The sequence below is a fragment of the Chelon labrosus genome (assembly GCF_963514085.1).
Source record: "Chelon labrosus genome assembly, contig: SCAFFOLD_113, whole genome shotgun sequence".
In the NCBI taxonomy this organism is placed as follows: domain Eukaryota; kingdom Metazoa; phylum Chordata; class Actinopteri; order Mugiliformes; family Mugilidae; genus Chelon; species Chelon labrosus.
The window spans coordinates 24,913-97,001 of record NW_028181586.1 but is presented as its reverse complement, the minus strand read 5'-3'; the positions used below and the strand labels follow the sequence as shown (position 1 = coordinate 97,001).

General features: G+C 42.6%; 1 protein-coding gene across 1 annotated transcript; it reads right to left on the bottom strand.

Annotated features, from left to right (window-relative positions):
• Positions 1-34,913: 34,913 nt before the first annotated feature.
• On the bottom strand, positions 34,914-69,182 carry LOC311509874 (protein NLRC3-like; the record flags this gene model as incomplete). The annotated part of the gene is made up of 8 exons (XM_084575312.1): positions 34,914-35,159; positions 36,655-36,828; positions 52,974-53,147; positions 54,802-56,587; positions 56,757-56,985; positions 57,131-57,209; positions 68,122-68,212; positions 68,993-69,182. 8 exons carry the CDS (start codon positions 69,180-69,182, stop codon positions 34,982-34,984), a joined length of 2,901 nt encoding a protein of 966 aa, XP_084431438.1. The 3' UTR covers positions 34,914-34,981.
• Positions 69,183-72,089: the final 2,907 nt, after the last annotated feature.

Below are 72,089 nucleotides of genomic sequence, written 5' to 3'. Positions count from 1 at the left end.
GTTTTTCCAGAACCAGAAGCAGAAACTTCACAAACTCCAGCGTCATTTAAACTCCAACTCTTCTCTCCTCCTCTCAACTTCTCCCCCATTGTCAGCTATTCTCCAGTTTCCAACTCCCATCTGCTTCAGACTGCAGAAAGTTGGTGACCTCTGACCTCTGCTCACTGTGACCCTCAGCATCCTCTGACCTCTGACCTCTGCTCACTATGACCCTCAGCATCCTCTGACCTCTGACCTCTGCTCACTATGACCCTCAGCATCCTCTGACCTCTGACCCTGCTCTGTCATGTTACGTGTCCTGACACTTTGTGGCTGAGTTGCTGTCGTTCCCAATCTCTTCCACTTTGTTCTAATCCCACTGACAGTTGACTGTGGAACATTTAGCAACGACTGGACTTGTTGCTCAGGTGTCGTCCTATCACAGCACCACGCTGGAATCCACTGAGCTCCTGAGAGCGACCCATTCTTTCACTAATGTTTGTAGAAGCAGTCTGAATGCCTAGCTGCTGGATTTATACACCTGTCAAACACCTGAACTCAATTATCTGGATGGGTGAGTGTGTACTTCTGGCGATATAGTGTACATCTACAGTACAAGTACTTTACCATGACAACATTGGTTAATACACAGGATTAGATGTTACAATCCCTTTAGCCAAGATCCCAGGCCAAACATATTTAGAGGTCCTGTCCAACTGAGAAACTCTAACAAACCTCCAGTCATGAGATCTGACCATGAACCTACAATCTACATGAACTAAGTCAATGAGTGCTGGCTTGTATGGCCTGCTCAGCAGCTAACCAAACAAAGACATATAGCTACCAATAGGCCTGTCACAATCATCAATCAATCAGTTCATCACCCGGCCTCCATATGTTGCCATGTGCATACGTGTTTGTTTTCCTCGTCTCTCTCTACCAAACAGGCTGGATGACAAGAGGGTTCACTCTGTGCATCGGTCTCTGCACCTGGACGCGTTGGTTCCACAGATAATGAACGGAGTGAACCCTCCTGTCAGTCATCCAGTCTTTGTCTCAGTGGGGGGAGGCGGGGCCACTAGCATCCACAGAGAGAGAGCAGCAGGTGAGCCTGGTGAGGAGTAGAGAGTAAGGTAACACCAGTAGAAATATGGAGGAATAAAAGAGATGATTTAAAAGAAGAACGCTGGCACAGCCCCAGTGTGGGAACATCTGGGATTTAAACCCAATCAACAAGGTGAGTCCATCAACACGGACGAGCCAGTACGTCGTGTTTGTTTGAAAGTAGCGGCAACGGAAAAAAGCTGATAGGAGCAACTTGTACGCACCTGAAACACAAGCATCCAGTCCAGTTTTCCAGCTGAGAATAAAAAGCTGCAGCTCTAGATTCAGAGGAGCCTTCACCCCGACAGTCAACACTCACTGAGACGTTTGGTCGACAACGTGGACAGAAACCAAACACAGTAAAATGGTGTGTGCTCACAGAGAGTGGAGTTCACTACATTACGTTGGTTTGATTCATTTAGGAGATTTAAAAGTTCTTGACATTCCAGGTACAATGTTAAATACTCCTGAGAAATAAAAGTTTAGTACTTCTGAAAGGGTGTACTTGCATTATTATGATATTATCATTACATTAGTGAAACAATGGTCTCAGAATAATGTTGACAATAATATGGTTTATCAGCAATAAACTGTGGGACAATATATCGTCCAGCAAAATGTGTAGTGGTGACAGGCCTAGCTAGCAAGCAGCATGAAGACATCAGATACCTGGCCTAGTCAACAGCAGTATGCAGCATTTCATTGGGCTTTTCAAGTGGGCACCTCCCTTCACCCATGTTTGGTTCAGTTAGGCCCAGGACACCTCAAGAAGGCTGAACAGGGACGTCCAGCGTCCTGGAGTCCCCCCCCCCCCCCTCCACGCTGCCACTGCACAACCCCGTTTATCTCACCATTCAGTGACTATCAACAACTAATCTGTCAATAATTAGCCTCGTCCTTTTATGGAGCAATCAAACGGACCTGATACGTTGATGCGGACTGAATCACCAAACAATGATTCATCACCAACTTAGATTTGAACATAAATGCACTTATTTATCTTCATAAAGTACTATTTATATTTTAAACAGCTCTATTAATCACCATTTATCTTTAGAACTGTAGCATAAACCTCTTTTTAACTCTTTTAACCAGAAATGAACAGTATTAAACTCCTCTTTTTAACCAACATGAATATTTAAACAGCTTCAGTTCAATAAAACACATTCCGTTATTAATGATCACAACCTGGCATCATGTCAACACAAATATGGATCATATACCGTCTCTATCTCTCTCATCAGTTACAGTAACGACACGTTAGCTTAGCCAGCTACACCGTTAGCACTCACGTTACATGCTACAAGTCATACCTGAGCTAGCGTAGCGTTAGCCCCATGCTAACTCAGCTAGCGATCTTTTTAAAGTCAGTTTCTACGGTTCACAATGATACAAACAGAACCACGGTGGGTTCAAACATTAGGAAACATTCCTATCGCTCCAACTGGTTTAAGAAAAGTATCTCAATGAAAGGCATTTTCACACAACAAGCTAACAACGAGGCCTAGCCTCTTAGCATGTAGCAACCACGCTTAGCGGAGTTTTCACGGAGGCTTCACGCGGTGAAACAGCTCCTCTCATCCAATATAATGCACAAGACTCGTTCCTAATCAGAGAAGGACTTATTAGACAGTGCTATGCAGTGATAAATCATCAATATTCCACCTTCACGTCGTCTTTCTTACCAACGTTCATCAGCTCACTCATTAATGTATGGCGTTATTTATGAGCCTCATTCTTGAGCGAACAGAGTGCCGTTCTGAGCGCAGACAAATATGTTTTGCAAGCACAAAAGTTAATGTTTGAGCAGATAATATTTTCACTCAGAGATAAATTTAATCTGAGCAAACAATAAACTATTTTGGGCACACAAAATGCATTTCTGTGTGTGTTCAGATCTGTGCAGAGACACGACAGCTAAAACTGCCTCTCAGGTTCACTTCAAGGCGCACTCGCTCGGAGCAGCGTCTGTGCTCAATCCTGTCAACACGCTCGCTCAACACGGTGCAGTGAAATATTTGTGCCACTATTTTTTTTTTATTTTTTTTATTTTTTATTTTTATTGCAAAAGGGTGCAAGTACAAATGCAAATATATAGAATAATCTATACCCAATCAAATAACAGTATTCATTTCATCAACATATAACATATAATAAATAAAAAATACACACATACATAAAAATAAAGTAAAATAAATAATAATAAAATAAAAATAATAATAATAACGAAGATATAAAAGGGTCACATAGTTATACAATTTTAACTGAAGGAGGGTCATACAGACATTAGATTGTCATAGTATTCAAGAAGCAGTGCATTCTTTCTATCTTTCACCATTTTTAGAGACCTCAGGAGAGATTGAAATTCTATTAAGAATATTTTCAGGTTTGGTTTGGTTTTAAGTAGTCTGTGTTTGTGGATAAAAAACTTGCATAAAAGAATAAAGAAATTGGTCAGAAAGTCAATCGCTTTGTCGTCATGGATGAAATAACAGAAAACATCTCTTTTGGAAAACATATATGACCTACTCAACAAATGAGACAGATGATTTCTCAGATCAACCCAGAAATCAAAAACAACATTACATTCATAAAAAACATGAGAAAGAGATTCTTCCATATCACAAAAGGTACATGTATTATCCATATCCATAAATGTAGATAGTAATGCATTACAAGGGTACGTTTTGTGTAAAATGTTGAAGTGTAATTCTTTAACTTTGTTGGTAAGGCAAAATTTATAAGGTAATAACCATGCCTTCTTCCAGTCAATATCATTAATTGATTTATTCCAGAAAAATTTCCCTCTAGGAGAACATTTCTTTTTAGCATGGAAAGCGTTACGAATAAAGTTATTATTACATTTTTTATCAAGGAGAGGGCAACTATCAATGGCTAGAGTAGGGTTTACACTGACATTTGAGCTGTATGACAAGTGATATTTCATTAACTGAATGATACCAGTAGGGATTGCATTTCACACTAGATTAAATTCTTTAGATCTTATAGGAAACCGGTAGGTAACAAGAAATTTCTCATAAGAAAGGGGGTTTCCATTCTTGTCAAATAAGTCTATAATGAAAGAAATACCTTTTGCGAACCAAGAAGGAAGAAAAATAGATTTGTTCTTTACTGTAATGTCTTGGTTGTTCCATAGAAGAGCTTTATGAGGAGAAAAGTTATGAACGTAGAGTAGTTTCCAGGCTAAGAGGGCTTGTTTGTGGAAATTAGATAGTTTAAGAGGAAGTTTGGGAGGAGAATAGTTACACATTAATAGATATTGTAGGCCACCACACTTTTTAAAAATATTACACGGAATAAAGAACCACAAGGAATCTTCGCCTTCAAGCAAACATCTTCTTAACCAGTTAATCTTAAAAGTATTATTGATGTCAAAGAAGTCAATAACTTCCAGGCCACCTTCTGATCTGTTGTTGGATAAAACTGACTTTTTCAGCTTATGCTGTTTGTTTCGCCATATAAAATTAATAAAGGTGTTGTCAATACTTTTACAAGTTGTGTCTGAAGCGTATAAAGATAAAGTTGGATACACCAAACGAGAGAGGCCCTCTGCCTTTGAAAGAAGAACTCTACCGATGATAGAAAGGTCTCTTTGAAGCCAGTTGTTAAAAATGTTTTTAGTAATTTTCAGTCTAGGGAGGAAATTGAGATCTTGCCGTGTGATTGAGTTTTTACAGATGTGCACTCCTAAGTATTTTAACACTATCGTTTACAGGGATACCATTAACTACTTTGTCGTTAGAGTTGTGAAGACATAGAATTTCGCATTTATTTAAATTTAGAAAAAGACCTGAAGCTTGAGAAAATGACTGAATGGAATTAAGGGCAACAGGGATTTGACCCTTGTCTTTTAAAAAAAGCGTAGTGTCGTCAGCAAGTTGTGATATCTTAATTTCTCTATTGAAGATAGATATGCCTTGCATAAGTGGGTTATTAAGGACATCAATAGATAAGAGTTCTACTGCCAGAATGAATAGAAAAGGAGAGATGGGGCAGCCCTGTCGAACGCCTCTGTGAATACTAAATCTTTTTGAAGTGTTACGATTTATGATAATTGAACTATTAATGTCCTTGTATAACATTTTGATAGCAGAAATAAAGTTACAACCAAAGCCAAATCTCTCCAGAGAACTAAATAGAAATTTGTGTTCTATAGTGTCGAAGGCCTTGCAAAAGTCTAGGAACAGAATAATAGCATCTGAATCAATTGAATCAGCATAGTCAACCAGGTCTAAAACTAGTCTGATATTGCAGCTTATATGGCGACCTTTCATGAAACCAGTTTGAGTTTCGTTGATGAGGTCACTTAAACCTTTTTTGAGTCTGTTGGCATAAATTAAAGCCATTAGTTTGTATTCTACAGTAAGTAAAGTTATAGGGCGCCAGTTATCTAAAAGCAGAGGGTCCTTTCCAGGTTTTGGTATTAGGGAAATAACCCCTTGCTTCATGGTAGTCACCATTTCTTCATTACTGAGACATTCTTTAAATAGAATCAAAATAGGTTTTTCTAAAAGGTCCCAAAAGTGCAAATAGAATTCAACAGAAAGACCATCTATGCCTGGTGCTTTACCTTTTTTCATAGATTTCAGAGCATCATTTAATTCAGAAACTGAGATCTCTGCATCACACAAGGACTTGAAACTATCTGTAACAACGGGTATATGGTTGTGCACTTGCTGTAGGAAAGCATTGCACCGATCATCATGAAAATCAGATTTATAGAGGTTTTCATAAAAGGTGGATACAAACTCGGAAATTTGTTTTGGGTCTTTACCCACGGTGTTATTTATATTTAAGGCAGATAAAGATTTACGATTATAATTTCTTTTTTCAAGAGCAAAGAAGTAGCTAGTATTTTTTTCACCTTCCTCAATCCACTTTGCTCTGGATCTAATGAAGGAGCCTCTGGCCAAATCAGTGTATAACTCATCTAGTTCTAACTGTGTGGATTTTAATGCTATGACTTCTTCATCGGTGTGGTTATCCTTTTTTAAAAGTGTTTCAAGCTTTTGCATAAGTTCAGATTCCTTTAATTGTTTGAGTTTCTTCAACTCTTTACTACGTTTGATAGCAAGACCTCTAACTTTAAATTTGAAAAGTTCCCATTTACTTCCACAAGATGTGGTTACATCCGAATCAAAGCACTCACTCAGACATTCTTTTACAGAGAAGTCGAAGACAGTATCACCTAGAAGTGATGTATTTAGTTTCCAGTAACCGCGACAGCCACTAGACATATTAGAAGTCAATAATTTAAGAGATATTAATTTATGATCAGTTAAGGGTGCATGAAGATGACAAATGTCTTTTACGTGTTGTAAGAGAGGGGGAGAGATAAGAAACAGGTCTATTCTAGATCTAAGAGTTCCAGACCCATTGAACCATGTAAAGTCTTGGGTGTTGTCGTGGAAAAAGCGCCAGGCATCGGTAACAGATAATCTAGTACATAAAGATGAGATTATGTCATTTGTTATAGAGGTACGGGTTAAACGTGGGGGGAATCGATCCATAAAATTGTCGGGGGTCTCATTAAAGTCTCCTGCTAGAATCACCTGAGAGTTTGCATACTTGTTTTGTAATTCTGAAATAATATTGGCAAGATCAGAAAAGAAAACCATATTAGTGCTATTAGAATTATATCCATAAACATTACACAAAATAAAACAAGTATTATCGAGCTTTACAATCAATATCAACCATCTCCCATCTTTGGAAGTAATTGAATCAGTAACATCTCCTCTAAACTTGTGAGGCAAGATCATGACACCAGCAGAGTGGTTTGAGCCATGGTCGAAATATAAAGAGCCTCCCCATTGTGACTTCCAAAATTTACAATCAAGGTCACAAGAGTGAGTCTCCTGAAGGAAAATGAAATCTGCTTCTGTACGTTTACAAAATAGAAAAATAGCTTTTCTTTTAGTGATATTTCTTAGACCCCTTACATTTAAGGACACAATGTTAAGAGAGCTGAATTCAAAATGCTGCATACCCACACAAAACTAAAAAGGAAAATACAAAACTGAACAAAAAGACAATAAAGGACAAAAGACACTGGAAACTAGCTAAACTAGCTTGGTAACGGTAAGGAACCTGAACTTGGAGAACTGAACTGCCCCATAAACTGGCAGCAGTAAATATTAAACTCGTTGAACTGATTTGAAAGGTGTTTTGTAGGTTAGGCTAAGTTTTGGATCAACGTAGGTCTAACGTTATGAATATGTTGTGTAGTCTAGCCGATTTAAAGTTGAATCAAAAATGATCTTCATAAATGTCAAGTAACTAGTTAATAAAGATTCAAAATAGCCAGACCTAATGAAGGAGACATTTTAGCAGACAAATCTTATAAACCTTAATCCCTTCTTTACTTCACCTCCTGGCTTTCGATCTTCAAACCTTCGATGTAAGCGAAAGGGCCCCTGAAAGAGGCTTTCTTCCCCTCATCTCTTGCTTTTTTCACCAAAGGCCACAGTTTTTCTCTAGCAGCAGCATCTTCTGGTGTAAGTGCCTCCTTGATGCGAAGACCATTGTCACGTAGGAATTGTGAGTTTTTCGCCTCCTGCCAGATTCAATTCAATTCAATTCAATTTTATTTATATAGCGTCAATAACAATACAAATCGTCTCAAGACGCTTTACAAAAACCCGGCCTGAAACCCCCAGAGCAAGCCTGAAGGCAACGGTGGCAAGGAAAAACTCCCTTTTAACAGGAAGAAACCTCGAGCAGAACCCAGCTCATATGGAGGGACCCATCTGCCTAAGGCCAGCCGGGTACAGACAGAAGAAAGAGAGAAGAGAACAGCAAGATAAACATACATCTGTCATAGATACACATATCTGACTAAAGTGTACATGTGGAATCTTATGATACAAACTGATGATGTTACATGACAGTTTGAAAATGTAAGAGGAATCATAGGCAGGTTGGAGAATTGTTCATTCAGGTAGGAGTGGATAACTGCAGGATTCCATGAAGACTGGGCAGGCTGATGAGACCACGACAACAGATGTAGTATAGAGCTCCACGGGAAACACACCACTCCAGGCCAGAGATACTCACAAGAAGAGGGGGGAAGTGGGGGGGAAGGGGGGTGGAACACACACAGCAGTAAACATTCTACATAGTAATAGCACAGAATTGTATGACTAGTAGTAGATAGGAAATTAGAGGGCAAGAGCTCTGTGCCAGAGAAAAGAAAGTGGAGGATGCGAGAGAGGAGAGAGAAGAAAGAAGGAGGACATGTGTTTGGTGCATCGTCCCCCAGCAGCCTAGGCCTATAGCAGCATAACTAAGGGATGGTTTAGTCCAGCCCTAACTATAAGCCTGATCAAAAAGGAAAGTCTTAAGCCTGACCTTAAAAATAGAGAGAGTGTCTGCCTCCCGAACCCAAACTGGGAGCTGGTTCCACAGGAGAGGAGCCTGATAGCTAAAAGCTCTACCTCCCATTCTACTTTTTGAAATTCTAGGAACCACAAGTAGGCCTGCACTTTCAGACCGAAGTGATCTGTTGGGATGATATGGTACAATGAGGTCTTTAAGATACGATGGAGCTAGGCCTTTAAGGGCCTTGTATGTAAGGAGGAGGATTTTAAATTCTATTCTAGACTTTAAAGGGAGCCAGTGAAGAGAAGCTAAAACTGGAGTAATATGATCTCTCTTGCTAATTCCTGTCAATGCTCTTGCTGCGGCATTTTGAATCAACTGGAGGCTTTTTAAAGAGCTATTTGGACAGCCAGACAGTAATGAATTACAGTAATCCAGTCTGGACGACACAAATGCATGAAGTAGTTTTTCAGCATCACTCTGAGACAGGATGTTCCTAATTTTGACGATATTACGCAGGTGAAAGAAGGCAGTCCTGGTCACTTGCTTTATGTGACATTTAAAGGACATATCCTCATCAAATATAACACCAAGGTTTTTTACAGTAGTACTGGAGGCCAAGGTAATGCCATCCAAAGACACCACGTGATTAGATAATGAATCTCTGAGATGCTTAGGACCGAATACAATAACTTCTGTTTTGTCTGAGTTTAAGAGCAGGAAATTACAGGTCATCCAAGCCTTTATGTCTTTAAGGCATGCTTGGAGTTTAACCAGCTGATTAGTTTCATCTGGTTTCATAGATAAATATAGCTGGGTGTCGTCTGCATAGCAATGAAAGTTTATGCCATGTTTTCTAATAATCTTGCCTAATGGCAACATGTATAACGTGAAGAGTATTGGTCCTAGCACAGAACCCTGAGGAACTCCATATCTTACTTTTGTATAAGTAGAGGAATCATTATTGACATGAACAAACTGGAATCTGTCAGATAGATAGGATTCAAACCAGTCTAATGCAGTTCCTTTAATCTTGACCTCACTTTCAAGTCTCTGTAGTAAAATATTATGATCAATAGTGTCAAATGCAGCACTAAGATCTAGCAGAACAAGTATAGAGACAAGTCCACTGTCTGAAGCCATGAGGAGATCATTGGTAACTTTAACCAAAGCTGTTTCTGTTCTGTGATGAACTCTAAAACCTGACTGAAACTCTTCAAACAGACCATTCTTGTTTAAGTGGTCACACAACTGATTAGCAACAACTTTTTCTAGAATTTTGGAAATAAAAGGAAGGTTGGAGATTGGTCTATAGTTGGCTAAAACATCTGGATCTAGAGTGGCTTTCTTGAGTAAGGGCTTAATTACAGCAATCTTAAAAGACTGAGGCACATATCCTGTTAATAAAGATAAATTTATCTGGTTCAATATGGAGGTGTTAATTAATGGAAAAACTTCTTTGAGCAATTTAGTTGGGATTGGATCTAGAAGACAGGTTGATGGTTTAGATGCTGTAATTGTTGAAGAGAGCTCAAGAAGATCTACTGGGGAGAAGGATTCCAGATATTGATAAGGTCTTACAAAAGTTTCTAATGTCGCTGTACTTGCATCTTTAACAGATGACATCTCGGTAGAATCTCATGGTGAACCTCGCAATGGTGGTGCGGGGAGAGCCATCCTTTCTCTTGGCGCCCAAACGGTGCACGACATCCACAGCATTCGACAGCTTGTCACTTATCCCCGGAGCTACTCTTGAAAAAACATTGATAGCAATATCCCTTATGTTCTCGCCGTTTTCCTCTTTCACCCCATGTAGTTTCAAATTCCACAGTCTACTATGGCGCTGCATCTCACTTATTTTCGTTTTAAGCAGCAGGTTTTCCTTTTGCAGCTTTTCAGCTTCTATATCTATCTTTTGAAACTTTTCACTGTGAATGGTTACCTGGTTTAGCAGGGTTTGTACGGTAGCTGTGAGCGAGTCCATAGCTTTGGCTGTGGCTTGAGATAATTTTTCAATGGCTGAAAGCTTCTCGAGGATGATACGAGTGGAATCTTTTGAGATGTCGTTGTCGATAGCCCTCAATTTAGACGGAGGACTTTTACTGGGCGTTGGAGGAAGAGGTTTGCAGGGAGAGCCGTTATCCTCTGCATCCATTCCGTTGTCTGAGGCGATTAGCTCAGCCATGCCACTTCTTTTCTTCTTTCCCATCTAACTGCGTGAAGCACCAACGAGTCACCAAAAGTCACCTTTTTAAAAAAAAAAATTAGGTAACTAAAACGAGTTTACATATTAGTTATTGTATTAAGTCCATGAGGTAGTTACAAACCACCAGTTTTCCGGGACAACGTTCAAAAGCCCCCGTTCACAACGACGCCATCTTGGCCCCTATTTGTGCCACTATTCCAACCAATCACAAGCCTCGGATAGCGTCATCCTGATTGGCTGCTTCGCAGCGTCCTGACAACACTGTAAAAGGTGGTTTACAGCAGTGCCGCTGGTGGGATCTGAAGGCGAGAGGAGTTCATCGGCTTAATCGTCACTACATTACGTTTTCGGTTAGTTTTATATTTTCATAGTATTACATAAATTATACATTTATCACCGTCATATGAAGGAATTCCAGGTGATTTGACATCATGTTGGCTAACATACAGGGAAACTGGTCATCTGTCCTTGCTAAGCTAGCTGTCCAGGAGATGTGTGAACCAGAAGGGCGACAAGAAAACTTCACATCACGGCCACATGTAAGTAGTAGTTCATATTGCTTGGTCTAGTTTCTTACAACTCTTTGTTATGTTCAACAAATATGGTTCAACGTAGTTATTTTCTTCTGTCTGAGAGCTCGCTGGCTAACCAGCGATTTTTTTTTATTTTTTTATTTTTTTTTTTTTTACTGCCGCTAAATCAACGAAGTAACCAACGTAGCTTACGATGCTAAGATAACATGTTTGGTAGCCACAACAGCTGAGACCAATGCTTTATTCTTGAATCACATCTGCCAAAAGGGACAATTTGTGAAAACTTGATCTTTACAAATATTGAGACAATATGCTTGAATAGTAAAGGTAATGTTATTTGATTAAAGGCTTAACATCAGTCTCTTGTCTTTGTTTTGAAGCTAATCTTTAGAATTATTGTGGTTGTCTACAAGGCTGTCTTATATTGTCTTTGTTACACTTTCCCTAGGGGATACTACGGTATCAAATGATGGAGAGACTTCTCAACAAACTGGAATCTGCTTTAAATCAGCAGCCACTTAATCTGGACTACTTGGAATTTCTGACACGCCATGAACTTATTTTGTTCGAGTCATTTTCAGAGCAGATAGGCAATGTGTCAGAGATTACAGAAGCACTCCGTAGTCTCCATCTTTTAGTCCAGGCTGAAATAAATGCCAGCAGCTTGCACATTGTGGAACATGAAACAGAAGTCTGTCCAGGTCCTGGCCCCCCAAAAATCATGATTGAGAAAGAAAAATTAAAAAGTTTGTTGGACACACATTTGCCAGTTTCCTGCATTGCAAAATGTCTTGGTGTTTCAAGAAGGACTGTTTACAGGAGGATGCAAGAATTTGACTTATCAGTGAGGGGATCCTACAGCACAATGACTGACCAAGAGCTTGACAATGTGATATTGGCCATCAAAAGTCAAATGCCAAATGCTGGTTACCGAATGGTTCGAGGACATTTGGTTTCCATGGGTCTCCGTGTTCAGTGGTGGAGAATAATGGCATCAATGCATCGAACTGATGCCATTGGCATATTCTCACGGATAACACAACTTGGATGTGTGGTACGCAGAAGTTACTCTGTGCGAGGTCCTCTCTTTCTTGTTCATATAGATACGAACCACAAACTAATAAGGTAAGTTAGTCTGCTTGATTAGATGAAGGTCATACATATATCAACTTTGTTTGCTCTTTCAGTCACTCATTTTTCATCAATACACTGAAAACAACGATTTGAGCAATCATTTCTTTGTTTTTGACAGGTCCATGAAATAGTGTGACTGTTTTTGGCCATGCAGTTTATAAATGTTGACTTGAAAAGACCTCTTGCCTCTTCTCAGGGGACAAAAGTCATTTTCTCCTTAAATTACATTTTTACTTTTGCTCATACAAGTATATGTATGGTATTAAGCTAACGGCATGTCATGCAAAGATCATCTTTGTAAATTTTTCTCGTAATGTTATTGTTTTGAACATGTACAATATCGTTGTCTTTGGTGGAGTAGACGGCTACTCAAGAAAGGTAACTTTTTTCTGTCAAATTTACAAGTTTAATAACTCCATGTGTTTGGATATCACAAATGACATCTTCATAATAATCTAATTAATATGCTAAATTCAGCATGTGGACTTAGGTGATGTAAACACAAATCTAATGAACAGCTTCAACTGAAGGATGAAAAAATACACTGATCAAAGAAGACTGAAAATTTTCCATGTGGTTTTACTACAGATCTTGTACTTGGATGCTGCAAATAACAACAGGGCAACAACAGCACTTACATATTTCCAGAGATCGGTCCAGCTTCATGGCTTACCGTCGAGGTATTTTGCCCTGACTCAAAGTTAGATAACAAGAAGTTGTGATTCACTTGTTGAAAAGCCAAAAGTTATACCCCTTTTCACCTGCCAGCAACGAGCTTTGCCGGGAGGCTGTAACGCACGAGGGGTTAATGCCATCTCCCTCCTAGCGTCACGTGAGTAAGCGTATTGCGTCATTTCCTGCTTCTGCACTGTGTGGTATTGCTGTTTACAGAGTGTTAGCGTCGCTCAAATTCCAAAAAACGTTCTGTTTATTGCGGGGAATTCTTACGCATCTTCAACCACCTGTCCTCTATAGCTACTTTTTGAACCACACACACTCTCTCTTCTAATCAACTTTGTCTGCTAACGTTAGCGAATTAACCATGGCTTCTCCCTCTGCTTCCTCTTCTCTCTCCTGCATCTCGTGCCACATGTTTAGTTACTCCTCTGCCTCCTTTAGTGGTAATGGTATGTGTAACAAATGTAGTTTATTCGTAGCACTGGAGGCGAGGCTTTCCGAATTGGAAGCACGGTTCCGCACCATTGAAAAACAACCAGCAGCTAGCCAGGGCCCTGTAGCCGGTGCGGACCGACCAAGAGTAGCTCCTGTTAGCATAGCTCCAGTTAGCTGTCCCCCGACAGCTCCCGAGCAGCCGGGAAACCAGGGCGGCTGGGTGACGGTTCGAAGGAAGCATAGTCCCACAAGGCCCGTGGAGCACCACCAAACCCTTCACGTCTCCAACCGATTTTCCCCACTCAGCGACACACCCGCTGAGAAACCAACTCTGGTGATTGGCGACTCTATTTTGCGGAACGTGAAGATAGAGAAACCAGCGACCATAGTTAGATGCATTCCAGGGGCCAGAGCGGGCGACACTAAATCTTACCTCAAACTGCTGGCTAAGGCTAAGGTTAAATACAGTAAAATTGTTATTCACGTCGGCAGTAACGACACCCGGTTACGTCAATCGGAGGTCACAAAACTTAATGTGGAATCGGTGTGTAAGTTTGCTAAAACTATGTCGGACTCCGTAGTTTTCTCTGGTCCCCTGCCCAACCTGACCAATGATGACATGTTTAGTCGCACGTCGTCATTCCATCGCTGGTTATTTAGGTGGTGTCCAGAAAACAACGTGGCCTTCATTGACAATTGGCACACTTTCTGGGGAAAGCCTGGTCTGATTAGGCGAGATGGCATCCACCCAACTTTAGCGGGTGCTGCTCTCATCTCTAGGAATATGGCCGATTTTATTAACCCCCCGAAACCATGACAACCCAGAGTTCAGACCAGGAGGCGGAGTTGTAGTCTTACACACTTCTCTGCCGCTTCTCAAGGACTGTCTCACACCCTAAACTCTATCAACTCTATAGATGTTCTGTCTGCTCCCAGATTATTTAAACCAAAAAATAACAACAGAGGAGTTTCTCATAGGAACCTGATACAAATCAGTACAAGTTCATTGGTAGAACAGAAGAATAGGAAAATTAAATGTGGTCTTTTAAATGTCAGATCTCTCTCATCTAAATCTCTTTTAGTGAATGATCTGATAACTGATCATCAGATTGATCTGTTTAGTTTGACTGAAACATGGCTACAGGATGATGAATATGTTAGTTTAAATGAGTCTACGCCACCCAGTCATAGTAATTATCATATTCCTAGAAGCACAGGTAGAGGAGGAGGAGTGGCAGCAATCTTCCACTCTGATTTATCTATTAATCCTAGACCTAAGGAGAGCTTTAATTCATTTCAAAGTCTTACTCTTAGTCTTCCCCATCCAGACCAGAAAATACAAAAACCAATTCTTTTTGTTGTGGTGTATCGCCCACCTGCTCCTTATTCTGAGTTTTTAGCTGAATTCTCTGAGTTTTTATGTGATTTAGTTCTTAGCACAGATCAAGTCATTATAGTAGGTGACTTTAACATCCATGTTGATGTTGTCAGTGACAGCCTTAGCTCCTCATTTACATCATTATTAGATTCAATTGGCTTTTCTCAGAATGTAAACAGATCAACTCACTGTTTTAATCACACCTTAGATCTTGTCCTAACATATGGCATAGAAACTGAAGGTTTAACAGTATTTACTCATAACCCTCTTTTGTCTGATCATTTCCTCATAACCTTTGAATTTGCAATAATGGATTACACAGGAACTGAAAAGACATTTCATTACAGTAGATGTTTGTCTGACAATGCTGTAACTAGATATAAAGAATTAATTCCTTCTTTATTTACCTCAGTGCCATGTACCAGTGTTGTGGACGACAGCAACCACAATTTAACCCCTGCACTAATAGATTATTTTGTCGATGGCACTGCAGCATCGCTTAGTTCAACTTTAAACTTAGTTACTCCTCTGAAAAAGAAGGTCATAAATAGGAGGAGGCTAGCTCCCTGGTATAATTCACAGTTGCGCTGTTTAAAACAGGCAGTCCGAAAGCTAGAAAGAATTTGGCATTCCACTAATTCTGAAAAAGCTCGCATAGCCTGGAAAGATAGTTTAACAACTTATAAAAAAGCTCTCAGTAGTATTAGAACAGCATATTATTCATCATTAATAGAAGAAAACAAGAACAAGCCCAGATTTCTTTTCAGCACTGTAGCCAGGCTGACAAAGAGCCACAGCTCTGTTGAGCCATCTATTCCTTTAGCCCTCAGTAGTAATGACTTCATGAGCTTCTTTACTAATAAAATTGTCGGCATTAGAGAAAATATTCAAGGCATCCTTCCAACAGCTGTTAAAGATGCAAGTACAGCGACATTAGAAACTTTTGTAAGACCTTATCAATATCTGGAATCCTTCTCCCCAGTAGATCTTCTTGAGCTCTCTTCAACAATTACAGCATCTAAACCATCAACCTGTCTTCTAGATCCAATCCCAACTAAATTGCTCAAAGAAGTTTTTCCATTAATTAACACCTCCATATTGAACCAGATAAATTTATCTTTATTAACAGGATATGTGCCTCAGTCTTTTAAGGTTGCTGTAATTAAGCCCTTACTCAAGAAAGCCACTCTAGATCCAGATGTTTTAGCCAACTATAGACCAATCTCCAACCTTCCTTTTATTTCCAAAATTCTAGAAAAAGTTGTTGCTAATCAGTTGTGTGACCATCTAAACAGGAATGGTCTGTTTGAAGAGTTTCAGTCAGGTTTTAGAGTTCATCATAGTACAGAAACAGCTCTGGTTAAAGTTACCAATGATCTCCTCATGGCTTCAGACAGTGGACTTGTCTCTATACTTGTTCTGCTAGATCTTAGTGCTGCATTTGACACTATTGATCATAATATTTTACTACAGAGACTTGAAAGTGAGGTCAAGATTAAAGGAACTGCATTAGACTGGTTTGAATCCTATCTATCTGACAGATTCCAGTTTGTTCATGTCAATAATGATTCCTCTACTTATACAAAAGTAAGTTATGGAGTTCCTCAGGGTTCTGTGCTAGGACCAATACTCTTCACGTTATACATGTTGCCATTAGGCAAGATTATTAGAAAACATGGCATAAACTTTCATTGCTATGCAGACGACACCCAGCTATATTTATCTATGAAACCAGATGAAACTAATCAGTTGGTTAAACTCCTAGCATGCCTTAAAGACATAAAGGCTTGGATGACCTGTAATTTCCTACTCTTAAACTCAGACAAAACAGAAGTTATTGTATTTGGTCCTAAGCATCTCAGAGATTCATTATCTAATCACATGGTGTCTTTGGATGGCATTACCTTGGCCTCCAGTACTACTGTAAAAAACCTTGGTGTTATATTTGATGAGGATATGTCCTTTAAATGTCACATAAAGCAAGTGACCAGGACTGCCTTCTTTCACCTGCGTAATATCGTCAAAATTAGGAACATCCTGTCTCAGAGTGATGCTGAAAAACTAGTTCATGCATTTGTGTCGTCCAGACTGGATTATTGTAATTCATTACTGTCTGGCTCCAAATAGCTCTTTAAAAAGCCTCCAGTTGATTCAAAATGCCGCAGCAAGAGCATTGACAGGAATTAGCAAGAGAGATCATATTACTCCAGTTTTAGCTTCTCTTCACTGGCTCCCTTTAAAGTCTAGAATAGAATTTAAAATCCTCCTCCTTACATACAAGGCCCTTAAAGGCCTAGCTCCATCGTATCTTAAAGACCTTATTGTACCATATCATCCCAGCAGATCACTTCGGTCTGAAAGTGCAGGCCTACTTGTGGTTCCTAGAATTTCAAAAAGTAGAATGGGAGGTAGAGCTTTCAGCTATCAGGCTCCTCTCCTGTGGAACCAGCTCCCAGTTTGGGTTCGGGAGGCAGACACTCTCTCTATTTTTAAGGTCAGGCTTAAGACTTTCCTTTTTGATCAGGCTTATAGTTAGGGCTGGACTAAACCATCCCTTAGTTATGCTGCTATAGGCCTAGGCTGCTGGGGGACGATGCACCAAACACATGTCCTCCTTCTTTCTTCTCTCTCCTCTCTCGCATCCTCCACTTTCTTTTCTCTGGCACAGAGCTCTTGCCTTCTAATTTCCTATATACTACTAGTCATACAATTCTGTGCTATTACTATGTAGAATGTTTACTGCTGTGTGTGTCCCCCCCCCTCCCCCCCTCTTCCCCCCTCTTCCCCCCTCTTCTTGTGAGTATCTCTGGCCTGGAGTGGTGTGTTTCCCGTGGAGCTCTATACTACATCTGTTGTCGTGGTCTCATCAGCCTGCCCAGTCTTCATGGAATCCTGCAGTTCTCCACTCCTACCTGAATGAACAATTCTCCAACCTGCCTATGATTCCTCTTACATTTTCAAACTGTCATGTAACATCATCAGTTTGTATCATCAGATTCCACATGTACACTTTAGTCAGATATGTGTATCTATGACAGATGTATGTTCATCTTGCTGTTCTCTTCTCTCTTTGCTGTTCTCTTCTCTCTTTCTTCTGTCTCTACCCGGCTGGCCTTAGGCAGATGGGTCCCTCCATATGAGCTGGGTTCTGCTCAAGGTTTCTTCCTGTTAAAAGGGAGTTTTTCCTTGCCACCGTTGCCTTCAGGCTGCTCTGGGGGTTTCAGGCCGGGTTTTTGTAAAGCGTCTTGAGACGATTTGTATTGTTATTGACGCTATATAAATAAAATTGAATTGAATTGAATTATACCAGTGTATTTTCATCTTAGGGTAAGGGCAGACCAAGGTGTTGAAAATGTTGACATTGCACATTTCATGTTTGCAACAGGAGGAACAGGGAGAGCGAGCTTCATCTCAGGAAAGAGCGTACATAATCAGAGGTTTGTCTCTTTGGAAAATTTAACTGCATTTATTAAAGGTAAGCCAGCAGTCTGGTTGTTTCTGCCAGTAAAAATTGTTTTAATGCATAAATTCATTGTTGTTAATTATGTTTCATTTCAGAATAGAGCGACTTTGGCGTGATGTTTGGGTTGCAGTCACAAGCAAGTACCATGACATTCTTCACTCACTGGAGGAGGATGGTCTGCTTGATATTTCTGATACCATTCATCTCTTTGGCGTCCACTACATCTTTATTCCTCGGCTCCAGGCAGATCTTAAAATCTTTACTGGAGGGTGGAATAATCATCCTCTACGGACAGAAGGAGGTCTCACTCCTGAGCAGCTGTGGTGTATGGGACATCTACAAGATCTAGATGAGGGGGAGAGACTTGAGGTATGAAGTCATTTACAGAGGCCAAAACCAGTGACAATCAGTCGCAGGCCATAATATTAGCAAGGTAGCATAATTAACCATTAATAGACATAATTCACATGCACTTTAAAAAATCTGAGTTTATCAGCAAGTTGATGAATAAATCAATCTTTTCATTCAACATTGCTTTTCCCTTTCTATTGTTCACAATGCTTTTGAGGCATATGTGCTAAATGTTCCTTAACAAAAAAAAATCAACTCTACTACCACCATCAGGCATGTGTGCAGTTACCAGTTATTCAAAATGATATATTTACACAGTGAGACATATGTAATATTTGCATTTATTGTCAAATGTAAACACACAGCTGTTGAGAATCAGATCTTAATGAAGTTTATTATTCTTTTGAAGGATGTCCAAGATCCTGGCATTGACTGGGAAAGTGCTGTACTGCATGAAGACTCCCATGGTGCAGTTGTGATCCCTGAGCTTGAGTGCCCACTGCATGCGGAAGCTCTGGAGGAACTTCAAAGAAACCTCAATCCTCTTGAGCGTTCTCAGTCACATGGCCGTGACTTATACATACAATTCTTACATCTGGTGTCAAACTAACAATGACATTTACACATGAACAAATCATTTGTTGACAAATCTAAAATGGGCTTTTAGAAAACTCAAGATTACCTAAAACCACAGAAACCTGGAACTGTTGACTGTCATATTTCAATAGGATGAACTATAAGATAGCTAAGTAAATAATACAGATTGGAAGATTTTCTCCTAGGTCTAAGTGAAACATTTCAAGTGAATGACTTACTTTGATAATCTTCCCAGGAACAAACAGGCCATGGCAAGCTTCACGGTTTGTAGACATCAGGTTTAGAAGACCATACAGTTCCATACCATTCCTCAGTTGTTGCAGCATTGGAATAAGTCTTGTTGTGGAGTGCAAGACAATAGCACTATGAAGAAAAGCACAAAAATCAAACAAGCTCCACAAACTAAAATGGTTAAAATCCTTCTTTGTCCCCTCCTTACCGAATAATGCTTTATTTTTTATCCTGTGTCATCTTGCTGGTGTACCCACAGCTTATGATTTCGTCAGCCCACTGAAGTAGACTCTGTGTATCTGCTGCATTTTCAACCTGTAAATGTTTAGTAATGGGGAGAAAAACAGATATAGATAAACATACAGACAGGCAGACAGATAGATAGATATATAGAGGAAGACTGCTCACCTTACTAATGAGTATGGAAGATTCTTGATCTGCCACATCTTCTGTGGAGAGAGAGCTGAAATCCATTTCTCCAGTGCAGAGGAAATTGTAACCCCACTCTTTAAAAAAAGCTGGAGCTGGTCCACCTTGGGCAAGGCTGACAGAAATGATTTCACCGATGGTTCTGCATATATGTAAATTTATTCATTTATTTATTTTTTTTAAAAAAGTATTCTTCTTTAAACACTTTAATCAGTGCAATCTTGTATACTCACTGCTAACCAACCTGAAACTTTCATTGTCGAGGTCTGACAGAGAGTATTTGGGGTTTTTACCTTGGCTCTCAGGTCCTTCAAAGAATCTGCGTTCAATACCTGAAATCATATCTGAGGCACAAAATCAGTACCCAGTTTTAAGTGATCTGCAATTGAATTTTCAATAGATGAAAACTGGCAATGATCAACTTACCAGTCAAAAACTCCTTTTTAAGTGCTCCCGTATCAATGCCTGCCTCACCAATAAACACCACTTTTAAAGCACTGGCAGGAGATGCATTTTTTTTTCTCTGCCACTGGAGAATACCTCTGTCAGGAAGGCTTTCCCTGTCCACACAAAGTTTAAATTCTGTTGTGGTGTCAACTTGTTGCTCAAGGAAGCATAACACATCCCCCATGCTTAAAGAAAGGAGGAAAAAAAGAGAGCTTAGTTATAGAACCTGAAACAAAGTCAAACTTAGAGAAAAACAAACATTTAAAACCCTCTGAAAATAATTTGAGATTACGTTGTAATATACACTATATTACCAAAAGTATTCGCTCACCTGCCTTTACTCATTCTATGAACTGAAGTGCCATCCCATTCCTAACTCATAGAATTCAATATGATGTCGGTCCACCTTTTGCAGCTATTACAGCTTCAACTCTTCTGGGAAGACTGTCCACAAGGTTGAGGAGAGTGTTTATAGGAATTTTTGACCATTCTTCCAAAAGCGCATTGGTGAGGTCACACACTGATGTTGGTCGAGAAGGCCTGGCTCTCAGTCTCCGCTCTAATTCATCCCAAAGGTGTTCTATCGGGTTCAGGTCAGGACTCTGTGCAGGCCAGTCAAGTTCATCCACACCAGACTCTGTCATCCACGTCTTTATGGACCTTGCTTTGTGCACTGGTGCACAGTCATGTTGGAAGAGGAAGGGGCCCGCTCCAAACTGTTCCCACAAGGTTGGGAGCATGGAATTGTCCAAAATGTTTTGGTATCCTGAAGCATTCAATGTTCCTTTCACTGGAACTAAGGGGCCAAGCCCAGCTCCTGAAAAACAACCCCATACCATAATTCCTCCTCCACCAAATTTCACAGTTGGCACAATGCAATCTGAAATGTACCGTTCTCCTGGCAACCTCCAAACCCAGACTCGTCCATCAGATTGCCAGATGGAAAAGCGTGATTCATCACTCCAGAGAACGCGTCTCCACTGCTCTAGAGGCCAGTGGCGGCGTGCTTTACACCATTGCATCCGACGCCTTGCATTGCACTTGGTGATGTGTGGCTTGGCTGCAGCTGCTCGGCCATGGAAACCCATTCCATGAAGCTCTCTGCGTACTGTACTTGGGCTAATCTGAAGGTCACATGAAGTTTGTAGCTCTGTAGCAATTGACTGTGCAGAAAGTCGGCGACCTCTTTGCACTATGCGCTTCAGCATCCGCTGACCCCTCTCCGTCACTTTACGTGGCCTACCACTTCGTGGCTGAGTTGCTGTTTTTCCCAAACGCTTCCATTTTGTTATAATAGAGCTGACAGTTGACTGTGGAATATTTAGGAGCGAGAAAATTTCACGACTGGATTTGTTGCACAAGTGGCATCCTATGACAGTTCCACGCTGGAATTCACTGAGCTCCTGAGAGCGGCCCATTCTTTCACAAATGTCTTGTTTCACAGTCTGCATGCCTGAGTGCTTGAATTTATACACCTGGGGCCAGGCCAAATGATTAGAACACCTGATTCTGATCATTTGAATGGGTGAGCGAATACTTTTGGTAATATAGTGTATATACATTTCATTTGCAGAGGAACTTTACAATTTTATATTTGAAATTGCACAATTAGTTGAAAGCATACCTTTTGATTGGGGATGCTAGAGTTTCATCAAATTGGCACGGACTGTTCTCATTTACTGCAGGCCCAGCATTTGCAAAACTGTAAATAAAAACTATTTTCAATAACTTAAGACTTGATGTACATTACTCCATTTAAAAAAGTTATCAAAGAGAAAGTAGATTCAATTAGATTACCTCTCTCCACAGAGATCAGCATGAACAATGATCTCATCCTCTGGAAATTCTTTAGTGCAAATTGGACAAACCACCTAAAAGACAAAGTTGATTACTGGTTCAAACTGGACTTGAGTAATTTTGAATTCTTGCGCTAGGCTAAGTGTACCTTGCACTTGTTCTCCATGATTTGTAACTCAGAGCACTGCAAATAAAAAAAGAAGTTAATTTCAGTTTCTTTTTCTTTGTATAATTTCCATCATATGCCAAATAAAACCATTAGTTCTCACCTCATCATCAGTCCCATCAGAATAATTCTTTCCTTTGCACGTCTTAATGTGTACAGCAAGCATCTGCAGAGGCATTACTTCATTGCACTGGTAACATATCTTCTTTGGCATCTTTGAAAAGTGCTGTGAGTCTGGAGGCAAAGGAGATATGTCTAATGTCTCCTGAAGTGGCACTATGTAAAAGATGGCTTTACCACCCGCTGACACAGCTTTCAGAGCTTTAACAGAATATCCCTCTGCTTCTGGAGGAATCATTGTCAGCTTTCGTCGACCACTGCCACCTTGATTAAGAGAAAGAGAAGAAAGAAAAATCAGTAACTCAAAGCAAATCTGCTTTGTTATCTACAATGCTTACACATACAGTACCAATATACAACAGAAAATATGCTAACATTTCAAGTGGGATGTAATGACACAGCTACTACTAATGAAAACATAAAAACACAAAATGTTGCTAGAACAAACCTGTTGCTTTATGTAACAGCCATCCACCATAAAGATTTTCCATTTTTGGAAATGTTTCTGTCAGTAGTCTTGAAATCTTAGATCACAATAAAGTAAAGGAAGAGCGAACACCACAGAAAGGGCATTGGTTAATAAAAGTGTCTTCTAATCACCACCTTCAAAAACTAAGCTAAACAACTGGATTAGTAACTATACCTCTGCATGGTCACCATCATCAGGAAGGGACACTGTTTGCCGTCCCATGCCAGCTTGAAGGAGTTCAAGCTCCTCAGCTGGCATTGGTGTATGGGATGTGTTTTTTTGCAGCAGATAAAAATTCAGGGCGACGATCTTACTAGATATTTTAGAAAGCTGCTTTGTGGAAGATAAGACCCTCTTTTTACCACGACTGAAGTTTGATTTGAAATATCCTGGAAAAGCTCTGTTGGGCAAAAATGTTTTTAGCGATCAAATTAAATGAACAGTGCAAGACCTGTCAGTCCTGTCCATTACAATTTAAATAAAAGTATTTGATGTTATACTAAATGAATATGAATATTTTATCTGCAAATATACAAATAAAAATATAAAATGAGATGGCACGAACCTGGTCATTTCTTGCTGCACCGTTACATGTCTAGTCTCTCCCTGTCCCAACTCTGCTGAACTTGGTGAAGCATTTGATACCAGGTTTCTGGCTGCGGACTCCACCGCACCATGATCCTTAATCAGTCAAACCGGAAAAGAATAACATTATAAGTTAAAAATGCTAAAATTAGTTTTTAAAAAAACAAAAACATACTATGATAATCAATCGAAACTGACAAATTAGCTATAGGGCCATTGTCCTGCTTGCTAGCTAGCTATAATCTTAATCCAATTTTGAGACCAGAACAATTAACTATGTGAACAGATGAAATAATGGTAATTAAGCCACACACAAAAAAAGGCAGCTCACCTGACGTTGTGGTGTATTACTGTTTATGTGTTCACTTTTTTCCTCCATATTTATTTTTCATTGAACGTTCTAAACGAAGATCACCTCTGACTGGAAAAAGAAAGAGACAGTCAGGATAAACTCATAAGGTCTAAGAGCGTATTAGTAATACAATACTAAATGCATTAGTAATATCTTAATTTTTTTAACTGCATCGGTCTCAGCTGTTGTAGCTAGCAAACATGTTATTGTGAGAGTGGGGTGCAGGTGTGACGTCAATGTTACGCCTGTCAGAGGAGGAAGTCCCCAGTTCCTCGACATCATGCCCCTATGAGGACTTCACAGGCGGAGAGACCTTTCCAACGTGTCGCAGCCGACATACTCGAGTTGACCGTCACCTCTAAAGGCAACCGGTATGTTTTGGTTGTTGAGGACTATTTCACTAAGTTTGTTAATCTGTATGCCATAGCTGATCAAAAAGCCACCACAGTTGCTGAGTGCCTCTTTCAGAACTACATTTTGGAACATGGTGTGATGGAAACGCTGCACACAGATATGGGGAGGCAGTTTGAATCAGATATGGTGAAACATTTGTGCAGGCTGCTGGGTGTGAAGAAAACTCACACCACTCCATACAATCCAAAGTCTGACGGTATGGTTGAAAGGTTTAATAGAACACTTATTGACCAGGTGGCTAAAACGCTCTTGTCATCTGAGGGAGAGTGGGACTCTTTCCTGTTGCAGGTTGCTTTTGCATACAACACCAGTGTACACTCCAGCACCGGGTTCACACCTTACTTCCTCACACACGGCAGGGAGGCCCGGACGCCGGTAGATGTGGTGCTGGGCTCGCTGGTGCAAGGCAGGCCGGTTGGTGGTTCCCCAGAGGACTTTGCTAGCTCTCTCCTCAGGCGCTTGGACACTGCTTTTAGTCATACAAAGGAAAACAACATTGTGGCAAGCAGAAGGCAAAAGACTTTCTATGATACCAGGTTGAGGCATGAACCATACGAGGTTGGGGACCTTGTGTGGTTGAACGACCCCACAGAGAGCCGACGTAAACTGGCTCCCCACTGGAAGGGGCCTTACTTGGTGCAACGGCGTATGGACAGGGATGGTGAGGTTGGAGTCACTTACCAGATTAGTAGCCCATTTGGAGAGGAGCCCCCTCTTCAGACCATCCACTATGACAGGCTACGGCGCTACAATCTGCCTGTGACTTTTCCCTTGGAGGGCCCGTCGAGGAACCTCCTCACCCTTTCCCCGCCCTCTGCGCTGCAGGAGGATGCTGCCATGCCTGGTAGCCCTGCGGGCGTGTCCCTCTTTGATGAAGACATGGCCCGTGGTCGTGGCACTGGCTTAGGTGCTGGTGGTTGCTCTGACCAGGCAGTTTCTCCGCCAAGGTTCTCTCGGGCTGGTAGGTCATCACGGGCCCCTGCTCGCTTTAGGGACTATGTAATGGAGTGACTGTTTTATACATGCTCATGTTCACTGACTCCCTGTGTTTTAAGGGGGGGGTTTGCATGTATGTTGTTTTTGTATTTCTAATGTGTGGGTTAACTAGGCTGTTTACACTTTACTGTTGTGTTTACTGAATAAGTGCCTCATGGCCTGTTTGGCTGTTTACATGTGTTGTGTTTTATATGCACATTTTACTCTTTCTCTCCCCTGTGTTCTGTTTACATGTGTATTGAGAGATGAGGACATTCTCTACTGTAAGGGGGGACGCGTGTGAGAGTGGGGCGCAGGTGTGACGTCAATGAGGGGCGACGCTGTTGTTGTAGGGAGTGCGCGGGGGTAAGGAAGAAAATAAACGGAGCGTGTTGCTCAGCTCCAAAGAGTATTATGTTCGTGAGTTTTTGTCAGCAGAAAAGAGTTACTTTAGAAGCCCTGTACACCTCGGAACGCTACAATATCTTAGCATCGTAAGCTACGTTGGTTACTTCGTTGATTTAGCGGCAGTAAAAAAAAAAAAAGAGCTCTCAGACAGAAGAAAATAACCATGTTGAACCATATTTGTTGAACATAACAAAGAGTTGTAAGAAACTAGACCAAGCAATATGAACTACTACTTACATGTGGCCGTGATGTGAAGTTTTCTTGTCGCCCTTCTGGTTCACACATCTCCTGGACAGCTAGCTAGCAAGGACAGATGACCAGTTTCCCTGTATGTTAGCCAACATGATGTCAAATCACCTGGAATTCCTTCATATGACGGTGATAAATGTATAATTTATGTAATACTATGAAAATATAAAACTAACCGAAAACCAATGTTCCCTCTAATTTTTCATGTGTCTGGGCATACACAAAAACTCTGTGAGTACACTGTGGACCACTGTGAGCAACATCACACGTGCACGCTGGGGCCACACACCAGTATCACACCTGTCCAAAACCTGAGATCATAGCAAGTTACATAGTTAATCAAAAGAATCCCATTATAGCAGTAATTTCCGTTACTTTTAATATAAGTGATTTGGCCCACTTAACATAAAAAGGACAAAAATCTTGTTGTTCATGAGCTGTGTAGTATGTTATATGTCAGTGTGAGGGTCCTGCTGTTGTCTGGGTGAGGAAGAGTCCTGCTCTGGAAGAACTGACACATGTACACTTTCAGAGATAAAATAAACCCTGTATTAAAAATATATAACAGATTATAATAAATATCTTTCTTAAGCAGAAACCTGTCCTGCTTAACTTAAAACTGTATAAATGAATATAAAACAATTGAAAGCAGAACATTCCTCTAACAGTGCAATAAGAAAAGTTCAAACAGAAAGTTTGAGGCAAAGTTGTAGCTTTGTTGTCTTCTGGTATCTTCTTCACAAGCAACAGTACCTCGACCAATGAGATGAGAGGGATTCCCGCTTATTGGTCACAGAGCAGGAGACGGCCTGGGAATAAGTTTACCGTAAATGTTATAAAGCTCCTTGTTACTCATTAATTCCATTGACATTTTACACGCTACTTTTGATTCTCACGGTAATACGGGACAAAGTGCGTCCTATTTCAGCTCAATACGGGACGCGTACTTTTGTTTCTAAATACGGAACGATTCTGTTTTTCAAGGGACTGCTGGCAACGCCAGGTTTTGCAGAGCAGACCTTTCTCTCTCGAAAAAGAAAAATCTTACCCAGTTTCACCGCTGTTTCTTCTGTTTGCACACACTCCGACAGCCATTCCATCTTAAAAGAATCACATTTCATTTTTACTTTGTCTTGGTGAGTGGATGCGCCACTGCCTTAACTCCGCCGCACTGTTACCTAGCTAACCTGCAAAACACTGGCGCCGCTGCGCATATGGGCGGGGCACGTACTGTCATGATTGGCAGCGTAAGTGAACCGCATCATATCATTGGCTGGACAGCTGTCACTCACTGAGTTACACTGCAAAATGGTACATAAACAAATAACAATTTACTTGTTTAATTTATTTACAGTTCATGTTGGATTTTTTTTATGCGCTGCATAGATTTTCTTGTGCGCGGAGAACGTGCGAGCAGTGCGCGATTGCGCAAGCGCGCAGCTTAGAGGGAACATTGCCGAAAACGTAATGTAGTGACGATTAAGCCGATGAACTCCTCTCGCCTTCAGATCCCACCAGCGGCACTGCTGTAAACCACCTTTTACAGTGTTGTCAGGACGCTGCGAAGCAGCCAATCAGGATGACGCTATCCGAGGCTTGTGATTGGTTGGAATAGTGGCACAAATATTTCACTGCGCCGTGTTGAGCGAGCGTGTTGACAGGATTGAGCACAGACGCTGCTCCGAGCGAGTGCGCCTTGAAGTGAACCTGAGAGGCAGTTTTAGCTGTCGTGTGTCTGCACAGATCTGAACACACACAGAAATGCATTTTGTGTGCCCAAAATAGTTTATTGTTTGCTCAGATTAAATTTATCTCTGAGTGAAAATATTATCTGCTCAAACATTAACTTTTGTGCTTGCAAAACATCTGCGCTCAGAACGGCACTCTGTTCGCTCAAGAATGAGGCTCATAAATAACGCCATATTAATGGAGGACTCTCTAGTCAGAGAGGGACCGCACTCGATGATCATGACCATGAGAAAATGGCTAGTGCGCCACCTTGTGGCATGCATGTGTTATGACCGGCCTAGGTGAAACCAGGACACAACACAAACGCTGACTCTCCCCTTCTCCCTGCTCCCAAACTAAATACACATCCACAAAATTACACTCCATCAACTCATTTTATTTGCTGTTGTCATCTTCAGGGTGAGCATAGCCAAAATGATAAACAAAACAACTGACCAACATAAATTCTACCTGACTATCCAACGACAAATGAAATAAAACACAAGAGTTCTTCCCTAACTCCCTAACCAGAAAACAGGAGAAAAGAAAGAAACAAAAACAGCTTCTCAGCCCTACTCGGCCAAACTGCAATAACGAAAACACTCAGATTATGAAGAGATGATCATTTAAGGTGTAGAGTGGTTCAATTCTGGAACGGGACGCAGGAAAAGAGGAGAGCACCTGGCTTCTCCAACAAAGACCTGGTTATCTTCATATCCAGCTATGCTGCCCTGGAGAGCTCAGCCTCCCATACTTTAACTAAACCACTGTGGCCCCATAGGTCCCTACTGGTTACCAGGAAATACATGATCACTAAGGTACTAATAGAAGCACACAGAACATTGATTTGTGACCAGGTGTTGAATTTAATATCAAAAGAAGAAAATGTATTTTGAATAGATTCTTAGTTCATTAGTGTATGGTACCAAACCATTGGAGCATGTTGGAGCCCATTTGGATCCAGTTCTCAGTGTCTTAACAGTACTCACAGTTCCTGGGATGCAGAGTGCTGTTAGATATAGTTTGGTAAACCCTCCTTCAGCAGTGTCCCGTCACTGTGGTGTACAAACACGTCCTCAGGCTCCGTCCACGTTCAGAAGCATCCAGTAGGTTCTCAGCAGCTTGGTGCAGGAAGTGTTTCCCAACAACAAGTCTCTCATACTGTTAGCATGAGGAGCTAACTAGCATCAGTCCTCAGTGTGGTCACGGTTTAGCATCAATTAAGTAGAATTCCAGACAGAAAAGGCTCCACTGAGCGTCCAGTCTCTCCAACAAACAAATACACTAAGTGGTTCAGGCAGACACGGAACTAAATCACACTAACTTAAATAAATATAGATTATTGAACTAAGTTTTAGAGGTGACTTCCTGTCTCGCTCCGTCTCTTTCCTCTCAGTCCCACCCACCTGGTTACCAGGTAGGTTAACTTGAACATCACTGATTGGCTAATCAAACAGATTGACACCTGTCCATACCACAAGAAAATGGTGCATTCAGGAACCATGTTGAACATAGGACATTCCAGATACTTAATGAACCTTCCCAAATACCAGTAGTCTTCTACGTACTTTGCAGATTCATGCTGTGGGCCAGATTATTCAATTCAGTTTTATTTATATAGCGTCAATAACAATACAAATTGTCTCAAGACGCTTTACAAAACCCGGCCTGAAACCTCCAGAGCAGCCTGAAGGAGACGGTGGCAGGAAAAACTCCCTTTAACAGGAAGAAACCTTGAACAGAACTCAGCTCATATGGAGGAACCCATCTGCCTAAGGCCAGCCGGGTAGAGACAGAAAAGAGATGTCCTCTGGAGGGACGGTTTCGAAGAAGACTCATTCCAGCTCCAGCATGGATCTGATAGAGTCTCTGGTCTGACTGTGAGCTTTACAGTCGACAGCTTCATGTTTTATCTTCAGCTGCTTTTAAATCATCTTTTAGTCTCTAAACTCACCTGTTCCTACAGTTCACCACCAGTTCTACAAACAGGAAACACTCACCAACCAATAACCAATGACAGATAAAGCAGCTGCTGCTCGCTCCAACACAATAAATATGTGGATGAAACAGGAGTAAAAACATCTGGAATCTACTGTTTCTACAGAGACAAGAGAAGACATGGAACAAACATCTACACAACAACAGGAAGGACTGTTGATGCTGGCAGGTTGACATGTGTCTGAATCATTCATGAGGGACTGGACTTGATTTGTTGGAGCTCTGTGAAGAGTTGAAGTGCAGCTCTGTTGATGGTCTTAAATGGAGACCATGTGGATGAAGCTCTCCTCTCCACCTCCCAGTAACATGGTCCAGTCAGAGTCTGCTTCAACCTCTGGATCATCAGGACACAGCTCATCCTCTCACAACACACACCGTCCTGTTTAAAACCATGAGTCCTTCCACCTGTAGAGAGGAGGAGAAAGAAGAGAGGAGGTGAAGGAGTGTTTCCAGAGTCTCCCTTCATCATCACATCCAGTAGAAAGAGCAGCAGGGACTTCAGTCCTGTTCAGAGCAGCAGTGGAGCAGCTGTGGAGCTCAGCCAGCTTCCTTTCAGCCTCATGTTAACGTGTTGGAGTGAACACACACAGACCTGCAGAGACTTTTAGCATCAAGTCTGTTTCCTCTGCAGATTTGACTAATAAACTGCTGAGAGTCCTGAACGCTTCATTACTGCACCAACACTTTAGTGATGGATTTACTGCTGCTCCATTTAAACAAAGATCAGCTGACTAATAAACATGGAGGCTGTCATTGAAGAGATCTGATCAAACTAATGACACATGTGATGACTCTGCTCATGGTTACTAAATGTAATGCTGGTTCTGTGATGTGCAGGCTTCAGTCAGACTGATCTCAGAGCTGTGATCAGTTGTTGATCAGATCTGATGAATGACCACCACTGTCTCTATACATCTTGGAAGGCTGTCAGCTGGAATCCAGCTTTATTTCCTGGACACATCAACACAACAACAACAGTCGTCTTCACATCAACTCAAACACATGATCACAACAAGCTTCTGGCTCATCTGATTGGCTGACTGTTGTCTCTCTCTCTGTCTTTCTGTCCAATCCTGAAGCTTGTCTCCATTCTCCTCTCACAGCTTCACTGAGAAGCTGCAGGTTTACAGGAAACACTGGATCTTTGATACTAACTGTGTTTAGGACAATACTGATGAAAGCAGCATGGACTGACTGGAACCCTCTACTCACCTCAGAGTCTCCAGTTTATAGTCTGGACTCTCCACAAGATCAAGAAGCTGCTTCACATCTGAATCCTTCAGGTCGTTGTCTCTCAGGTCCAGATCTTTCAGATGGGAGGGGTTGGACTTCAGAGCTGAGACCAGAGAATCACAGCTGATCTCTGACAAACTGCATCTCCTCAATCTGAATAAAGAATAAAAGATGAAATGATTGATGATCAATCAGATGTGTTGAGGTTTTAAATGTGTCCTCATCAATGTGTGTGTTGACCAGGAATGAAGCTCAACATTATACAGTTATTTAAATGAGTTTGTGTTTGTCTTCATTTTGAGGAACAATAAAGTTTTACATAAAATACATTAAATTCAGTTGGTGATTAAACATATCAGATAGGGCTGGGTGATATATCACATTAATAAATATATGGATCTATGTTTTAATGTGATACGGTATTTAAACTATATCTGGTATATGGATATAGTTCAAATTAGCGCGGTGATCCTTGCTCCATCAAGCTGCTGACCCGGAGCTCTCTGCACTGCTCCCCCCGTCCCTCCTCTTTCATGCACAGAGGAGGAGCAACAACGTCTGCAGAGTGGGTGGAGGAGAAATTGGTTAGTAAAAGAAAAAGCAGTGGCTCAGTAATTTGGAGATGGTTCAGATTCAAAGTATCAGATGAGCAACAAAATGACGTTATATGCAGAGGTTGAGCTGGACTTTTTAGATGTCTCTCATCTTGACTGACAGGGTCATAATAATCCCGTCATCATCCATTTTTACCCGTCACTTTCTTTTTTAAAAATGATAATAATGTAATTCAATAGCATTTAATTTTCATTCAAATGTCATTAACTCTAAGTACTTTTTCAGTATTGACAGTATTGACTTTAAATGGTAGAAAAAACAAAGTTTGTGCTGCCGACACGTCTTGTCCTTACTGGGACTACTTTTAAGTTTAATGTTCCCTTTTTTGGTTTGACTGCTTGTAAAGCATGTAGCAAAACATTATCACCCAATTCTGTGTTTCACCTTGTTAGTCAACTTCACTCCAACTCAGTACCACCAATGTTACACTTCTTTATGGAATCTATGGTAAACAGAGCTCATTTACAAAGCACCACCCAGTGGTGGGCAGGTCAAACTGGCATCACAGGTGGAGAGAAACTGAATCAAATGTCCATTATTCAGTGGAAGTAGTCAAGTATTACATTTGATTTGAAATTAGTGTCAGAGAGAAGTTTGATTTATCAGCACTTTCAATCAAACTAATAGACTTTCCAAGATTATTGAGAGCTTTGTAAATGATGAGGAGGATCTTGAAGTGGATATGCTGCTTTATTGGAGCCAGTGAAGGTGTTGCAGGATGGCTGCAACGCATTTCTTTGAGGAACTTCCACTTTGACTTGTAAAGAAGTCTCTTATGTCCACTTTTCTTTTTGTAGACATCCTGGCTGCGCCTAATTACCAAACACACATCCACACATGGACACCGATTCAAAGGTTAATGTCAATGAAAGCTCTGATATTCCAATCCTTCTAGCTGACGTGACCCAGGCAGAACAAAGGAACAATTTACAGTAGCAGATTAACAAGGACTCCTGACCAAAGACTAGCAGACCGGTGTGACAGCAAGGTGGAGTGACAGCGGAGACGGCCAATCACACAAGAGATGGCAGAGCCAATGGAGGAGCTTGTGGGCGGGGCTAAACTAAGGGAAACAGGCTTCAGCTTGAGCGGCCGTGCAAAAAACTGCAGTTCATCGAGTGACGTAACTGCCGGGGAGATTGAACAAATCCATGTGTCATATGGCCTTGGTGGGAAAGTGACAGCCACGGTCACTGACTATGGATCTCATTTTGTTGAGGCTTTCCAGGTGTTTCACAAAACGGCCTCGGACTCAGAAACAGAGGAGGAGGAAGATGGGAATGAAAGTGTGACTTTGGAGGATCTAAACAATGTACTGTCCAGCTGTGATGGTGATGGCAATGACAGTATGATCAGTCTGAATCTCATCTCCACCACTGACATAGAGAAATGGCTGTCTTCCAACAGTGACACTGGAGCAGTAACAGGAGAGCCATCGCTAAATGTTCAGCACTCTGGACCAAAGCCAGCAGATCAACATTAGCATCAGAAACTGTGGAAACATTCAGCAGGAGAAAGCTGCTGGTTGCCACGACGACCAGATGGACTCTTTTCATGAGGCTTTGTGCAGGGTCATAGACATCCCCATCACTGACCTGCAGAACTTATGCACCCAACTGGGCATCAGGTGCATTACGGACAGGGAGCAGCAGTTTATTAAAGAGTACTGCGTGATTCTCAAAGCGCTGGCCATGGCCCTGGATATTCTTCAAGGGGAGGAGAACTGCTTTGATGGAACTATCCTGCCGACACTGGAGGCCCTGATGGCTAAAACACTGGATCTAAAAGACAGTCTCTCCTGGATGACATCTGGCCTGCCTGATGTCATAGTTGAGGTAGTTGAGCTTTTTTCGTCTGTTTTATGTTTTTGCTCATATCAAAAAAAAAACATTGATAAGATTTACACTGCAGGTTTTAAACTAATTTCCATATGCCTATATCTTGCAGGCCATAAAGAGACGCTTTGCTTCCACGCTGGACAGCAAGGAGGCCCTGCTGGCTGCACTGACCATTCCTAAACTCAAACTGCGCTGGGTAAAGGTGCTGTTTGCTGCCGAGTGCCGTGCGCTGGGGCATCCACTGCTGGAGGAATTGTCACCTGCACCTGTCAATTCAATTTTATTTATATAGCATCAGTAACAATAAAAAATCGTCTCAAGACGCTTTACAAAACCCGTACAGAAACCTCCAGAGCAGCCTGAAGGAGACGGTGGCAGGAAAAACTCCCTTTAACAGGAAGAAACCTTGAACAGAACTCAGCTCATATGGAGGAACCATCTGCCTAAGGCCAGCCGGGTAGAGACAGAAGAAAGAGAGAAGAGAACAGCAAAGAGAGAAGAGAACAGCAAGATAAACATCCATCTGTCATAGATTCACATATCTGACTAAAGCGTACATGTGGAATCTGATGATACAAACTGATGATGTTACATGACAGTTTGAAAATGTAAGAGGAATCACAGGCAGGTTGGAGAATTGTTCATTCAGCGGAGGAGACGACTTTTTTTCATTTACAGAGGACAGCCAGGTCTCAGAGTCGGTGGACACTCAAATTGCTGAGTATTTTAAGTCAGGTGTGGAGATCGATATGTTCAACAAGTTCCCCAGGATCAAGACAGTATTTCTGTGCTTCAATACTCCACCACCCTCCAGTGCACCCGTGGAGAGGCTTTCCAGCCTCAGGAGTCTCGTTCTTACTCCTCAGAGAAGTCGACTGTCAGACAGACGTTTCTAAAATCTTCTTCTGCTACGTTTTAATCACTACTTTGAAGAGTAAATGGAAGTGGACGATGGTAAAGTGAATTTAGGCTTGTGACACTTGAATAGTATTTTCATAGTTCAGCTATTAGGCTATTTGTCATTTGCCTGTGTGCCAGTGAGCCATTTTATTGTTTGTGTTATTCGGCCTGTTATCATTTTTGTTTGACATAGAGGCAGCTGTAAAAATGTCTGTTAGATCGTTGACTGGTCGTTCATTTCTAAATGGATGTGAATCTGCTACCTGTTTACCTCAGATTGTGTTTACTTAAGCTCAATTAAATGCACTTTCATAACTGCATTCAGGTTAAAACTAATTCAGGAGTTTCCTAATCTTGTTAGGTGCTCATATATAGGCTACCTGGGCTGGGTAGGTGTATATGAGTAGCAAACAAAATGAAACTCCTGAATTTTGATCATATGTTCTAACTGATCAAAAAATAATTCATGAATAAAACGCTATGTGGCATATTGCTGACTGTCTTTCCTGGTATTGTTATCCTGCAGAGTTCATTTGGTTGGATGACTGACGTTATTCATTGTCAGGACTTCTCTGTGCATTTAAAGGAGGCTGTGTGTCTGTGTCGCTGAGTTGCAGCATGTGTGAGGCGCTGCAAACGGCTTTTAATGTTTGGTAACGCACGAGTACTCTAACATGTTACTTTTATTCATAGGTAACGCTGTAACGTAACGGATTACTTTTAATTGATGGTAACGTAGTAACCTAACTAACTACTTTATAAAGTAACTATACCCAACACTGTCACCCAGCCCTAATATCAGATCTACAACAGTAACAGACAGTGAACTCACCCCAGATCCTCCAGTCTACAGTCTGGACTCTCCAGAAAACCACACAGCTGCTTCACTCCTGAATCCTTCAGGTTGTTGTCACTCAGGTCCAGATGTTTCAGATGGGAGGGGTTGGACTTCAGAGCTGAGACCAGAGAATCACAGCTGATGTCTGACAAACTGCATCTCCACAATCTGAATAAAGAATAAAAGATGAAATGATTGATGATCAATCAGATGTGTTGAGGTTTTTAATGTGTCCTCATCAATGTGTGTGTTGACCAGGAATGAATATGGAGTGAAATTAGTCTCCAAATGGTCACAAATGCATGTTCCATGATCCACACGTGAAACATGACATTCACTAATGCGTACCTAGCTATCTGAACGTGTGTGATTGTTTTGCAAATTCACAAATCAGATGGTTCAACTTCACAAAGCTCATCCTTTTCGTTTTCAAAAGACTTCCTGTCTTACGAGTGTCTAAGCCTACGCATACGGATCAGCAGATACGGACAGATCAGGTATATAAATGTAATGACTATCAATGCTAACGCTAATTATGTTATGTCACAGTTAATATAGAGCTACTATGTAGGTCTGTAAGAACATGTTAAGTACATCCCTTTGTCTAGGGTTTTGGCTCTGACCAAACTCTTCAGAGTAAAATAAATTAAAAATAGTATCAGCAAAACATTTACAAAATGAATTTATGAACAAATGTACAAAAACTAGAGATGGAAAAATATATATTATATACATAGGAATGATAATAAAGTGATTATACAATATATATCATTCTTTGGAACAAAAGGATTCATATTGATATCAGTTGTTGTTACATTTACCCATGAATGGAATCAGCAGCGCATTAGATACGCCATCTATCCAAAACATTATCACAGAGTTTATAACAAAGTATTAGTTTGTATTATTTACATTTATATTTGATTTTAAACTCACTTCAGACCAACTAGTCTGGGGTCCCGGTATTGTCTGCGGTTGTGCACTAACTGCTTTTAGCCTGTACCAAAGACTTATTGCACCAAAGATGTTTAAATTATTACAATAATCTTAAATTAAAAATATATATTAATATCTACGTGGTCCTCTGTTGAGTTCAGTGTTTTAACTAAACGGGAAGCGAGTTATATCAGTAAAGATTCATTTTCCCTAAAGGAAAGATATAGCTCACTTGGCCCAAAGCCCAGATTTCCCATTTTCCCGGTGACACTTAAAGGCACCATGCATTTGTGGATCTGTGGATCTGAGCAGCGTGAAAATAGTCTCAAAACTCTGTGTGCGTGCGCAGCCTGATCTGTCCGTATCTGCTGATCCGTATGCGTAGGCTTAGACACTCGTAAGACAGGAAGTCTTTTGAAAACGAAAAGGATGAGCTTTGTGAAGTTGAACCATCTGATTTGTGAATTTGCAAAACAATCACACACGTTCAGATAGCTAGGTACGCATTAGTGAATGTCATGTTTCACGTGTGGATCATGGAACATGCATTTGTGACCATTTTGAGACTAATTTCACTCCATAAATGAAGCTCAACATTATACAGTTATTTAAATGAGTTTGTATTTGTCTTCACTTTGAGGAACAATAAAGTTTTATTTAAAATAAATTAAATTCAGTTGGTGGTTAAACATATCAGATCTACAACAGTAACAGACAGTGAACTCACCCCAGAGTCTCCAGTCTACAGTCTGGACTCTCCAGAAAACCACACAGCTGCTTCACTCCTGAATCCTTCAGGTTGTTTCCACCCAGGTTCAGACGTTTCAGATGGGAGGGGTTGGACTTCAGAGCTGAGACCAGAGAATCACAGCTGATCTCTGACAAACTGCAGTTCCACAATCTGAATAAAGAATAAAAGATGAAATGATTGATGATCAATCAGATGTGTTGAGGTCTGAAATATTGTGGATCTTCATCATGTCAGCCTTCTACAGACATCATCCAAATGTCAGCACACGTCTACATCTCAGACACGTGTCACATCCAGAAGTTTGCAGATGACACGGCCATTGTGGGGTGTATCAGTGGCGACGAAGAGGAGGAGTACAGGAGCCTGGTGAGGGATTTTGTTGTCTGGAGCCACACAAACAATCTACAGCTCAACACCTCAAAGACTAAGGAACTGGTCATTAACTTTGGGAGGGACAGACCCAACCCCAGACCAGTTCTGATAGGAGCGGAGGAGGTGGAGGTCGTGCAGACCTACAAATATCTTGGGCTGTGGCTGGACAACAAACTGGACTGGACGAGCAACACGGGGCAGCTGTACAAGAAGACCCAGAGCAGGATGTACTTCTTGAGGAGGTTAAGATCCTTCAACATCTGCAAGAAGCTCCTGGGGATCTTCTACCAGTCTGTGGTCGCCAGCGTCCTGTCCTACGCTGTGGTGTGCTGGGGTGGGAGCACCTCCAAGGCAGACCTCTCCAGGTTGGAGACGCTGATCAGGCGGGCTGGCTCTGTGGTTGGCACGAGGCTGGACCCTCTGGCTACTGTAGCAGAGAGCAGGACACTTAAAAAACTAACGAGTATCCTGGAAAATGCCAGCCACCCTCTGCACACGACCATCAGTAGCCAGAGAAGCACCTTCAGCGAGAGGCTGCTCCTCCCAAGGTGCAGGACTAACAGACTGAGGAACTCCTTTGTCCCCCGTGCCATCAAACTGTTTAACCACCACTCAGTTGGGGGGAGGAGGACAAAAGGAAAGGGCCTGAATGACTTTTTTTAACTAACCTGCAATAGTAAAGTGCAATAAACAGTGCATGTACAGTCATGTACAGTCACAATATTTATTTCTCTATTTATGCAACAACCATGCATGTATAGTCAATATTTATTTTGTATTACTATTTTTATTATTCTTCACTGGGTGTTTTGGTATTCTGGGCTTATTATACTGTTTCCTACATGTATGTCTGACAGTGCTGTATGCGATGGAGATGTCAATTTCCCTGCGGGAACCTCCCAAGGGGATCAATAAAGTCGTCTATCTATCTATCTATATCTATCTATCTATCTATCTATCTACAACATTCAGACAACTATTCATGTCAACACAGATCAATAAGATGCTGCTGACCTCATTACAGGATCAATATCTCCTCCTCACACATGTTGGACTACAAACTGTTGATTAGTTCTTTGATTCCAGGACCTTCTTCTTCCTGGATTTGGTGTCTCAGGAGGTTTGTGTCATTCAAATGTTAAAGGACAAGTTGACATGTTCAAGTGTGTCTTCCAACAACAGTCACATGCATAGGCACCGATTTATGTTTTCTTCCGTGGGTGCTCATGAGCGCACGCCCTTTAAAAAAAAAAAAAACAGCCGTTTCGCATAGAGAGCCGAAGTCCCGCCCCCTCTACTTCCGGGTCATGGGACCTATCTTTCGAAAAAATATGGCAGTCTATGGAGAGATCATAATTATTTTTTGGTCCCGTTCGAATTGTGGCATTAATTTCACATATGATGTGTGTGAATTTAAAAGATAATTTTTCACGTCAAGAGATAAATTATTTGACGTAAATAAGCTGAACAACATCAGGTTTTGTATGAGATCGCTTAGTGAACTACATCTCTCGTCTCTAACAATGTACGTCACTAGAGAACTATGGCTGTCTCCTTGTTGAGCTTTACCGTCTTCTTCCAGGACGAAGGCAGAAGCATCAAACGAGGTGAAAATCATTATAAATCGGGTCATGTCGAGAGCTGTAGTTACACGAAGGGCGTTTTGGTCGGTTCTGTACGCGCCAGCATGCGGGACTTGTAGTTCATTTAATTACGTATTTTCCATAGCGTTTTACTTAACTATCTTGCGACAAACTGTGACATTCTTGACATGTAAAATCATTTTTTATTCTGAAAAACAACATATGTATAATCCAAGGCACAAGTCGATCGGGACCAGAAAATAATTTATCTTTCGCCATAGACTGCCGTTCATATTTTTTCAAAAGATAGGTTCCCTGGCCCGGAAGTAGAGGGGGCGGGACCTCGGCTCTCTATTTCAGAACCTTAGCAAATGGACAGCGGCCGACACGAACACACACGCATAGACTCCACATACTAAAGCCGTAAAGTAGGCTATTTTTCAGGACAGCCCACTCTTCAAAAATACAGATAGGATTGGAGATGAAAGGTTGAACTAAACGCGATCAGCTTCGTGGGAAATTAAGAATCAAGGCCACCTGTCTCGGTCTGGCACACGTGGGTGCTCAGTATTTTCCGTGGGTGCTCGAGCACCGGAGCACCCACGGTTTCGGCGCCTATGGTCACATGTCATATGGACATTACAGAGTTCTTCAGATTCCTGCTGTCCACACTGACTGTGAAGTGGTCTCTTCCTAACACAACTCCACTGTTCAGCTGACACTAATATGAAGCTTCAGCAGTCTGACTGACACTAATCAAAGTTCCTCTTTGAGTTCCTGTCCCTCCACTGCAGCTCAGCAGGAAACACTGTGGAAACACAAAGATACTGACTGGATGTGCTGAAGAACAAGATGAGTTGAAGATCAACTTTACAATCATTCATCCACACAACACTGTGGATGTGGTCCTCCATCTTGTCTCATTGGAGTCAGACTAGAAGTGGACGTCTCCACAGACAGTATGGACAGAAAGAATGATTAGTGACACCAAGAACTCTGTTAATGATAGGGGTGTAACGGTACACACAAGTCACGGTTCGGTCCAACAGGAACAAAGAAACAAAAACTCACACATGTAGGAAACTAGCTTTATTCATTGATTTTGAACAGACACCAATAGAGTGAAAAAACTAAAAACCACCTCCTGTTCTAAAAGTAAAAACTAGAATAAAACATCCAACAAATGCATTAGGAGGGTTCTCATACCATTCATTCATTTTGTTCATACAGAGGAAAAGAAAAAGCACAATTTCTTATAGGGATAAACTGAGGTAGTCAGGTAGCAACTGGCAACTTTGGTAACGGGGTGATGCCGTTTCCAGTGTGTTTTCCGTTTGATGTGTTTCCAGCGACGTACCCGCACCTCCGCCAAACATCGTCGGCAGACAGTCTTTGTCCGGTCCACCACTCGCGTGCCATCACCGTTATGTTGCACCGGGAAACCAAAGTGTTCCCACACTGGTGATTTAAATGAAGTTGATCCAGTCCGAGTCTGTGATGAAAGGGCGAGGCTGAAGGTAATGGCCCAATATGGAAGCAGACAGGTGAAAGAAAGATGGAGTCTCCACAGGCAACCCGCCTGAGACGACGTCCGACCGACAACTTGCCCCACCGGCAGTGTTCCAGATAAATCCTCACGGTCCCGTGTAGAAACAGCAAGGCTCAGCCACAGAGTTAGCTGCTTTAGCTACGCAGCGGCTAATGCTCCATTCACTTAGCTAGCGAATGCTAATTGACGCTCAGAAGCTAGCGAAACATGCACAACTACAAAGAAACTTGGAGCAGAAATGTCTCTAGTTGTCCACAATCAGGTGTAGCTCAGCTATCCAGGTCCAGAATGTGGAGCAGACAGTCCTCTAGATACTGAAACTGAAGAAATACACTCCTCGATGTCAAGTTACTTATTTAATGACAACGATGAAGAAGCCCTGCAGCAATACACAAATAGCAACATAAGCTATAACCAGTAATTCCTGCAACAATACACAAAATAGCAACATAAGCTACGATCAGTAATTCCTACATGCACATGTCTAACATAAATACCAGTAAGAATTTAACCAACCTTGACAGCAACAAAATAGTAATAAAGAATGATAATGGACTTGAATTAAGTTCACAGCTTATTCAACCTCTGTAACAGGAACGTCTGAAATGCTGGCAACAACAATATGGCCGACTCCTAAATGAGCCCGTAAGGTAAGCTGTCTTAATAAGATACTACCCCCTAGTGGCCAGCGGTAAACTCTGCATCCCCCCCAGTCCAGAAAGCTATGAATGGGTATAGGGTAATGGACTCAGTCCTGTATCCAATGGCCCGACTCAGGTTCGTAGCGTTTAGGCGGCTTCCTTGTGCGGCCCGGCTGTGCAAGTCGGGGCAGCGATGGCGGAAGCGATGCATCCAGGGTGATGCCTGTCGGAACGGGGTCAGCTCGGGCCCCGAGATCCATGGCAGCCTCACCAGGGGGTGCCGGCGGGGAGGTGTCCAAAGCCGTGTCAAGGGGCCCATCTGCTTCTCGTGGGATGATGCCCTGGGGCATCACTGGCTCCGGGTGGACAGGCAGGGGCTGGTGTTCCAAGGTCGTGGGAGGTGGCAACAGCGCAGCTGGCCGCTGCAGTTCGTAAGGGGTAGCTGGCGTGTAGCTGCGAAGGAATCGTCGGTTGCGCAAAGTCAGGCGTCCCGACCCGTCAACCTTAATCCGATACTGATCGTGACCTAGCGACTCCACAACCACCCCTGACCTGTCCCACTTGTGTGGACTCGGGCCCTGCTGATTCTGGAGGAATACCTTCTCGCCAAGTGCCAATGGGCAGAGTGGTCTCGAGTGAGTCTTCAAAGACTCAGTGGTACGGGACATCCGGGTCCGTAGGGCATCCTCCTTCGCCGCCCATGCCTGGCGCCAGAGCGGTCGGATGTGAGGGTTCAAAAATTTTTCCAGTCTGTTGACGAAAAGAAACGAGTCTCGAAGGGGACGGCCGAATATAATCTGTGCCGGTGAGAGGTTGCAGTCGGGGTCAGGTGTATTGCGCAACTGCAACATGGCACGTAAAAAGCGGTTATGATCAAGACTGCCAGTCGGGCCAGTGTTGGACATCAGAAGGCGCTTAGCAGTCTTCACTGCAACTTCCGCTCTTCCATTTGATTGTGGGAAACCGACAGAGGACACGCGATGACTGACGTGCCATAAGCGGAGGAAGTCCTCTGTATGGCTAGCTTTGAACTCTGGACCACCGTCGCTTGAAAGCTCCTCCGGCACACCAAATGTGGCGAAAAACGTGCGGATGTGGCGAACCAAGCCAGCTGAGCCCCCTAGATCGGTACCTGCTGTGGAGCTTAGGACCTCCACCCAGCCCGAGAGTCGATCCCCGACAACGAGGTAGTGGCGGCCTCCATAATCAAAGAAGTCAGCAAACACCGCCTCGAATGGGGTGCGCGGTGGTGAGGCTGGTAGGGGGGGCATGGCCGCCTGTGACGGAGCATTGCGGTTACAGTCTGAACACCCGTACCTGGTGGCTTGGATGTCCTTCGACATCCCGGGCCAGTACACTATGGCACGGGCCCGCTTCTCCATCGCAGAGGTTCCTTGGTGGGCGGCATGGAGGTGCCGAAGGATCCTTCCACGGAGGGACGGTGGAACCATGACACGGTCGCAATACAGGAGCACGCCATCTTGCGCATAGATGGACTCACAGACTGGCGACAGACTCGCCAGGACAGGGTCATTGATGTCAACCCTACCCTCGTGCTCGATCAGGTACAAAAGGTGGCCGAGGCATGTGTCAGCTGCCGTCTCTCGTGCGAGAAGGGACCATGATATGGCTCCAAGTTCTTGTGCATCATCACGGATGGACGCCATCAGTGCTGACTCCACGGCGTCAGGTATGCTAGGCGATCCCAGTGAGAGGTCGTTCACAGAGCCCGAGAGGGAGGGGTGTCTGGAAGTAGCATCGGCAGCATGGTTGCTAACGCCAGGCAGGTACACAATGTCAAAGCGCCATGGTAGGGTACGCTGCTTGAGTCTGAACAGGCGTGAATTTGTAATCTCATCTAGCGTCCGGTCACCGAAGATCTTCACAAGGGGTTTATGGTCGGTGACCACGACGAGGTTGTCACATCCTTGTGTGAAATAGTGTGTCTGCTCCAGGCCCCAGGCCACGGCCAGGGCCTCACCTTCGACGGCCGCATAGCGTTGCTCTGCCGAGGATAGGAACCGCGAGCCGGCGAGGGTGATCCTCCATCCTCCTGAGCAGCAGTCCGGTATGCCTGAAGTGCAGCAACAATGTTGTTGGAGAAGGAAGTAGCCAATACCACGCCTGGACCAGTCAGGGCGGAGGCAGGTGCGCTTCCGCATATCGTAGATCTCCACGCCCTCACGGATGGCTCCGATTATGGCTCGCTTGGATGTTTGGAAGGCTTCCTCCAGTTCAGAGGACCATGAGAATTTGCAGCGTGGGCTGAGGAACGGCTTGAACGGTGCCATAGTATCGCGCAACTGGGCGTAGTTCGCCACCTGGTTGACAAGGCCGAACCAGCTTCTAATATCCGTTGTGGAGTCCGGGGTTGGGAAGTCTCGGATGGCGTCCAAGTACTTCGGGAGAGGCTCTATGGTAATATCTGACACCCTGAACCCAGCAAAATCTACGCTCCTTTCCGCAAATTGAAACTTATCTGGGTTTAGCACAATGCCTGACCGGCCGACATGTGTCAGGAAGTTGATGGTCCTCCACCAGTGTTGTACCAGGTCGGTGTCATAGTGTATAGTGTCATCCACACAACGTTCTTTGCGCTCGAAGTCTGAGAGGACAGCGTCAAAACGGCGGTTGTAGCCGTCCCCAGATGATAGGAAACCCTGTGGCGCCCTGGTGTAGCGCCAACGGCCGAAGGGCATGATAAAGGTGGTCAGATGACGATCCGAATCACGCAGGGGCACACTATGGTAGCCATTCCAGGCGTCCGTGACAGTTTTCCAAGTGTCCTTCGGGATGCGACGTGCGAGGTGGAATGGGGACTCAGTGGCGAAGGTTTCACGTTGGCAGAATTTGTTGAGAGGAGAGAGGTCCACGGTCCTGCGGGGGGAGCCGTCGTGCTTCCGAGTGACCACCATACGATGGCACCATGTCACTGGTTCACCGTATGGCACACGTTCGATGATGCCAAGGGCTTCGTACCGAAGGAGGTCGTCGTGGACCCTTTGCTGCCAATGCAGAGGCACAACGGCTGCAGTGTGGCATGCTCTTGGCGTGGCTGCTGGGTCCACGTGCATCTCAATGGGTGGCCCCTCCATACAAGGCAAAGCTCGATGAGGGCAAGTGTTGAACGTAGATGAGGCGTATCTCTCGAGCAGCCAATCTTTCATCCGACCGTTGTTCTCCGGTGTGAAGGAATGGTAATGCCTGGGGCCGTGGTGGAGGGGCTGTACGCTGGGGGCATGAGCACCGAGTGTCACAGGGATTAGTTTGGTCTTTGCAGCCACCGTTGGCGGACCTCACTGCATTAACAGACAAGGGCTTTTTCTGTGTGACTCGAGTGCCAGGGCCATGCCCGCCACTGGGCCCTCCTCCACTGTTACTCGATGGGAAGTCCTTAGGCAAGAGGCAAAGGTCAAGCAATGACTCATAGGAGAGGTACATCGCCCGAACTGAGCTGCTCACGTACACCATCGAGCGGCAGGACGTCACACCTATGTCGCTGGAGGCTGTCGAAAGCTTAGCGAAGAAAGCTCCCTCAATGGCTATGGGGGAGCGATTGGCGGCCGACAGACAGAGATTGACGGGGCGCAGGTCGGCACGTGAGAATCCGCAGGCGAGGAACTCCTCTAGAGACCACAGATCAGATTGTGCGCCAGTGTCTGCAACAGCGGATATGTCCACCTCATTGTCCGAGCCTCGGTTGCTGATGCCGTCCCTCGGTCCGACTGACCTGTCAACTGAGATGGTGATTAAGACTCGGGGATGGTCTTTGAGCTTGGCCCGCCTCCATTCACCCCTGGAGAAAATGTGGTGCTCAAGCCTGATGGGTGTGGGATTATTGACAGTGCTGTGTGTAGTCCGAGTGCGGCGACGGCCCCCGTAGCGTCGGCCAAGGCGTGCTCCGAACTGAACCACTGAAATCTGGGAGATCGGCTCTGACTCCATGGCAGCCTGCTGACCGTCGATTAATGGCTGTCGCCGCCGCTTCTGACGGCGGGCCCTATAGCAATCGATGCAAATCTGGTGAGGCTTGGTATTCCATCCACGAGAACCCTCTGTGAAGACCTTAAAGGTGCTTTTACAGTCCGGGCACGAGGCTTGTCTAGCCCTGTCTGCCGGGGCTGGGGTCAGGGTGGGGCTTGTCTGTGGGTTTTTCTTTAGGCGCTGGAATGACGACATGGCTGACTGAGTGGACGATGGAAGAGCATTGCGGGCCATTTCTTTGTTTTCAACGACTGCAATTACATCGTTTACTGATTTTGTCAGAATGTCAGGTATCCCCAGTGTTTCACGGCGTATGTCTGAGTCATAAATACCGTTGAGAAGAACATCACGGATAATGTGGTCGGTATAGTCGACATCCTTGCCACACTCGCATACTGCACTGTAGGCGCATGTCTCCGCTTTTCCTCGCACTCTGGCAGTGAAGGCACGGAACGCTTCATCATGTTCCTGGTGTAGCTGAAGCAGCTCGGTGCGCAGGACACATGTGGCAACTGGAATGACAGCTAGTGAACGCATGGCGGTGGTCAGATCCACCAGGGGTCCGGACGCGATATTGGGATTGGCTTTCAGCAGGCTGTCTCCAAGTTCAGGTCCAGCACACTGAAATAACTGGAAAGGGGCCTGGGCGGCTCCTATGCCTGAGCCAGTGCGAAAGACATCCCAGCGACGGATGAACACGTTCCATTCCTCTACTGTAATGCCAACGTCGACTTTAGGCCGATCAAGTTTCGGGCCATGTGGAGTTGGAGCATGGGCCGGCGGGTTCTGATGGACAAATCCGTGATTCGTCAACAAGGCGATGGCGAGTGCTTCAGACACATCTCCAGTTTTGAACGTGCAGCCAGGAACAGAACACTCAATGACAACCATGGCTTCTTCATGAAGAAATACACTCCTCGATGTCAAGTTACTTATTTAATGACAACGATGAAGAAGCCCTGCAGCAATACACAAATAGCAACATAAGCTATAACCAGCAATTCCTGCAACAATACACAAAATAGCAACATAAGCTACGATCAGTAATTCCTACATGCACATGTCTAACATAAATACCAGTAAGAATTTAACCAACCTTGACAGCAACAAAATAGTAATAAAGAATGATAATGGACTTACATGAATTAAGTTCACAGCTTATTAAACCTCTGTAACAGGAACGTCTGAAATGCTGGCAACAACAATATGGCCGACTCCTAAATGAGCCCGTAAGGTAAGCTGTCTTAATAAGATACTACCCCCTAGTGGCCAGCGGTAAACTCTGCAGAAACTACCACTTTATCTCATTAAATTACATTACTGCCAGGTGACTCGTCGGCGCTCGTTCCCATCGTCTCTCGTTCTCGTTCATTCTCTAATTCATTTTTACACTCACTCTCTCTTCCGGTCTGACCCCACCAATCACACACCTTTGACCAATCAGGGACCAGTATTACCCTCTTTCTCCATTGGTACTTCCTCTCTCACCATGAGCTCTTTCAAAATAAAATCAAAGATTTAATAATGCACTTCTGTGTCTTTTAAAAAAACATTTCAAACTTATTTATTACATTTTTAACCCATTCATCAAACTATTTTAACCTTCATGAAATGTTATTTTAACACTTTTAATAACAGTTTGAACTAAAACATATGTAACCCAGGTCCCATATAGTTAAATATAAAGCTAGAGTGGTTAATACTATGAGACTGGGCCTGGGCTCCTTGTAGAAAGATACAACTATTTTATATGTCACTTTTATAACGTATGTAACTCTAATAATATAGGTTACTTTAATAAATGACCACAGCTCTACTTTAAATGCAATAATCCTCCTCCTCAGGTATTTATTTACTAAATAAAATAAAATGTAAAGGTTTTGATTGTCCAGTAAAAATAAAATGCAATATGTAAATAAAGAGGTTTTCAAAATAAAATTCACAGGTTCTCTTGGTTTCACACCTTTCCTTTAACTTAAAGAACAAACTATTTGTAAGATACTCTTAAAACTAACTCTGATCTCTTTAGGATCTTCAACTTGCCTTTAAAACAGTGTGCTTTAATTCACAACTCTAAACTCAATATTAACCTGTGGCCCACACACATTCATTTATAAAACCCACTCTATTAATGAGATTTGAACCGTTGCAGGCCTGTTGATGAAGCTTGTGTGCGGTGGGGCCTGAAAACTAGAACTCTAACCCTAACCCTTTACACTAGAACAGTTAGATATAGAACAAGATACAAGCAGACGCATCATATTCACCTCTTCAGGTCACACAGAAGTTTATATCAGGACCAACGAGTAGTCAACCTCCACCACTAAACTTAAATGCTCCCCACACCACCATGCCTCCGTCTTAGCTCTCTGGTCCATAGCGTCTGTCTCTCTTGTTGCATGCTCACTACACATCACACTAACCGGCACCATTAGTCCCTCACTTACACAATTCATTGACTGATGGGCTCGTGACTTTGATAACCAATGACAACACAGGAATGAAATGATTGACGTATGACAGCTAACAGGTTAGGTTACACACGTAAACACTACTTTTTATCTCTGATTTTCTCACGTCAAAGATATGTTATATAAACTTGATTGCTTCAGTGTCTTCAGCACGTACGGCCATTCGATCTGATCAAATGCCTTCTGGGCGTCAAGAGATAAAACAGCAGCCTGTGTACTTTTCACTACCACTGAGTATATCGTATTTAAAAGCAGACAGACATTACTAAAAGAAAACCAACCTGGGATAAGTCCAGTCTGATTAGTTTGTACAATGGTGGAAATATGCCTTCCTAATGTCGTAGCCAAGACTTTAGTTATTATTTTCAGATCACAATTTAAGAGAGCAACCGGTCTGTAACTTGCAGGGTCCAACGCTTCCCTTCCCCCTTTCAAAAGCAAGCAGATATGTGCCTCATATAATCAACTGGGGAGGGTCTCACTTCTCATAGAATCGTTCACCATCCTCAGCATCAGTGGAACTATTTTGTCATGAAATGATTTATAAAATTCACAACCAAAGCCATCTGGGCCGGATGTTTTTCCAGAGGGGAAGGCTCCAATAGCATTCAAGAGGTCAGTGTCAGAAACTGGGGCATCTAAGTCATCTCTGGCGGCAAAATAGAATCAGAGACTTCCCCATTATCATTGGTCTATGCGTGCAGTCATATGCTCAATAAAAGACTGATCCTCCAAAAGAAGAGGGTTGAAGCGCCAGCTATATTTTAGACAAGACACGATATTTCTGAAGTTGAGAGAAACTGGACTGTGATCAGATATTAGAATATTATGAGAAGTAGAATCAGTAACACTGGGCAATAATTCAGCAGCTATCAGAAAGTAATCAATCCTGGTGGATCGCCATATATCAACCATATTCCTTGTTTTCATAAATCATTCAGAATTCCTACTGAAGATACAGCAGGGGGTGGTTTTGTAGAAAGTCTATCTGGGACCGGGTCAAGATGACAATTAAAATCACCCCCAATAATGACATTCAGGGCAGAGTCCAGTATCAAATCAAATGCCTTTCAGAAGAAATCAGGATTATCAATATTTGGGTCGTAGATATTAAGCATTGTTATCAGAAGGGAGTTTATGTTCCCAGATATCATCAAATACCTTCCATATGGGTCTGCTGTCATACAATCAAGGTGAAATGGTAGAGTTTTTCAGAAAAGAATAGCAACCCCCCTAGATTTGAGGGTAAAAGGTGTTTGATAAACTTAGGAAATCCAACTTGCTCTCAACCTGCGCTGCTCATTTACACCAATGTTTCCTGAAGAACAATTACGTCTGGTTTTATGACTTGAGATGTGAGAAGACGCGACCCCTTTTAATGACATGACCCAACCCCTTAACATTCAATGAGACCAACGTAAATTTATGGTTTATACTGCCATGTGTTATGTTACCAGATACTGACATTATCTCCGTAATAAAAGCTGGTATCCTCTCAAACGTGGACAAAATCTAATAAAACAAGACACATGAAGAACATACATTGTAACCTGAGGTAACACACTCAAACAAACCCATGAACCTGAACATGTCCCCAACCAGCCCACAAGTACTTCCCCAAACGAAGCACCACTCTAGCACCCTGGTAGTGCACCCATGGAGAGGCTTTCCAGCCTCAGGAGTCTCGTTCTTACTCCTCAGAGAAGTCGACTGTCAGACAGACGTTTCTAAAATCTTCTTCTGCTACGTTTACTTTGAAGAGTAAATGGAAGTGGACGATGGTAAAGTGAATTTAGGCTTGTGACACTTGAATAGTATTTTCATAGTTCAGCTATTAGGCTATTTGTCATTTGCCTGTGTGCCAGTGAGCCATTTTATTGTTTGTGTTATTCGGCCTGTTATCATTTTTGTTTGACATAGAGGCAGCTGTAAAAATGTCTGTTAGATCGTTGACTGGTCGTTCATTTCTAAATGGATCTGAATCTGCGACCTGTTTACCTCAGATTGTGTTTACTTAAGCTCAATTAAATGCACTTTCATAACTGCATTCAGGTTAAAACTAATTCAGGAGTTTCCTAATCTTGTTAGGTGCTCATATATAGGCTACCTGGGCTGGGTAGGTGTATATGAGTAGCAAACAAAATGAAACTCCTGAATTTTGATCATATGTTCTAACTGATCAAAAAATAATTCATGAATAAAACACTATGTGGCATATTGCTGACCAGGGCCGTAGCTAGCCATTTGGGTGCCCTAAGCACAAATGCTTGGTAGTTCCCCCCCACCCCCACCCCCCCGCCTCCCGAACCAACCAACCAACCAACCAACCAACCAACCAATCAACCAATCAACCACCACCAAAGGAATAACAACCATTCAGAATTTCTTAGTTAGGTTCTCTTTACTTATGGCACCAAACATCAAAAAAATATATATATATAAAGGTTAAAATTACAAATAACAAATACCACCACAATTACTAAAAACACGGATTTGGAACTGAACAATGTAAACACAGAAAGTTAAAAGTGCAAATAACATGTAAGTATGAATTTTAAGAGGTATGAATTTTAAAGTGCACATTTTAAACTGCAAATAAGCATACATAACTGCACAGTAGAATTTACTCAACAGAGGGACTTTACATCTCTATAAAGAGACCATTCTGCTATTCTATAGAACTATATTACAAACATTTTCACTACCATCAGTTGTCAGAGGCCCTACAGAGGGCACAATTTCCACACGATCAGCATCTAAAATGTGAGCTGACCATAGAGCAGGATCAGTTGGAGGGGGCACATATGGCTCTGCATTACCACTTGGCCCCTCAGATGGTCCCTCAGTGACAGGACTCACTCTGCCTTGAGAAGCGGATTCTGTTGTGTGCCGACTTGCAGGGTCTGAGCTGGTTGGTGGCTGGTGTTGTTGGCTAGAACTGCTAGTTGCTGTTTCTTCCTCCAGGCCTTGAGTTGCTCCTTGCACATATTTCAGCATTGACCCTGCATTCAGAAATACAAGACAAAATATTCAGGGATTCTACTGAAATGCATTTGTGATTGAACCATCATACAAAAATATTGCACACATCTTTTATATAGGCCTATGTGTCACTGGAACATTTAAAACTCTATTTTACCTTTAAAAGAGGTCTGATGAGGCACAATATAATAATTCTGTACATATTTTGACAACTCTGTGAATATGGAAATATACAAACACTGAGATTGTGTTTTTTTTTCTAATTGCAGTTTCACCAACAGATGTTGCACTTGGCCTATGAACCTCTTGAAAATGACCGCATAGAACAACGAAACTTATCTAAAGCGGTCTAATTTGGCAAAATCACATCACGTTCAGTTGCAGGGTTTTTCTAAAGTTCACCTTACCAAGAGCCGTTTCCCACTCATCATTTCATTACGTTGTGAAAGTGTCACTTGTAGCGTTACCTTTTCACTACACATCGTTTGATCATAATTGATAACAAACGCCAAAAAAGCGTCCTGAATAGCAAACTAGGCTAATAGGCTAACGTTACCTGACTATATCTCTGATGGCTAAAAGAAATAGCAAGCCCAGTTTAAGCATAATCAAACAAAGCATTGCTAGCTAGCAATGCTAGTCTTATGCGCCGATTGCTAACGTTAACAGAAAACAGCCGAGTGTTGAATTGCATTCAATAACCCCATAATGCATATCCATATCCACAATGTAAAATAACTAGCTAGCCAGCATCAATCATTTGCAACGTAACAGTAACACTTCAACATGAACATGGCTGGTAGGAGCTTACGTTACAAAGTTTATTGACGGTAGTATTACCTAGCATAAGCATAGACATGCATACACGCAAGGGCTACAAAACTAACATTTTTATTTAAAACATTGTCTTACCTGCAAGCGACGAGCGAGCATCATCCCGCTGTCTCTTCTTCTTTCTTTTTTCCGCCCCCGACTCTTGGTGCCTTTTCGAGGCCATGGCTAAGGGGGTGTCTGCCAAATTTGACATTGAGGCATAATGGAACAGACCACTGGGAGGTGGGGAAGGGGGGCACCTGGTATTGTTATCCTGCAGAGTTCATCTGGTTGGATGACTGACGTTATTCATTGTCAGGACTTCTCTGTGCATTTAAAGGAGGCTGTGTGTCTGTGTCGCTGAGTTGCAGCATGTGTGAGGCGCTGCAAACGGCTTTTAATGTTTGGTAACGCACGAGTACTCTAACGCGTTACTTTTATTCATAGGTAACGCTGTAACGTAACGGATTACTTTTAATTGATGGTAACGTTGTAACCTAACTAATTACTTTCCTAACAGAGGCGATTGCTCTAAGTCTGCAGGGGAAGCTCAGCCTCTGGCAATTTCGTCAGATACTACAAATTTACGTTACTACTCAAACTAAAATGTGCTAGAACATGATCGACTTCATGGCTACTTCTTATAATAACACAATCGTTAATAAGTTTTAGCCGTTCGTCTATCGTGATTTTTTTCTCATATTGCTGTAATGGCACGGTCCGTTTAAAACCCATTGAGGCTCGGCTTCAATGGGTTTTCAATGGGGCTTCAGAATGGGCCGATCTCAGGGCAACAAAGCTCGACATTTATTGGACAAACGCTCCAAAATCGTCACTTCCAGTGAAGCCGGGCGTCTCAGGGAGTGAATGGGCAGTGGGATGTACCAGGACGCCGAGCTTCTGTGTGATGATTGGATGAACTGTTAACGTGGCTGGAACTCGTCGTGATTGACAGCGCTTTAAGCCTATACCAGACTATACTTCTGCATCGAAGGATTTTAGGTCAGTTCCATGCGGATATTTGGTGAGTGAAGTTACAGTAATACCAGGTTAATACTAAGCTACTGCTCATTATCTGTTGCGATATATCGCACTATTTCCATCTGTCAAAATAAAATCGTGAATATATAGCGTTATTGAGTTTGCTACTTGTTTTCATTTCAGTTTTAAAAAGTTCGTTTATTTGCAATTGTAGGGGGTAAACTAGCCAGCCAGCTAGCTAGCTGCACCCACTGTAGTTTAAAAGTTGAATGAAGTTTCTACGTTAAACGATTCAAGCTGAATTAATTAAATGAATTTTGGTTAGAAGAATGATAATAATAATACGAAGAACACTTCTGATAACAGTAGAGTGCATTTTCATGCACTTTAATTAACTAATAATAACTATAAACATAGGCCTATACAATATAAGGAGAATTAATTAGTAACCCTGTTAAATTTAATGATGTAATAATTGGCCAATTTTACAAAACTGGGCTTCCCCTATTTGAAAGACCAGCAGCCGCCACTGTTTCCAAAACACTGGTGATCACGTTATCACTTCCTGTTCAACCACAGGAACAAGCTGTTCCAGCTGATGAATGAATGAATGAACACTTCTACTTTACCAGTTATGGGCTCATTGTATTGATGTAGACACAACAGCAAAAACAAAAGGCTCTCTCTCCAGAGGGGCAGTTCAGCTACTAAGGGCAAACGGGCTGTTTCCTGAGCAACAATAGCCCGTACCTGTGCACGTCTGATGACTGTGGAGATACCTGCTGATGTTCAGGAACATGATGCTCCTTCATTTAAACTCTTTGAGCTCCTTTTCTATCTGACAGTCCTGACAAGAGAACTCATCTAAACTGGATCTCCATTCTTCAGAAGCCTGAGGAGAAAATAAATGAAAACTCACATCAGAGTCTCCAGTTTACAGTTTGGACTCTCCAGTCCAGCAGACAGATGCTTCACTCCTGAATCCTCGAGGATGTTGAATCTCAGGTCCAGATGTTTCAGATGGGAGGGGTTGGACTTCAGAGCTGAGGCCACGACTTCACAGTGACTCTCTGAGAGTCCACAGTTAATAAGTCTGTCATGAGACAAATAAATAAAATCTATTATAATGGAAGAAGACATTTCTATGAACATGATGGGTTTGATGAGTGGACAGTTGGACACATCCTGCTGGACATTTTGTCTCCACATCAGTGGTTCAGCTCATCTTCTCTGACTGTGTTTGACAGGAAACAATCATTCTCATCATCTCTCTCAGACCTTTGTTTAGTTGAATGTGCAGATGAACAGAATAAAACAGAAACCTGTCCTGCTGAACTTAAAACTGTATAAATTAATATAAAACAATAGAAAGCAGAACATTCCTCTTGTAGTAGTGCAAAAAGAAAAGTGTAAACAGAAAGTGTGAGGAAAAGTTGTTGCTTTGTTGTCTTCTGGTATCTTCTTCACAAGCAACAGTACCTCGACCAATGAGATGAGAGGGATTCCTGCTGTCAGCTCATTGGTCACAGAGCAGGAGACAGCCTGGGAATAAGTTTACCGTAAATGTTCATATAAAGCGTCCTGTTATTCATTCATTCCATTGACATTTTACACTATTTTGGATTCTCACGGTAATACGGGACAAAGTGTGTCCTGTTTCAGCTCAATACGGGACGCGTACTTTTGTTTCTAAATATGGGACGATTCCATCTTTCAAGGGACAGTTGGCAACCCTAATCTGATCCCATCATGAGGACATCTGGATGAGACAAACATCTGGACTGTCTTCACTGTTTAATGGACTCCGGATCTTTTGACTGAGTTCAGCTCAGTGAACAGTTCCAGTTGGAAAGATGATCTCTGCTGTCGACCTGCTGCCGTCAGCTTCAGTCCACAAGTGGAACATTTAGTCTTTGGTCCAACACAAATGAATCCCATCACTTGACAACCTCAGACCTGGACATCATTCAGTATGACCATGGTGAAATATTTCCATGTGGAGGACACAGGACTGGCTCAACTTTAGTTGTTCAGCACAAACTCAATGAACAAACAATCAGGTTGAATTCTTTTCACCATCAAGTCATCACAAAGATGTTCTCAGGGTTTTATCTGTCAAACTAAACTCTGACCTTTGTGTGTTTCAGATCTCTTTAACAAGTCAGACTTCTACCGTTCTGCTCTTATATATTCAGACCTCTGAGCATTTCCTGCTTCAACTCTTCTCTACAGCAACAAGACAGGAAACAAATAGAAAGAAAGACGTAAAAACAAGACCATGTGACTCGACTTCTGTCCTTAAAATGAAACATTGAACTCAGTCAATAAAATGCTCCATTGATGGGTCAGTCTCCGTGTGGGATGATCAGTAGTTTAAGGTGGCTCATGGTGATCTTAACAAGCTTTAGAGAGATGTTGATGTGGAGCCACTTCACTGACTTCAGGATTATTCTGTACTCTAGAAACAGCCTTCAATATCTTCTCATCATTGTAACGTGAGGCCTCAGAGGCTGCTTCAGCTAAACTAACTTACTGATGGAGAGAATAATAAGACAGAGAAATAGAAAGAAAAGAGTCAATAACTAGAAGAACAGCTTTAAACAGCTGGAGAACATCTGGAACTAAATACAACTGACTGTGATGTTTGCAGTGAACAAGTGGAACACTGAAGAAGAATGAGAACGTCTGAAGAACTAAACTACTAATCTCCACTGATTGATTCTGTTAATGATCACATCAGGACTCACTCAGCCTTTCTGCAGTTCCTCACAGCTGGGATCAGTTTCGATCGTCCCTCCTTTGATGTTTTGTACTGATACGGGCTGAACTCCTCCAGAACCTCCTCTGACATCTGCAGCATGTAGGCCAGAGCTGAGCAGTGGATCTCAGAGAGTTCCTCCTCTGATCTGTTCTCTGACTTCAGGAACTCTTGGATCTCCTGATGAACTGAGAGGTCGTTCATCTCCATCAGACAGTGGAAGATGTTGATGCTTCTGTCAGGAGAGATTTCATCAGTGTTCATCTCCTTCAGGTTGTTGATGGTTCTCTGGATGATTTCTGGACTGTTCTCTGTCTGACCCAGCAGACGTCCTAAGAGTCTCTGGTTGGACTCCAGAGAGAGGCCATGAAGGAAGCGAACTAACAGGTCCAGGTGACCATTTTTACTCTCCAGGGATTTAATCATGACTCTGTTCAGAAATTCATCCAGAGGTGAGTTATTGTAGTTTCCTCCCAGGAAGTCCTCCAGCACCTCTGTCTTCCTGTTGGTGTAACAGTGGATCATGTAGACTGCAGCCAGAAACTCCTGAACGCTCAGATGGACGAAGCAGAACACCTTGTCCTGGTACAGTCCTCTCTCCTCTTTAAAGATCTGTGTGAACACTCCTGAGTACACTGAGGCTGCTCTGATATCGATGCCACACTCTGTCAGGTCTGATTCATAGAAGATCAGGTTTCCTTTCAGCAGCTGATCAAAAGCCAGTTTTCCCAGAGACTCAATCATCTTCCTGCTCTCTGGACTCCAGTGTGGATCTGTCTCAGCTCCTCCATCATACTTGACCTTCTTCACTTTGGTCTGAACCACCAGGAAGTGGATGTACATCTCAGTCAGGGTCTTGGGCAGCTCTCCTCCCTCTCTGGTTTCCAACACATCCTCCAGAACTGTAGCAGTGATCCAGCAGAAGACTGGGATGTGACACATGATGTGGAGGCTTCGTGATGTCTTGATGTGGGAGATGATCCTGCTGGCCTGCTCCTCATCTCTGAATCTCTTCCTGAAGTACTCCTCCTTCTGGGGGTCAGTGAACCCTCTGACCTCTGTCACCATGTCAACACACTCAGGAGGGATCTGATTGGCTGCTGCAGGTCGTGTGGTTATCCAGAGGCGAGCAGAGGGAAGCAGTTTCCCCCTGATGAGGTTTGTCAGCAGCACATCCACTGAGGTGGACTCTGTAACATCAGTCAGGATCTCAGTCTTGTGGAAGTCCAGAGGAAGTCGACACTCATCCAGACCGTCAAAGATGAACACAACCTGGAACTCTTCAAAGCTGCAGATTCCTGCTTCTTTGGTTTCAGTGAAGAAGTGATGAACAAGTTCCACCAAGCTGAACTTTCTCTCTTTCAACACATTCAGCTCTCTGAAAGTCAATGGAAATATGAAGAGGATGTCCTGGTTGGCTTTGTCTTCAGCCCAGTCCAGAGTGAACTTCTGTGTTAAGACTGTTTTCCCAATGCCAGCCACTCCCTTTGTCATCACTCTTCTGATTGGTCCATGTCTTCCAGGTGAGGCTTTAAAGAGGTCTTCTTGTCTGATGGTTGTTTCTGGTCTGTGTGGTTTCCTGGATGCTGTTTCAATCTGTCTGACCTCATGTTCATCATTGACCTCTGCAGTCCCTCCCTCTGTGATGTAGAGCTCTGTGTAGATCTCATTCAGAAGGGTTGAGTTTCCTGCTTTAGCAATCCCCTCAAACACACACTGGAACTTCTCCTTCAGAGCAGATTTAACTTTACGTCCACAAACTGGAGCAAAATGTCCTGAATGAAGAAACAAGAAATAAGATGAATGAATAAACTCTCCAGTAAATATTCCAACATGTCATTGCTCTAAAGAATGAGTGTGTGAATATATCTTGGTTCATCTCTGGAGACATTAGTAAATGTCCCATTTCTCCAGCAGCTTCAATGTTTAGAGAAATCCTCTTACTGCTCTGCAGACAGTCAGCCAGCTCCTCCTGCTTCATTCTCCTCAGGAAGTTCATTGTGATCTTCACAAATAAATCTCTGCTGCTCCTCCGCTGCTCTTCATCCTCACCCTCCAACACCTCCTCATCCTCCCTCTGACTCTCTGAGCATTCTGGGTAATCTGGACTCAGAACCTTCTGGATCTTCTTCAGCTCATTCTTCACAAAAGTGATGATGTTGTCCTCCAGCAGCTGGAACAGAATACCATATGAATGACACAAGCAGACTGAAATCATGGAGACAAACATCAGATCCATGTTGGACACACTGACAATCCACTGGTCTACAAAGTGCAGCATGGAGATGATGGAAAGTAGTTGTTGTACATGTACAGACCAGAAAGATGGAGTCCAGCTGTGTCTGATGCTGCTGGGCAGACTGACCACTGAGAACCTCTGAGCTCTGCTGGTGGACTCTGTGGACCAATCATCAACAATTAGCTCTCATCATGTCTGTCCACACAGAGACAAACACAAGGTAAATGTCCCTGGAGTGATATGTGGATGTGAAGGGTGAATCAGATGAGTCTCTGTAGTGGTAAAGGTTTACTAGTCCTGCTGATCCCACTGACCATCAACAGCTCAGTCTGCAGCTGTTTCATAAAGCTTTGCCTCCCTGATGAATCAGCTGGAGAAGGAACCCAGAGCCAGAGACTGAAGACTGTAAAACGTCCACCAGTCCACAGTGAGTGACTGACAGGCCATTATCAGCCACACAGAAAACAAAGCAGACAGAAACATTAAGAAACCTCAGACTGTCTGACTGATCATGTTAGAGATGATAATCCTAGCGAGGCACATGTTCTTCACCTCAGAGCCATCAGCTGTTTCTTTGTCTCCTCAAACATATTTCACTATTTTAACTTTGGACACTTAGAAACAAAGTGTCTACACAAAATAGCCTGGATGTCCTTCCCCCCAACTCATCCTGAGTTTATCTTCTCTACGACTCAAACAAGGTCTTCAGGTCAGGACTCAGCTGTCCACCTACACCTGAAGGACAAGGGGCAACAATGTCCACATGTTCTGAACATCTGAGGAGACTCTGGACATTAATGGATCATCAGAGAACCACCAGGTTCATCAGAACAGGTTCCTCCAGGTCCAGGTCCAGGTCCAGGTGAGTATCAGGTCATTAACAGACTCTAGTCATGTGACCTTCAGGTGATAAAAACCTAAACTCCCCACCAGTCATTTAGAGCTGAACACTTGGAGGAAACGTCTTCTAGTCCAGACGTCTTTGTCTCAGTTTAGTTTCTGGACATAACAATGTTGACTCTTTCAGGAATAAACCAAAGGTCACGAGTGTCCATGAAGACTAGAACGTAGATGAAGCAGGAGTTTTTATTCTCCAGCTCCACTTCCTCTGCAGCGTTACAGCTGATGAGTTTCATCTGAGTCTCTACCATGAAGAAGACCTGCAGGCCGAGGCCTCAGACGTGGAGCTGCTGACTCTCTTCCTCAACGTTTCATACTAATGTGCAGACTGTGTCTATATGAACTCTGGTTAGCTTAGCATTAGTTTAGCTCCTCCTCTCCTCAGACAGATCTCATCTTCTCTCTCTCTGGTCCACAGTCAAACAGAATGAAGACTTGTCTCCATGGAAACAGACTGAACAGCTGATTAAAGACTGAAGACACTACTCTGCTTCAAAGATCAGTCTCTTATCTGTCTCCTCCTCTAAGGCCTGACACTTACTGTGTCGGCCATTTTAGAAGATCTTTGTAAAATAAGCAAGAATTCAGCAAGTTACTCAAACCATGTGACTTGTATAAAGTTAGTGATTGTTCTACTGTATATCTATATGTTGTCTATCTTCTTCTTCCAGTGTGTCTGTGTTGTTTTAGATCAACATCTGTTTATCTTCTGAGGAAACATCTACAACATCTAAGCAGCAGAGATGAAACAGACATGAGCAAGTCAACGTTTATTTATCCTCAGCTCCTCAAGTCAGACAGATTTACTGACACTTTACCTCTCTGGACCAGAACCACGTCCTCCTTTAAAAGTAATAATAATGTCCTTGGACCAGTCGCTCTTCAAGGACACACAGCTGGCTCCAGCTCCAGATCCAGATCCTGATCCAGGTCCAGGAGAGTCTGGTCTGCTGCTGCTGGATCCTGAAACTAAACCACCACAGATAAATGTGCATGTTGGATAAAAACTGATGAGAATAAATTCAAAGCAGAGACGTCAGAAGTAAAAGGATGAAACAAACGTGTTGTATAAACTCAGTGACTCAAGAGTGATGAACCAGCTTTAACCCAAAGAGGAAGAGAGATGAAAGACCACCAGAAGAGACTCTCAGGGGGTGTCAGCAATGGAAATACCTCCTTAAGAAACTCAGCTCCTTTGGAGCAGAAACATTCTACAGACTTTTTATTCCAGTTTCATTGAGAGCATGGTCACTTTCTCCATAAGCTGCTGGTTCCACTCCATCAGCCTCCAGAACAGAAACCGACTGCAGAGCTCTGTCTGGGTTTGCTCTAAGATCATTGGCCTGTCTGTCAGAACTCTATCACACATACACGACCAACAGACACTCATCTTAGCAGGAAACATAAAGACCCCTCACACGTCCTCCACTCAGCATTTGAGTGCTAATGAGTTGCTGTTCTGGCATCCTGGTCGGTGCAGGGTGCAAGTCCACCATCACCCTGCACCAGCAATCACAACACCGCCATACTGGCAGGAAAGCTTTTCTAATTACTATTCAGTTGACAACTGCAGCAACTAACTTTTTAAAAAGGATGTGGGGATGGGATCTAAAAAGCAAGTTGCTGGTTTTAGTTGGGAAATAACTTTTCTAAGCATCTCAGCATCAACCAGGACAAACTCCTCTAGTGTTTCCTCTCGTAGAAACAAAGGTTCTGGGGTGATAAGATTCATACGCTGGTACTGACACAGATCTGATCTGATCCTCTGTGTTTTACTGCTGAAGTGGACTGTAAATTCTTCACATGTGGGGCTGGCTGACATACTGCTAGACTTATTAAAAACAGGGTTAATTAAACCATCAATTCTGGAAAAGAGTGCTTTAGATTGTTCTTGTTCTCTGTTATTCATTTTGAGAAGTATGCCTGTCTTGCTTGTTTAATTGTCTTATTGTAGATGGTTTGTTTTTAACAGAACATTTGAAAACTGACCACTAGTTTATTCTTTCTCCATTTTCTTGCTGCGATTTGAAAGTTTCTCTTTAATAGTTTGATTTCTTCATGTCTCCAGGGAGGTGTTGGGTTGGTAGTGATCTTTTTCAATTTTAATGGGGCCACTGTGTCCAGGGCTGATCTTAGTTTACTGTTAAAACTATCCACAATAAAATCACAAGAGGAAGGTAAAAAGTCTGCAGTAGTGTCACTGAAAAGTCTGAAGCAGTAAGTGGGCACCAGCTGATTGAATGCATAGTTATCTGTATATCATTTCTATTGTTCTAGTTTTTGTTTCTTGTTCCTTAAAAGTGTCTTGTTCTTCCACGTCATGCTGCTCACTTGTGTCTTAAATTGTCCCCTGAGGACAAATAAAGTTTTCTGAATCTGAATCTGAATGAATGAAAGTAGAACCATCAGCTCCTCAAGTCAGACAGATTTACTGACACTTTACCTCTCAGGACCAGAACCACGTCCTCCTTTAAAATCTGCGGTAATCTGCTTGGACCAGAAGCTCTTCAAGGATGCAAAGCTGGGTCCAGGTCCACATTCAGGTCCAGATCCAGGTCCAGGTCCAGCTCCAGGTCCCTCCAGTCTGTCCTCTCTCTGGTCCATGCTGCTGAAACACTAATCATTCATGTTGTAAACAGATCAGCTGATCCTCCACTGATTGGCTCTTATTCATCAGCTGCTGTACTTCTACTATCCGTCCACTAGATGGAGCCATGGAGGACACACATGATGCGTTCACTGACACTGAGACTTTCAACAAACTCAGGTCCATCATGATCAACGTATATATTTTCTACTATCTTCCAGTTCATAGACTTTCTATATTTTATACAGACATTAAATATCTTGTATATATTTTTAGACACATTCTTCATATACTAGTAAACCTTCTGTTCATTTATTCCTTTTGTATTCTGTCTTGTAACATGTTGTGGTGTCTTGTCAGCAGATATGTAGCACAGTGGGACCAGGAGAAACACAATCTCACACTAATATGTTTTCATTCATATACTGAGGAGGTGACAAGAAACACCACTTGAGTCTTTAATAGATTTACCTTCTAGATAGAAAACTCTAGATATCAGACATAGATTTACATATGAACACAACATATCTCATGTCCATTCCATGTTTTAAACTCTTCTATATTCTAGATAGAAATGTGTATATCATGTAGAAAGCGTCTCTATGTTGAACTGGAGTAAAACCAGTGGTGGTTCATCAGGTCCAGTAAATCCTTCTCTGCTGGACTAAACTTTATCAACATCACTGACTTCCATTTTAATATTTCCATTAATCTTATTAAATTATTCCAATAGTTTATTCTTTTCATGTTCTGTCTTGTCTGTCTCTCAGCTGTGGTGCTTCTGTCAGTGTAGCTTAGCATTAGAGCTTTTATCCAATCATATTTCATCATCATGTTGCTGGGCCTTCACAGTTAAAACTGAAACACATTGTAATGACGCTGTTCCTTCAACCAATCACATTTCTTGTTGGTATTCTTAGTCCTTCTCTGTGGCCTACAGTAGCGTCAGCGTTTTACCGTCCTCTGATTAGACGGTCAGAGAGCCGCTCTGTTTAAGCTAAGCTAGCGGTTCATGTTCATCTGTTGCTAGCTGCACAACGCTAACATCTTGATAGCTATTTGTTGAAGCCACCATGGAGGAAGGAGGAGAGGCTATCCATCTGGTTGCAGATCTTCTCAGAAAGACATTTTCACGGTGGACTTTGAAGGAAAAGCTGGATATTGTGAGGAAAGGCCGCCCAACCCTGGAGCTAGCTAGCCTGACCCAGCCGGGGAAACTTTCAGGTCAGCAACTATGAGCGCTACCCTTGGTTGACAGGCTCTGAGGAGAACTCTGAATAGTTTCTAAAGTTCTGGTGAGTAAAATGAATTATATTTACATCTGTTATGTATATTTTTATCATTTTATTGGGTCGACATTGATGCTTCTGCTGGATTTGACGTATGTGGCGCTGGTGGCTGCAGAGAGTGAGAGGAGACTTTATGAATTGTGCTAAGTGAGTTTCTTTCTTTAGTAATGACATTCATCTCTCTATATGAGATACCTGTCTACCATGCTACGTCCTGTTTTTATTGTGTATCTGTATAATGTTGATGGTTTCTATAGCAGTGGAGTCATAACCATCGTATTAAGACGTGTTTTAATGAGGTTGGAGGTCATTGAAGGTCAGAAAACGAGTCAAGTCAGTCGTGGTCAGATTTTTCTTGCGCGTCTACTTGTTTACTTACGGTACAGGTGCTGGGACAGGCCAAAATGCAAAAAGAAAAAAAAAATATTTGGTGGACTCTGGTTCAGATTTACAAATCCAGTTTCCTTCATAGATTACCACGATTCCTGACTTGATTCTTGTTCACAACATCCCTCTGTCCAACATTTCAAGTCATTTATAATTTGTAAGAAAAATACCTCAAGGCGTCCTGACAGTTCAGTTCTTCATATTAAATTAGTCATAAACTCTTTCCTTCATAGGTTTCCTCAAATATTGTCTTGATTCCTGGGGGGTTTCAAGACCACATCCAGGAGAGTGAAAAAACACTGAGTGTGTGTAACCGAGTGAGAGCCATGCAACTTAAGCTCTTCCACAGGGCCCATATCTCTCCCTGCAACGTTATAAATTCAACCCCAATACATCTTCACTACGCCCCAAGTGTAAAATAGAAACTGGTAGTTTTCTTACAATGCCACATTGTTTGTGGCATTGTAAGAAAATACAGCAGTTTTGTCAGGAAATGAATAAGATTCTGTCCTAATAGAAACAACAAGCCCTTATATTTGCTACTTGTCATATCTGATTTGTCCATCATTGGCAAATTTAAAAGAAAACTTCACCAAACACTTGTTTTCTGTGCTAGAAAGTGTTTTCTTCTGAAATGGATAATGGATAAAGTTTCATCTAAGGCTCAGTGGTAAAGACTGACACTTGAATATGTTGCATTGGATTATCTGACGTGTAAACTACACAGTAAAACATGGGAACCCTTCCTGTCATATACTGGTTTGAATATTTCCACCATTCTCCTCGAGGGTTTGTATCATAGCTCTGAACACATGGAAGGAGCGTCACGTGAGTAAGTGTATTGCGTCATTTCCTGCTTCTGCACCGTGTGGTATTGCTGTTTACAGACTGTTAGCTTCGTTCAAATTCCAAAAAACGTTCTGTTCATAGCGGGGAATTCTTACGTATCTTCAACCACCTGTCCTCTTATAGCTACTTCTTGAACCACACACAATCTCTCTTCTAACCAACTTTGTCTGCTAACGTTAGCGATTTAACCATGGCTTCTCCCTCTGCTTCCCCTTCTCTCTCCTGCATCTCGTGCCACATGTTTAGTTACTCCTCTGCCTCCTTTAGTGGTAATGATATGTGTAACAAATGTAGTTTATTCGTAGCACTGGAGGCGAGGCTTTCCGAATTGGAAGCACGGCTCCGCACCGTTGAAAACAAACCAGCAGCTAGCCAGGGCCCTGTAGCCGGTGCGGACCAACCAAGAGTAGCTCCTGTTAGCATAGCTCCAGTTAGCTGTCCCCCGACAGCTCCCGAGCAGCCGGGAAACCAGGGCGGCTGGGTGACGGTTCGAAGGAAGCATAGTCCCACTCGGCCCATGGATCACCACCAACCCCTTCACGTCTCCAACCGATTTTCCCCACTCAGCGACACACCCGCTGAGAAACCAACTCTGGTGATTGGCGACTCTATTTTGCGGAACGTGAAGATAGAGAAACCAGCGACCATAGTTAAATGCATTCCAGGGGCCAGAGCGGGCGACACTGAATCTTACCTTAAACTGCTGGCTAAGGCTAAGGTTAAATACAGTAAAATTGTTATTCACGTCGGCAGTAACGACACCCGGTTACGTCAATCGGAGGTCACAAAACTTAATGTGGAATCGGTGTGTAAGTTTGCTAAAACTATGTCGGACTCCGTAGTTTTCTCTGGTCCCCTGCCCAACCTGACCAATGAGGACATGTTTAGTCGCACGTGGTCATTCCATCTCTGGTTATCTAGGTGGTGTCCAGCAAACAACGTGGCCTTCATTGACAATTGGCACACTTTCTGGGGAAAGCCTGGTCTGATTAGGCGAGATGGCATCCACCCAACTTTAGCGGGTGCTGCTCTCATCTCTAGGAATATGGCCGATTTTATTAACCCCCCGAAACCATGACAACCCAGAGTTCAGACCAGGAGGTGGAGTTGTAGTCTTACACACTTCTCTGCCGCTTTTCTAGGACTGTCTCACACCCAAAACTCTATCAACTCTATAGATGTTCTGTCTGCTCCCAGATTATTTAAACCAAAAAATAACAAAAGAGGAGTTTCTCATAGGAACCTTATTCAAATCAGTACAAGTTCATTGGTAGAACAGAAGAATAGGAAAATTAAATGTGGTCTTTTAAATGTCAGATCTCTCTCATCCAAATCTCTTTTAGTGAATGATCTGATAACTGATCATCAGATTGATCTATTTAGTTTGACTGAAACGTGGCTACAGGATGATGAATATGTTAGTTTAAATGAGTCTACGCCACCCAGTCATAGTAATTATCATATTCCTAGAAGCACAGGTAGAGGAGGAGGAGTGGCAGCAATCTTCCTCTCTGATTTATCTATTAATCCTAGACCTAAGGAGAGCTTTAATTCATTTGAAAGTCTTACTCTTAGTCTTCCCCATCCAGACCGGAAAACACAAAAAACAATTCTTTTTGTTGTGGTGTATCGCCCACCTGCTCCTTATTCTGAGTTTTTAGCTGAATTCTCTGAGTTTTTATGTGATTTAGTTCTTAGAACAGATCAAGTTATTATAGTAGGTGACTTTAACATCCATGTTGATGTTGTCAGTGACAGCCTTAGCTCCTCATTTACATCATTATTAGATTCAATTGGCTTTTCTCAGAATGTAAATGGATCAACTCACAGTTTTAATCACACCTTAGATCTTGTCCTAACATATGGCATAGAAACTGAAGGTTTAACAGTATTTACTCATAACCCTCTTTTGTCTGATCATTTCCTCACAACTTTTGAATTTGCAATAATGGATTACACAGGAACTGAAAAGACATTTCATTACAGTAGATGTTTATCTGATGATGCTGTAACTAGATATAAGGAGTTCATTCCTTCTTTATTTACCTCAGTGCCATGTGCCAATGATGTGGACGACAGCAACCACAATTTAACTCCTGTACTAATAGATTATGTTGTTGATGGCACTGCAGCATCGCTTAGTTCAACTCTAAACTTAGTTGCTCCTCTGATAAAGAAGGTCATGAATAGGAGGAGGCTAGCTCCCTGGTATAATTCACAGTTGCGCTGTTTAAAACAGGCAGTCCGAAAGCTAGAAAGAATCTGTCATTCCACTAATTCTGAAGAAGCTCGCATAGCCTGGAAAGATAGTTTAACAACTTATAAAAAAGCTCTCAGTAGTATTAGAACAGCATATTATTCATCATTAATAGAAGAAAACAAGAACAAGCCCAGATTTGTTTTCAGCTCTGTAGCCAGGCTGACAAAGAGCCACAGCTCTGTTGAGCCATCTATTCCTTTAGCACTCAGTAGTAATGACTTCATCAGCTTCTTTACTAAGAAAATTGTCGGCATTAGAGAAAATATTCAAGGCATCCTTCCAACAGCTGTTAAAGATGTAAGTACAGTGTCACGACCTGGCTCAGAGGAAGGACAAAATGTGGAGACCACACATGTTTCTTTCAAAGTAAAAGTCAAATTTATTAACCAAACTTAAATAATACCGCACAAAAGCGAGAACATTCAAACTGTTCCTTCAAACCACAAGCCAGAAAAAGAAGAGAGAGCTTGAGACTGCCTGCCCCAGTATATATAGGTGGGCGGTAACAGGTGTCATCAATAAGGGAAAATAAGCCCCTCCCCAGATCCTAGTAGCCATCTTAAACAAAAAACAGGCCTTGAGGCCCACAGGGTGTCACATCCCCCTCCCCAAGAGCGAGGTACCACCTCGGACCCTGGAACAAACAAGAAAAGAAATTAAATACAAAAAAAAACAAACAACCATCCATATCCATTTGTCAGAGGGTCTTATTTTTAACCCCCCCCCCCCCCCCCCCAATATCTTCTGTCCCCCCCTTTCCAATTAATGTGTCTCAGCAACCTTGCCTAAATAGGTTACTGTGGCTTTTGCAAACTCACATTTCGATAAGTTGATAGTCAAACGAGCCCACACCAACCTGTCAAAAAGAGCCTGTACCCTCTGGAGGTGTTCCTCCCATGTGTCACTATAAATGACCACATCGTCTAAATAAACCGCACACCCCTCTAGGCCACACACAACTTTGTTCATTAATCTCTGAAATGTCGCTGGGGCATTTCGCAGTCCAAATGGCATGACCGTGTAAGAATATAAACCTGATGGTGTGACAAATGCACAAATTTCCTTAGCTCTTCTAGAAAGGGGAACCTGCCAGTAACCCTTAAGAAGATCGAACTTACTGACATATTTTGCTGCCCCCACCTGATCAACACAGTCTTCCATTCTCGGAAGGGGAAAGGAATCAGGCTTCGTCACTGCATTAACTTTTCGAAAATCCATGCAGGGCCTGTGAGTAGAATCAGGTTTGCCAACTAAAATGCAGGGAGAGGCCCAGCTAGAGGAAGAGGGCTCAGCTATACCATTGGCCAACATGTAGGACACTTCTGAGTCTAAGATTTTCCTTTTTTCTGGAGAAACCCGATAGAACCGCTGTGTGATTGGCTTGGCATCACCTACGTCTACATCGTGTTCTATTAAATTGGTACAAGATGGAGTATCTGAAAACAAACATGGGTAGCTTTGAATAACATTCACCAGTTGCTTATGTTTATCCTCATCCAAATGTCCCAGCAGTGCATCTAACTGAGACAAAGCTTCTGAATTTTTAAGTCTGGGCTGTAACAACTCCTCAGACATTTTCTCCTCCTCAAGTGGTTGCTTGGTAGTATTGGCAAGTAAAACTGGATAATCTTGGGAACTTGAGGGAACACGCATATGATAAGGTTTGAGTAAGTTAACATGACAAATCCTAGTTGACTTTCTTTTACCTGGCATTTCAATCAGGTAATTTTGTTCCGAAACTTTACGGATCACACTGCAGGGACCAAAGAATTTTGCCTGAAAAGGAGACTGAACAAGAGGCAACAGAACCACAACCTGATCGCCAGCACTAAATTCACGTCTCTCTGCTCTGCGATCGAACAACCTTTTCATTTTTTTCCTGAGAGGCCTGTAGTTTTTGTTTTGCCATTTCCCCCGCCTCATAGAGTCTGTGCCTGAAACCATTGACATAAGTTATCAAGTTCTGGGGGGGGTCAGGCAACATCCACTGATCATGCACCACCGACAAGGGACCACGGACAGTGTGCGCAAAAACAAGTTCATTAGGACTAAATCCTGTACTTTCTTGGACCACTTCTCTGGCTGCCAACAAGAGCCATGGTAAACCCTCCTCCCAATCTGCCTTCAACTCTGTGCAGTAAGCACGCAGCAACGATTTTAAATGCTGATGAAAGCGTTCAAGAGCACCTTGGCTCTGAGGATGGTACGCTGAGGCCATGTTGTGCTTTACGTGAAGGTGTTTAAGAACTTGTGCAAACAACCGGGATGTAAAATTCGATCCTTGGTCGCTCTGTATAATTTTAGGGATCCCAAACACAGAAATGAACTGGCTGAGGGCCTTGACTACAGATTTTGCAGTAACAGTGCGCAGGGGATAAGCAGCTGGATATCTGGTTGACTGACACATCACAGTTAACAAATAAGAACTACCCGACTTAGACCGGGGTAGAGGGCCCACGCAGTCAATAATGAGATGCTCGAAAGGCTGTCTCACAGCAGGTATGGGATACAAAGGTGCAGGCTTTATAGCCTGATTAGGTTTGCTTGTCACCTGACACGTATGACATGTTTTAATGTATCCAGAAACATCTCGCTTTAAACGTGGCCAGAAAAAATGCTGAAGCACACGATGATAGGTTTTATTTACACCCATATGTCCTCCAACATCATCATGAGCTGCTTGAATAACTGATGTCCGAAACTTTGATGGCAGAACAATTTGTACAACCGGATCACCACTGAATGCTTCCCCATGAGGAGCCCACATTCTAAGCAAGAGGTCATCCTGGAGAAAATACCCCTGCTTAGTATTTCCCACCTGAGATACAGGCAAAACCAGGTCATATATGTTCTTGAAGGCTGGGTCCTCCCTCTGTTCCTTCACCAGCTCTGAACGAGAAACAGAAAGTTCAGTTGGCACTGAAAATGCAAACTTTTTAAATGCACAAGACTTTTCTATGACCCCATCACCAATATCAGTAGGAGCAGCTGCCATTGCTCGAGTCACCGCACAGACTGAAGAAATAGTTCGCTCTGGTTTATCATCCTCTGGCGGTTTTGGTGCACCAACTCCCGAACCAGACAGTTCGAGTTTAATCACCTCTAGTGGGTTTGGCAGTAAAACACATGCATCAGATGTTTGTACGTTGTCCGGCCTTACAGCATCTGCCCACACACGGGCACCTGCTAGGTCATTTCCCAAAAGCATGTCAACCCCCTCTACTGGGAGTTCGGGACGAACAGCAACCTTCACCAACTTGTAATCTTTACAGTCCTCAGAGGACAGAGCAGTATAAGCCTCTTGTGCTTTACCTGTAAAGACACATTGCAGCATTAGCGTCCGCTCCTCATCAGGCCAGTTTCTCGCATCTGCAACACGCTCAAACATACAAAAGAAAGTTTCCACATCTTTTTCATTAAACTGTGGCACAAATCTCATGTTATAGGCTACATCAAAATGTGGACCAATGCCCTCCCCCATTAAAGGAGATGTAGACATTTTACCATCCTTAATCATTGCTAATTGTTGCAATTCCACATCCAATTTCAGTTGTTCCATTTTGTATTTCATTCTTTCCAATTCCTTTTCATGTTCTAAATTCAACAGCAGCAATTATTTCTGCTGTTCAAATGTTAAGCCAGGGAAAGAAGTACTTACTCTACCCTTACCTTCCCCAGCTGGCAGAAAACCACCATCTTGCAGGTTAGCCTTTACAATGCTTTTCAGGGTGTCCTTTGTCCGCTTGAGATCAACTTCAATAGAGTAATGCTGAGCAATTTTGACCAACTGCTCCTTGGTGCATTGATCCAGCAACTCCTCGGTGGGCGATTGAATGAATTCTGCAATAATGTCAGCCATCCCCACCAACTAAAGTTGTCAATCCACAAAACAAATCAAGGTACACTGTACAATGCACTGGACTATATGAGAAGTGGCCAAAACAAATAAACTGGAGTCTCCCCACTAACTACCTAGCCGAAGAAATAACTAAACTGATACCTAGTCTTCGTACAGGTACTTGTGGTGGGTATTTATTCACTGAAACTCAGCGGCCTTGGAAAGTGATTGCATGAAACAGCAATACTCCAAAACCCTGAATGTGATCCCGAGCCAATGGCTCTAACCACTTTCCCCGTCACACTAAGAACCCCTTTCAGCAGATTCCCTATGGGAAACTGCTGCTACACCTGACAGAGGAGAACCCCAGTTATACCAAGAGCACACCAAACAATTTAGCACCATGTGCCACCCTCAATAGCAACGAGCTAAAATGGTCTACAAATGAAAGCTCTCCAAATTAAGAAAACATACTCATCATGTGTGATGCTCCAACAAAAAGAACAAGATACAAAAACTGCCATTTTCACAATCTCATGAATGGACGAGCCCCCATTTTGTCACGACCTGGCTCAGAGGAAGGACAAAATGTGGAGACCACACATGTTTCTTTCAAAGTAAAAGTCAAATTTATTAACCAAACTTAAATAATACCGCACAAAAGCGAGAACATTCAAACTGTTCCTTCAAACCACAAGCCAGAAAAAGAAGAGAGAGCTTGAGACTGCCTGCCCCAGTATATATAGGTGGGCGGTAACAGGTGTCATCAAAAAGGGAAAATAAGCCCCTCCCCAGATCCTAGTAGCCATCTTAAACAAAAAACAGGCCTTGAGGCCCACAGGGTGTCACAACAGCGACATTAGAAACTTTTGTAAGACCTTATCAATATCTGGAATCCTTCTCCCCAGTAGATCTTCTTGAGCTCTCTTCAACAATTACAGCATCTAAACCATCAACCTGTCTTCTAGATCCAATCCCAACTAAATTGCTCAAAGAAGTTTTTCCATTAATTAACACCTCCATATTGAACCAGATAAATTTATCTTTATTAACAGGATATGTGCCTCAGTCCTTTAAGATTGCTGTAATTAAGCCCTTACTCAAGAAAGCCACTCTAGATCCAGATGTTTTAGCCAACTATAGACCAATCTCCAACCTTCCTTTTATTTCCAAAATTCTAGAAAAAGTTGTTGCTAATCGGTTGTGTGACCACTTAAACAAGAATGGTCTGTTTGAAGAGTTTCAGTCAGGTTTCGGAGTTCATCATAGTACAGAAACAGCTCTGGTTAAAGTTACCAATGATCTCCTCATGGCTTCAGACAGTGGACTTGTCTCTATACTTGTTCTGCTAGATCTTAGTGCTGCATTTGACACTATTGATCATAATATTTTACTACAGAGACTTGAAAGTGAGGTCAAGATTAAAGGAACTGCATTAGACTGGTTTGAATCCTATCTATCTGACAGATTCCAGTTTGTTCATGTCAACAATGATTCTTCAACTTATACAAAAGTAAGTTACGGAGTTCCTCAGGGTTCTGTGCTAGGACCAATACTCTTCACGTTATACATGTTGCCATTAGGCAAGATTATTAGAAAACATGGCATAAACTTTCATTGCTATGCAGACGACACCCAGCTATATTTATTTATGAAACCAGATGAAACTAATCAGCTGGTTAAACTCCAAGCATGCCTTAAAGACATAAAGGCTTGGATGACCTGTAATTTCCTACTCTTAAACTCAGACAAAACAGAAGTTATTGTATTCGGTCCTAAGCATCTCAGAGATTCATTATCTAATCACGTGGTGTCTTTGGATGGCATTACCTTGGCCTCCAGTACTACTGTGAAAAACCTTGGTGTTATATTTGATGAGGATATGTCTATTAAATGTCACATAAAGCAAGTAACCAGGACTGCCTTCTTTCACCTGCGTAATATCGTCAAAATTAGGAACATCCTGTCTCAGAGTGATGCTGAAAAACTAGTTCATTTGTGTCGTCCAGACTGGATTATTGTAATTCATTACTGTCTGGCTCCAAATAGCTCTTTAAAAAGCCTCCAATTGATTCAAAATGCCGCAGCAAGAGCATTGACAGGAATTAGCAAGAGAGATCATATTACTCCAGTTTTAGCTTCTCTTCACTGGCTCCCTTTAAAGTCTAGAATAGAATTTAAAATCCTCCTCCTTACATACAAGGCCCTTAAAGGCCTAGCTCCATCGTATCTTAAAGACCTCATTGTACCATATCATCCCAACAGATCACTTCGGTCTGAAAGTGCAGGCCTACTTGTGGTTCCTAGAATTTCAAAAAGTAGAATGGGAGGCAGAACTTTCAGCTATCAGGCTCCTCTCCTGTGGGACCAGCTCCCAGTTTGGGTTCGGGAGGCAGACACTCTCTCTATTTTTAAGGTCAGGCTTAAGACTTTCCTTTTTGATCAAGCTTATAGTTAGGGCTGGACTAAACCATCCCTTAGTTATGCTGCTATAGGCCTAGGCTGCTGGGGGACGATGCACCAAACACATGTCCTCCTTCTTTCTTCTCTCTCCTTTCTCGCATCCTCCACTTTCTTTTCTCTGGCACAGAGTTCTTGCCTTCTAACTTCCTATCTACTACTAGTCATGCTATTCTGTGCTATTACTATATAGAATGTTTACTGCTGTGTGTCCCTCCACCAACACCTCCAGCCTGGTCAAGAAAGCTCACCACTGTCTCTTCTTCCTGAGGACACTGAAGAAGAACCATCTGTCTTCAGCCATCCTGGTGAACTTCTACCACTGTGTGATTGAGAGCATCCTAACCAACTGTGTCACAGTCTGGTATGGGAGCTGCTCTGTCGTGGAGGACAAAGGACTACAGCAGGTAGTGAAAACTGCCCAGAGCATCACAGGAACTCCACTCCCTGCCATTGAGGACGTCCAGA